This window comes from Syzygium oleosum, unplaced genomic scaffold (genome assembly GCF_021117445.2).
Source record: "Syzygium oleosum isolate NSW1041296 unplaced genomic scaffold, Sole_v2.1 Sole_v2.35, whole genome shotgun sequence".
NCBI lineage: Eukaryota > Viridiplantae > Streptophyta > Magnoliopsida > Myrtales > Myrtaceae > Syzygium > Syzygium oleosum.
The window spans coordinates 1,752,464-1,824,241 of record NW_026607519.1 but is presented as its reverse complement, the minus strand read 5'-3'; the positions used below and the strand labels follow the sequence as shown (position 1 = coordinate 1,824,241).

General features: G+C 39.2%; 4 protein-coding genes and 1 long non-coding RNA gene across 7 annotated transcripts; 2 read left to right on the top strand and 3 right to left on the bottom strand.

Moving 5' to 3' along the window:
- Positions 1-4,684: 4,684 nt before the first annotated feature.
- Positions 4,685-12,898, top strand: LOC115676964 (kinesin-like protein KIN-14R). 2 transcript variants are annotated; one of them, XM_030600009.2, is made up of 19 exons: positions 4,685-5,070; positions 7,182-7,480; positions 7,580-7,751; positions 7,845-7,915; positions 8,004-8,187; positions 8,470-8,579; positions 8,673-8,772; positions 8,852-8,938; positions 9,006-9,182; positions 9,268-9,541; positions 9,748-9,909; positions 10,006-10,221; positions 10,304-10,341; positions 10,496-10,659; positions 10,854-11,105; positions 11,187-11,252; positions 11,440-11,517; positions 11,618-11,686; positions 12,260-12,898. In XM_030600009.2, exons 1-19 carry the CDS (start codon positions 4,854-4,856, stop codon positions 12,719-12,721), a joined length of 3,198 nt encoding a protein of 1,065 aa, XP_030455869.2. In that variant the 5' UTR covers positions 4,685-4,853; the 3' UTR covers positions 12,722-12,898. The 2 variants fall into 2 exon arrangements, with proteins under 2 accessions (XP_030455869.2, XP_030455870.2); XM_030600010.2 differs by having other exon boundaries at positions 4,686-5,070; positions 11,443-11,517.
- Positions 12,899-16,065: 3,167 nt separating this feature from the next.
- Positions 16,066-19,369, bottom strand: LOC115676976 (protein GET1). Its single transcript, XM_030600025.2, has 7 exons — positions 19,207-19,369; positions 18,962-19,041; positions 18,247-18,317; positions 17,328-17,398; positions 17,162-17,243; positions 16,923-16,972; positions 16,066-16,439 (listed from the first exon to the last, which is right to left on the bottom strand). Exons 1-7 carry the CDS (start codon positions 19,357-19,359, stop codon positions 16,371-16,373), a joined length of 576 nt encoding a protein of 191 aa, XP_030455885.1. The 5' UTR covers positions 19,360-19,369; the 3' UTR covers positions 16,066-16,370.
- A 16,426-nt stretch (positions 19,370-35,795) lies between these two features.
- On the bottom strand, positions 35,796-37,527 carry LOC115676795 (dof zinc finger protein DOF5.7). Its single transcript, XM_030599797.2, has one exon. The coding sequence runs from the start codon at positions 37,309-37,311 to the stop codon at positions 36,175-36,177; it is 1,137 nt and encodes a 378-aa protein (XP_030455657.1). The 5' UTR covers positions 37,312-37,527; the 3' UTR covers positions 35,796-36,174.
- Positions 37,528-52,331: 14,804 nt separating this feature from the next.
- On the top strand, positions 52,332-55,299 carry LOC130135610 (uncharacterized). Of its 2 annotated transcripts, none has more exons than XR_008814895.1 (3): positions 52,332-52,580; positions 52,879-52,936; positions 54,952-55,299. It is a non-coding gene; the product is annotated as an uncharacterized LOC130135610 (long non-coding RNA). The 2 variants fall into 2 exon arrangements; XR_008814896.1 differs by lacking the exon at positions 52,332-52,580 and adding an exon at positions 52,587-52,770.
- Positions 55,300-59,663: 4,364 nt separating this feature from the next.
- On the bottom strand, positions 59,664-64,326 carry LOC130135609 (probable mannitol dehydrogenase). The gene is made up of 5 exons (XM_056305164.1): positions 64,075-64,326; positions 63,797-63,910; positions 60,428-60,941; positions 60,020-60,173; positions 59,664-59,888 (listed from the first exon to the last, which is right to left on the bottom strand). Exons 1-5 carry the CDS (start codon positions 64,170-64,172, stop codon positions 59,686-59,688), a joined length of 1,083 nt encoding a protein of 360 aa, XP_056161139.1. The 5' UTR covers positions 64,173-64,326; the 3' UTR covers positions 59,664-59,685.
- Between the last annotated feature and the right edge of the window lie 7,452 nt (positions 64,327-71,778).

The following is a 71,778-nucleotide window of genomic DNA, read 5'->3' as shown; positions in this document are numbered from 1 at the left end:
AAGGAACAAGAAAAAGTTAATCTAATGATAGGTGTTAAAATCTTCCAAATTTATGAGGTGAAGTTATACCTGTAAAAATTACCCTGTCCAAATGAGGATGCATCGGCGTATTTCCTATCCAAAATTTGTTATATTCCTTTCTACCCAATTTCCTTCTGTTTTCCCTTCTTCTTCTTTTCAACAATCGCAACTCATGTGCATTACCACCATCGCCTACGCACCTCTAGTCGTGACGCGCCCGCGCACACACACACACAGGTGCGACACGAGCAAACTCAACAGGAGTTGTTTGGGAGGTGGTTGATATTGAGCCCGCTAGAGACGGTGGTTACGAGCTATAGTGGCAGGATGCGCAATGATGAAGATGGGCGGGGGCCGGAGAGAGGGGGGAAGAGAAAATAGAAAAATCAAGATTATGAGTCGATTTTCGCATGTGTTGTGAATCTTTTATTTTGAAAATTGAGAACCTATATAACTCGGGATATTTTTCGCGATATTGCTCGGTACGAGGCTCTCGGTTCTCAAAATAATACATCAATCATTTAAATAGAGATAAAAAGAAACTAAGAATGATCTTACCCTTCCAATGTTAGAGATCTCAATCTCTACTAGCAGTGGCATAATGTCATGTTCCCACGTTGAATTTGAGACCATCAATTGGATGGACCCTCCACGACAGTGCTCTAAATTATTGTTATCTGGGCCCAAAGAGTCGAAGACCCTCCTGCTACGATGGTCCTACCCCCTGCATGCTGCGCGTGTTCCATATTTAGTTTCACTAATTGCGTGTGTCAAGGCCCTCGAATTCAACTTATGATTTCGTGCACGTTTTTCTAACCAAAATAATGGGGTTATATGCAGAGGTTTTCGGTTTTATTTTCCCCCTTTTTCCCCCTTATAAATTCAATGTCATAGATGATGAGCATGAGCAGTAGGTCTAATTTATAAGAAGAGCAAAAGGTGAGTCTATCCATTTGAACAGGAATATGATCACTAGGCCTGCGAATGATAACTATTCTGTTTATCTGTTTTTCTATTTTTCTTGTTCCTGAGAACAGATTTGGAACAGAAATCCGTTTAGTAACGCAATTTCATTTTTCTATTTCTAGAATAAATTTTGATTTCAGAAATAAGTTTGGAACAGAAATGAGAAGTGAAAATTTTCTACTTTTCTATTTCTGAAACAGAAATAAGAAATAAAAATTCTTCTCATCGCTCGGCCTCACTACTAACCGTTTGCCCAGCCTCCGCCTGCCACCGCCCACCTACCATCCGCCGGCCGCCATGGGCCACCGCCCACCTGTCGTTCGCCGCCTCCTGCCATCAACCGGCCGTCGTCCCCACCGCCTCCCGCTGGCGGCCGCCGCCCGCTCGCTTCCCGCCACCGCCTCTCACCGCCGCCCTCCTCTCGCCGCCACCTGCCTCCTGCCGCCGGTCGTCGCTTGCCTCCCGCCTTTGCCCGACGTCGGCCGCCTCTTGCCTCCGTCCTCCGCATTGGCCGTGCCGCCATCCGCCGCCGCCTTCCGTCGTCCGCCACCCACCCGCCGGTTAGGGGTGATCGGTTCCCGGTCCGGTCCGGTTCCGAGTGGAACCATGAACCGGACCGGGAGAAACGGTTCCCAATTTTGGGAACCGTGGACCGGACCGTTTGGTCCTAGGACCGGGAACCGGACCGGACCTTCGGTCCGGTCCGGTTCCAGTCCGGTCCAATAGAACCGGTCACTTAGGATTTAGTTTTTTTTTGGTCAAATACTTAGGGTTTAGTTCACATTTTACTAATTTTTATCAATGAATTTATATCAATGAAGTTTACTTAGAGTTTAGTTCACATTTTACTAATTTTTATAAAAGAATTTATGTCAATAAAGTTCACTTAGGATTTAGTTTACATTTTATTAATTTTTTTGAAGAAAAAATATGTCGGTCCGGTCCGATTGATTTGGTCCGGTCCGGTTCCCTCTTGGAACCGGGAACCGGACCGCCCGGACACCGGTTCCACTTTTAGGAATCAGGAACCGGACCGGCACTCCTTAGAACCGCCCAAATAGTGTCCGTCCGGTCCGGGCGGTTCCCTATTCGAGCGGTTCCGTTTGCACACCCCTACCGCCGGTCGCCCGAGAGAGAAATTTTATGCCGTTATCAAATAAATTTTTGTTTCGAGAACAGAAATTTTGTATCGTTATCAAACACGTATTTTTGCTTAGAAACTCATCCATGGAATAGAAATAGATTCTGGTCAGAAATCGATATATAAAACAGAATGGTTGTCATTCATGCCCTAAATCCACTAGAACTAAGATTAGACAAGTTTAGGTTTATCAGGAAATGCAAGTCGATGCATCAATTGGGTTTATCTAACATCAAGGAAGAAGTTAACTGGATTGATAAAACCCATTTCTATACTAACTCTTGCTTGGTAGGTCTTTTTACAGTTGCCAATATCTCCATGTCAAGTGATAACTTATTTGGGCGCGTTTGTTTCGCCGAAAATGAATGATCTGGAAAATGTTTTCTTAAAAATGATCGCTCATATCGTTTACAAAAATTAATGAATGAATTTGAATATAAATTATTGTTGATAGCGAAAATAATTTTCATTGACTAATTATTTCAAGTAATATAAGCGATCATTTTTTGGGGAAATGTCTTCCAAATCATTTATATGTCGTGAAATAAACGGACTCCTAATCAATATAAACTTTTCACGTGGTCCTAAGTTGAAACATTATCTCAATACATATACCCTAGATGAATATACGCCGTGCTTCGATAGGCAAGCTAAACCTGATATCGAGTCTAGCTTCGAATCCTTTACTCCACGAGGTGAACTCGTTGGTGTCTCGACAAACTTCAACCGCGGATGCATATCTCACTTACGTTCATCAACGGTCGAAATTGATCGAGACATGAAAAGAAGAACTTTTGTGGGGGAAGAGGATCTTCATCCTTAATTTTGTTACCCAGGCTAATCCCCAAAAGTTGCATAAAAGTGATTGGGCCTAGATTTGTTCTTTGTTGAGAGTCAACTCAGGTTGGGCCAGACTTTCTCTATTTTCCAGCCCGTCTATTGGGGCTTAGGTGGGCCACGAAAGTCGCCAGGCCCATGGCTAGGTCAAATCGATACCTATAAAGCTATTATATATTATAACCTCAATTGAGCATTTCCTTCCTTTCTTTTTTTCTCACCATTTCCTTTTATTGAGATGGTTGTTTTAATAGAGAGTTTTTTTTTTAGTCTTTGTGCTTGTAATATGAAAAAAATTTAAGAAAAGAATTAAATCAAATGAAAACAAGGTAAAATTCTAATAGACCCGAACACTACCAGGGAGAGTTGATTGAGGGGTGTAATCAAGCTAAGTCGGAATTCAAATACTCGAGCTCGACTCGATTATAATAAGAGTTATATATTAACTCAAGCTCGAGTTTAATAAGCTCAAACATTTTCCTTGTATTTATATGCGATATGTAATTTTATCAACTTATGTGTCTCTTTGTGTAATTATGAAAATACTTTGGAACAGAATAATAGAAGCTCGATTAGATCTGCGAGCTGTCGAGTTGAGTATTGGCGAGCGCAATCTTCACTCGACTAGATATTCGAGTAGTTAGAGGTCGAGCTCGGTTTAATTTCAAACCGTAAACAATTCTACAAATTTTAAGTAAATTTGTGTTGGTTATTTGACAATTATATGTTAAGATTTTTTAAATGATATTTTTGGAAAGAAATTAAAACAAAAGATATCAGGCTAAAGACTGAACCGGCTTGGACCGAACGGGTAATTTCAATCCGACCCTTTTTTTTTTTTTTCTCTAGCCCGGTCTTTTCGAATTGGCCCGTTTGGACCCTTACTAGTGCCTATTGCCCCCTTAGGTCCTAGCACTTTTCCATTATTACGTTATGAGAATGAAAATCAGGCATAATTTTTTACTTGCCACTCAATTTAGAATTCTCGATTCTTCATTGGTCAATGGAGCCGACCGCTCTCTCCCCGTCGGGTTCCTCGTTCCCAAACCAACGCTCGTTGACACCAACCACTTAAAAGTGCATAAATGTTTCGAGCGATTATTTTTAGGAAAATATTTTCTAAATCGTTCATTTTTTACGAAACAAACGGAGCCTTTAATGCACAAATGTTTTTGCATTTCGATAATATTAAAAATGTCTCGCTACTATTAATTACGCAAACTCACTACCAACTTCAATTTCGAATTTTTACATAAAATGATTTCATGAATTGGCCATGCCTATTATTAATAAACATTTACAATCATGCATAATGATACTTTAGATAATGTGAGTTATGTAAATTTTCATTACTCTTTTTTCCTTTGGCCACCGAATTTTCATTACACCTCTAAAACACAAATTGACGTTACTGTGACATGAAGTACAATTTATGGAACTGAAACGTGTACGAGTTGCAAGTTATATATTTTACTTTGCTAATATATATATATATATATATATATATATATATATATATATATATATATATATATATTAGCAAAGTAAAAGCAAATAAAAGGAAAACCGAAAAAAATGGAAAAATAAAAAAAAGATAAGGCAGACAGCACACGAAGAAAACCCTAAAACCTTTCCCACGGCATTAACGGTAACTTCATAATGCTGTGGCAACGGTCGAATGAGATTCAAAATTCGAACAGAGCCCAAGAAAAGCCAAGATGCCGTAAGGCGAAGACCACCTCCAAAATCTTTCACTCCCTTTTTCCGGTTATCTTTCTGAGGACGCACCTCCGCGCTGACCTCCGCGAAAACCAGTTTTTCTCCTTCTTCCCACATCAAGAAATCTCCCGAATCCCCTGCACACTCGCGGGCTCTCGTCGTTCTTGTGATGGAGGACGTCGTAGGGTTCGATGGTTTCGACAGATGCCCGGAAGCCCTCGATCCGAAGCCCCCTCCTTTCAACCGGGATGAGGTCGAATCTCTGGACAAAGGAGATCAAGATTCTTCCTTGGAGGGCGGCGACGACGGGGGTTTGATAGATTCTGTGCTCTGCGATCCCGGTTCGAGACTAATTCGAGGCGGGTTCACGAAGCCGGCGTCTCCTGGTAAGCGAATTCTGCCCGCTCCGGCGTTCAATTTGGAGAATTTCTTGGAATGACGCAAAGACATGAGCTCTTTATACCTATTGACCCGATTGAGTCATTTCTCCGTTTTGGTTGATGGCCAGCCATACTGTTAGGTTTTTTTTCTTTTGGGTCATATTAGGGCTTATGTGCACATAAAGAATATGTTAGGCTGTCTTAGGATCCTAGCTCTTTGCCAATAAGCCACGGACAAATTGGAAAACGAAGTGATGATACTTCAAGCGCTTCTCCTTTATCTCTATCTGTTGTGCAATTTTGAGAACATGTGTTTTGAAGAACATATGAATGGCTGTAATAACTGTAGGTCGTCTAAGTTCTGTCATGGTAAATTTTAGGTTTGCAAACTGATTACGAACAGATCACAAGAACAAGTACACATACACACATACTTATGTATATGGTGGCATTCTGTATGTTAGCGTTGGTAATTCAAGCCGGCCTGTGATTATGTTCCTAGATCGTGTTGAGTCACGTTAGCATCACTTCATAAATTTTTTTAACAAGCCAAATGATTGACCCGCGATGATAACTTTTTAACTCGTGTCAATATTGGGGTTAAGATTATCACGTGTGTCAAATTTGAGCTTCTCCTTATGTTTCGTGTTTGACCTCGTGTCATGTAAATGGGTTGTGTCCGCTCTCTCTCAGAGAATGTATGAGGTCGGGGTTTAATATCTAGCCGAATTGGAGAACTTTTCATATTAATAGAACATCCAGATTTGAGTATCAAGCTCTTCCATAAAGTGGGCATCTTTAAATGCAGTAGAGCCAAGCATCTTTTTGTTGAGATGGCGACATCGCTCTTTACATATATTTTTCTATCAAACCTTAAGTGAAATTGAATGAATTGATAGAATTAACTCGATTAATCCGTTTATGTGGTTTTGTGCTGGTGAATCAGCAATAGTATGTGTATGTACTGGTGTTATGTTGATGCATCACATAACTTTTAGCAATGCTTACTATTTAGATAAAAGGATGTCATTTCAATTTTTCTTTAATGGTTTCATTAGATGAATATTTTAGATAATAAGTAGATAGGGGAGGAGCAATTTTATGCTGAATGGATTCACCTAACATGCATCTTTATGTTGTAATGGTCATTAAGAAGTTAAAAATTAAGCTGAAATATTTTATACTGCATTATGCACAGTAACTCCAAGCGTGTAATGTTTTGTTTGTTTTTTAAAACTGTGCCGAAACTCTACAGTCTATGGTTTCAAGGTGATCTTTCAAATAGTTTAAGAAACCTCAGTTATCCAGGTTTTTTCTAGCACAAACAAGAATGTCATTAGAATTTTTGAAGCATGCTTACTGAAGTTTACATATAGCGTACAGACCAACATAATCACCTCAACGTGTGAGCTGATTTGGATTTTAACCAATATGAATGTTCAAGGAATGATCTCTAACCATCATGGAGAAATAAGGAATATCAAATATTAAATTGAAAAGTGAAGATAGAAACAAACTGCCACCTGTGCGGAATGCGTAATCACTGATCCATATGTACTTCCGCATACCGATTGTCTTAAATAAGTTGGATAATCACAGCTCACTTAAGTTAATAGAATTGTATAGCAAGGATCATGAAATAATCTTTTGTGCATCTTACATGATGGCTTGATTTAGGTGGCACAAGTTAAAGTTTACTTGAAGCTCGCATTGCCTGTAAAATAAAGATTGTGTTCAGCGTAAATACTATGTGCTCTCTCCATGTGCCATATATTCTGATTGACACCACCTTAGTTTGGTCTGCATCGATTTCCGAGCACATCTCGAGTGGTCCATCATCATAGTCCTATTTGTTCTTAACAATTGTCTACGTTCAATGCCAACTTGTGTGTTCTATATGGTTACCAGATTAAGTTAGGAAGAGAGAAGAGAGCACTCATGTTGGGATTGCAACATTTGGGCTAGACTTAGAGAGGCATAGCTAGCTAGCAATACCTTTGTACTTGAGTTAAAATTTCCCAATATAATTTACCATTTAATGCTACTCAAATGTTCATTTGGATATGCTTTAGTTGCTGTCTCTAATGGGCCATTTTGTTTTATGTTGCTTTGATTAGAGGAATATGTGATGTTTCTAAATGCCGGAGGTGAGGCTTCAAATCAAGTAGATTCCTTCATGAAGTTTCATGATGATGCTTTCTACGAAGGAGGTGATGCTTTGAGAACCAATGAAATCATAGTCGATTCTGGTGATTATCCATTTGTTTATCAATCAGCACGATTTGGAAATTTTAGTTACCGCATCGACAGTTTTCATCCTGGAGACTATTTCGTTGATCTTCATTTTGTGGAAATTATATTCACCAATGGACCCAAGGGCATGAGGGTTTTCAATGTATTCATGCAGGAAGAGAAGGTAAGAACTTTAGCGCCCAACATCTGTTTTAACCTTTTCTTTTGTTATTTCTTCTTCATGAGAAATGCATTTGAAGTATATGCTTTTGCTTGATTGCAGGTCCTTTCCGATTTTGACATTTTCAGAGTTGTTGGAGCCAATAAGGCATTGCAACTAGTTGATTTTAGGGTATCTGTGAAGGAGGACGGCATAATTGCAATAAAATTTGAAGGGGTTAATGGAAGCCCGTTGGTAAGTGGGATTTGCATTAGGAAAGCGCCAGAGGTGTTGGGTAATATATTCTTTCATCCATCTGGACAGTATTGTATTCCTTTTTGACTATATTGACCTTATAGTGTTATTCACAATTACAATTTGCGTCCAGGTACTCGAGGGACTGGTGAATGTATAAAGTGCAATAATTGCTGTACCGAGATAGAGATTCCTCTAGAACAGGTGAGACCTTAATTTATTTGGAATATTTAAAATTGCAAGCATGTAAAATTTGTGTCATCTGCTCTCAGAAATTTTGTTATTCGTGCAGAAGAAGATTATGCAAACAAAGTTAACAGCCAAGTTTGAGAGGCAGATTAAAGATCTTTCCGTGCAGAACAACCGCAAAACAGATGAATGTTATCAGGCTTGGATGTCACTAACCACAGCAAATGAACAGTTGGAGAAGTTTAAGATGGAACTTGACATAAGGACATTTGAGAAGCGTAGTTTGGGTAAGTTCCTATCGGAGCTCGATTATGAGGAAAATACGAAAAAGACAATGCACCCAGTTCTTGATTCTTGTGTTTTCTTTTATGAGTGATCTGAAGAATGTCTATGCTCTTGATATTTTATATTAGATAACCTAGCACATTGCTAGATAATGAACTAACTGGTAACGTACAGCCTTTGACATCAATCTTTCTTTCTCACTTGATTTAAATTGATGCGTATGTTTAAATAGTTTGTTTGCCCCTTGGAGACATTAATGGTTCTTTGTTTTACTCTCCCATCAGACCAAGTTGTTGAAAAACAAGATGAGAATTTGAGGAACTTATCCAGCAAGTACGCGCATGATAAGCAGTTCTGGGCCTTGGCAGTTCATGACCTAGACAAGAAAATAAAGGTAGTCAATTGAATTATAAAATATGTAATTTGTTAGCATTTACTGGTCAATTTATTGGAAATTCTTAAATTGGTTAATTGGTTGGTTATGTAGATCATGAAGAGAGAGCACTCTCAGCTTTCTCGAGAAGCACATGAATGTGCTGATTCAATTCCCGAGTTGAACAGCATGGTCTCTGGAGTCCAAGCACTAGGTATGCTTGAGAAACACTGTCTATTTTTCCATTAACAGTGACATAATGTGTTCTCCTGAATTATGGACACACTTTGCAGTCGCACAGTGTGAGGATCTCAAAATGAAGTACAGTGAAGAACAAACAAAGAGAAGGAAACTTTATAACCAGCTTCAGGAGACAAAAGGTGTTTGAAACATTTTGTACTTTGTACATTTCTTAGAAATATATCTAAAAGTTGGGTAAATTATCAGGAAATATCAGGGTGTTTTGTCGCTGTCGTCCGTTAAGTAAGGAGGAAGTATCAGCTGGGTGTGCAACCATTGTGGACTTTGACGCTGCAAAAGACGGAGATCTTGGCATTTTGACAGGTGGTGCCACCAGAAAGACTTTCAAATTTGACAAAGTCTATACACCAAAAGATGACCAAGGTACATTGCCTTCACAACATGATATATCATGCTTATACCACAATAGAGCATAAATAAGTAATGAGACTAATTTTCTCCATGACAGTCGATGTCTTTGCGGATGCTTCACCATTGGTACTCTCTGTGTTGGATGGCTACAATGTTTGCATATTTGCTTATGGGCAGACAGGAACAGGGAAGACATTTACAATGGAGGGCACCGAACAAAACCGAGGAGTCAACTACCGGACTCTGGAGCAACTGTTCAGAACTGCTGAGGAAAGGAGCGACACATTTGTCTATAATATATCCGTCAGTGTTCTTGAAGTCTATAATGAGCAGATAAGAGACTTATTGGCTACAGCACCAACTTCGAAAAAGTATAGTCTATTTCCCATGTGCAGTATATAAATAGAATAAGAATTTACCTTTCTTTTGGAGTGAAAAAGACCCTAAATTTTGAGACTTTGGTTATTTCTTTTTCGGGTGAAATGGAACTTTGCTTTCTACTCAGCATGCAATTGCCTTTTGCATATGTATGGGTGATATATTATCAGATGATAACTGTTTACACATGTCTTTCCAGATTGGAGATAAAACAAGCATCTGAGGGTTTTCACAATGTTCCTGGGATTGTAGAAGCCAAAGTTGAGAGTACTAAGGAAGTCTGGAATGTACTGCAGACTGGAAGCAGTGCTAGGGCTGTTGGATCTAATAACGTTAATGAGCATAGTAGTCGATCTCACTGGTACAGAGCTGTCATTTGAGATTTTCATTGCATGGTATTTATGTGACTTTTTTCCTCTCCGCCAACTAAAGTTGCGTGACATCCTCCTTGTTTTAGCATGCTATGCATAATGGTAAGATCAAAGAACTTGATTAGTGGAGAGTGCACAAGGAGCAAGCTCTGGCTTGTAGATTTGGCTGGTAGTGAGAGGCTGGCAAAGACTGACGCGCAAGGAGAACGGCTCAAAGAAGCTCAGAACATCAACAAATCTCTTTCAGCTTTAGGAGATGTCATATCTGCTCTGGCAAATAAATCCAGTCACATCCCTTACAGGTCTCGTCTCGTTTTGAATTGGTTTCATACTTCTCTATTCAATGCTATCTGTGGTTCTAAAAGTACTGGGGATTGGTTTTAGGAACTCCAAGTTGACACACTTGCTTCAAGATTCGCTAGGTAACTTTGACTGCTCTCTCTCTCTCTCTCCCTCTCTCTCTCCCCAACCCCAAACAAAAAGACTCCTTTTAGATGATTCAGATTGTTAAACTATGCGTGTACTCGTCTTATATAATAGCTGTCTCTTGATGAGAGAGTTGTACATGGATGGCAGGTGGCGACTCCAAAACTCTGATGTTTGTGCAAATTAGTCCATCAGATAAGGACTCGGGGGAGACTCTGAGTTCATTGAATTTCGCGACTCGGGTTCGAGGGATTGAGCTGGGTCCTGCTAAGAAGCAAATTGATCCTAACGAGCTTCAAAAGATGAAAGCAACGGTAATCTTTTGAAAACTTAGCTAGAATTTCTTTTATTATTCATGGCACTTCACTAGAAATATCAGGACAGACGATAAGTGATCCATGGTTATGTAAGACTTCATTGAACGTTACTCCCTTCCCTCTTGTCCTACTATAACCATAGATCTCGTAAATGTGTAACTCATAGTTTTCATTACATTTTTTTCTGAAAGCTTGACAAAGCGAGGCAGGAGTCCAGATCCAAAGATGAATCTCTGAGAAAGCTAGAGGAGAACCTACAAAGCTTAGAGAATAAGACCAGAAGCAAAGATCAGACGTACAAAGTTCAACAAGAGAGAATAAAAGAACTAGAAGATCAACTTCAGCTAAAGGCATCCTTGCAAAATCAGTCGGAGAAACAAGTCCTACAACTATCAGATAAATTGAAGGGAAGGGAAGAAACGTTCTGTGTTCTCCAGCAAAAGGTTGCTCTTCAACTTAGTGATTTACTGCTTTGACGTTTCAATTAACTTGAATACTTTTCAATTAATTTATTCTTTGCAAAGGTCAAAGAGCTTGAGACCAAACTTAGAGAGCGAGAACAATCAGAATTTGCAATATTGCAACAAAAGGTTCGGATATATTCTTATTGTACATTTGGAGAAGCTTTGCAGATATTGGGCATAAACTTGTGATCATATGGAGCATATGAATTGACGACATACATTCTAAAATCCGGAAAAGTCAACTACATTTCATTACCACTACATTCAAAATGGTCATGTTGAAACAGTATCTAAGGACCTCTTTGCTTTTTAGCAGGTCAAGAATCTTGAAAGCAAGCTGAAGGAGCAAATGCAGGAGTCTGAGCATCATGCGCTTATGTTCCAAGAGAAGGTTTGCAGTTTATGTATTATTGAGAACTGCAAAATCTCTCTTTCTCTCTCTCGCAGCCTTTTAGTTATCTTTTTTTTTCTTTTTCTGCTCCTCTTTCCAGATAATAGAACTGCAGAGAAAATTGAAAGAACGAGAGGATAATTCAGAATCATTGGTGCTCCATCAGAAGGTAATTGGTTAACGGTGCCATAATTGATTTCATGCTGCTGTTAAAATCAATTAAAAACTCAATTCACAGTCAGTTCTGGGGCCTCATATCATATACTAGTTTGGTATTGAGTAATATTTTGTATATGTCCATTTTTCATTTAGTTGAGACGGCATGCATGTCTTTCTCAGACAGGGTTTTACCATTACAATCCCACGATGGTGTGAATATCTCTTAAAGTGCTCATTATATCCTGGGCAGCCATATCATCAAGAGAACATGATTTGTTGAAACCGAATTTTAAACTAAAGACAGATTGTGAAAAATATCATCAAGAGAACATTATATGTTGAAATCTGGATTTTGAACTTAAAAGACAGATTGTGAATAATTTCACCCAAATTACCATTTAACGTTGAATTATAGTTTAATTTGGTTGTATTATTTTGCTACCAACTGTTAGAAAGCCAAAATCAGCTGTCCATGTTAACGTTACGAGGGAAGTTGATCAACTCTTTGGTCTCCCCTCGAGAAAAACGTGAATCTATAAATAGTGACAGATTGTTTGGCCCTTTTTTGGTGGGGGGGATGCAGATCAAGGAGCTTGAGGAGAAGCTGAGGCAAAAGGAGCAAGAAATGCAGGGTAAGCTGACTCAGGATTATGCTGATGGGATAAGGGCAACACCAATAATTGGGAAAACTGGCTTGAATGATGGAAATTTGGGTGAAATTGAGGCTCGTATCCTAAGAAGTACGAATTCAGTGAATCGCCCAGTTAGTCAGGGTTCTGTTTTCTCTGGTGGGTACGAATCTCTTTATGACCGAACTAGGAAAAGGAACTCTAGAAGTGGAGAGACCGAGAACTTTCTACCAAACGCTTCAAGTGACAAGAGAGGTAGAAAATCTGACCCGCCTAAAGTCGCCAAGGTAACAAGACCAGTGAAGCTGGCCACAAATGCCCAAGGACCCTTTACCAGTACTAGCAGGAGATTTAGCAGAGACCAAGTTCAAGGTCCAAAAGAAAAAGACAACAAGAAAAAGATCTGGTCAAGATGAACTCTTCACTTGTACTAGTGTATGATCCAACAATTATACTTTTCTTGCGTGCTTTTGAATATATACACATGTATATTAACTACTCCATGTAGTTTTTAGCGCATGAACTGGAAGCAAATATTAGCCAAGGAAATGAGCCGTTCGAATATGATTAACATATTTTATAACATTTGAGTATTCAGTCTTGTTGGATCAATTATATATGGCTTCTGCGTACAGGCCATGCTGGTTGAAACAAATGAAGTTGGTAGACAGGAACCACAAGAATCTCCATTCTGTTTGCTTCTCCAGGCGCAGCTTGTCTTTCACAAGTTGATCATGTTTAACTTTTGACAGGGTTTTATCATAACTTCGTTAATGAAGTTTCTTCTTCGTTGAACAAGGTTTGTATTATCTGTATCTTGACATCTTACTCTTCTGTTTTTCTTCCCTTTTAACAAGAATCCCCACTGTTTAACAAAGAACAATGCCGGGCTTCTGTTTTTTCACTCAAAAGTACTGCTTGGTGTTAGATATGCTTTTGGTCGTGCATCGACTACATTCGGGCTATTGTACTGCTAGAAAATTCTTGTATAGCTTCAAATTAACACGATGCATTATGAATTAGGAAAAAAGCCACAAAAAAATCTGCAAATTATGCTTTCTGCGACACATTTACCCTGAACTTTTTTCTGTGACCCCATATATCTCAAACTTATACCCGTGTGACACATTTATCCCAAAATTTTTTCTGTGATACCAACAACCCCAAATATGTACCTCTGTGGCACATTCACTCTAAACTTGTGCCTGTACAACACATTTACCCTCCGTCAAAATTCCGTTAACAAATATTGCTAAAAAAACTTTACGGTTGCCTACACGAACGACGGAAAGTAAACAGTGCTAACGCTGTGCTCCCGTTGCAAAGATATGTCAACTCATTGTCTATTTTGTTTCCTTGTTTTCTTTTTCCTTTTTTTTTAACTGCCTCCGACATTTTTTTCCTTGGTTTGGCAATGATGAGGACGGTGGCAATGGCAATGGTAAGGGCAGCGAGGGCAGCGGTCAAGATGAAGGAGGAACGAAAAAAAAAAGAGAAAAAGGAAAAAAAATCTTGACAGAGGAGGGTAAATGTGTAGCGCATGTCTTAATTTGAGATTTTTGGTGTTATAAAAAAAAACCATGTAGGGTAAATGCATCACATGAATCCAAAGTGTGAGGTTTTTTTATGTTGCAAAAAAAAATCTTTAGGATAAATGTGTTACATGGATACAGATTTGAGGTTTTTGGTGTCACATAAAAAAATTTCGAGTAAATGTGTCACGGTGAACATAGTTTGCGATTTTTGGTAGGATTTACCCTTAAAACTAACTAGCGCAGGTGGGATAGACAATATCGTGCCACTAGAGCTCTTGGACGGGGCTACCTGCATTGGTATTAGAGATAGGGTGAAAATGTCGTGATTCCGATATATCTCGAAATCCACATTATACATGCATGGACTCCTGCTGGGTAAATAAATCTTTCCACAACCTGATGTCATGGCTCATTCTAAAACTGTTGCGGACGGCGGTCAGAAAATGACCAATGTTTTGCTAGCGATAAGTGAGTTTGCCTCCAATAGGTCTACTTCCCACTTTTTCTGCTCATCAAAAACCAAAAGTAGAAAAGAAAAAACGCTTAACAGGCTTACATGATCCAAAGTACATGAGACAGTTCAAAAGACAAAAAATCTAAATTGTTGTGGTAATGTTCTCATTTTCTTGCTCGTGGAGATTGCCTGAAAAAAAGGTTTTGACTAGTTAAGTTATCAATGAATCAAATTTGGGGAAACAAAATTGAATGAAGAGCTCCTATCCTTTGGCATCATTAAAGCCCTTCTGCAGGTTACATGATCCAAAGAACATGGCGAGTACTAACATCATTTGCCACATCTTTACCGTGTGCTGCTTATGAGATTTTGGAATTGTGAAACCAAAACTTGATTCTAATATACCCATAGAAGAAACTTAACCAATTCCATTGACTTTAGGGAGTATCTAAAATTTTAGATTCTAGTTTTGCTCATGCCAAGTACCTCCAACAGCCATGCATTCGATCGAACTTGCCGAATAATTATCTAGATTGATCTTATCATCGAAAAATCGACGAACATAACTCCTACCAGGAATGACTTTATTCATCACATGATTCATAACATAAGTCTATTGAAATTTCTTTTGCTGAATCAATTTGAATGACTATTATATTTTGATTTTCCAATCTTACGATCCCCATACTTTAAATTTTATTTCCATGAAATATCTAGAACTTTTCAAAATATACTTATATTGATATATGCGTATCCACATATTTTGTTTATAGTTAGCCAAATTTAAACAATAATTTAAATGACAGAAAAGCAAAAACTGACTTGTTGCTTTGATAAAAGTTCCAAAGAAAGGGGGTTATCTGCTTATACTGTTTGTACATCCTAGTTTGTCTTGTCAGACAAATACCTTCGGTCATACATATAAAAAGGGAGAACAACACTAGAAGTGCCAAAACTTGTGTACGGTGCTCACTTTAGTGCTAAAAGTTTGTTTCGGATCACTTAAGTGCCAAAATTGGAGAAAAACGATCACTTAAGTACCAACGACGACAAATTCCGACCAAATTAATACGTGACTTTTTTAATTAAAATTTTAATCTACGTGGCATTTCCACGTGTATATTTCGAATTTCTCAGTCCTACGTGACATTTCCACGTGCAAATTTCGAATTTTTAATTATTTCTTGATTTTTTTTGTTTTTTTCTTCTTCTTCTTCTTCATTTGGCCGATGAGCGAACACCGGCCACCGGCCATGGCCGGCCGCCCGGCCTCACCGGGGGTCGCCCGAGGGAAGGCGACCCCGGCGAGGCCGCCGTGGCCGGCCCCGCCGGATCTGCGCGAGGCCGGCCCTCGCCCGAGCCACGGCGGTCTCGCCGAGGGTCGCCGGGGAAGGCGACCGCCGGCGAGGCCAGGCGGCCGGCCATGGCCGGTGACCGGACACCGACCACTGGCCAAACGAAGAAGAAGAAGAAAGAAAAGAAAAAAAAGAAAAAAATCAATAATTTTTTTTAAAATATTATTAAATATTGTCCTCGTCAGCGCCGACGTGCCACGTAGGACTGAGAAATTTATAAAATATGGCCACGTCAGATTTCCGGCGACCCAAATCGAAGTTGGCACTTAAGTAATCGTTTTTTCAAAAAAGTGACACTTAAGTGATCCGAAACAAACTTTTGGCACTAAAGTGAGCGCCGTACATAAGTTTTGGCACTTCTAGTGTTCTTCACCCCATATAAAAATAAGATATTGGCAGGTTCCTACAATAACGCATGAAGGGAAAGAATTGAGCATATATGACAACATACAACACTAACAATACAAGTGGATTCACTTCTACCAAACTTCAGGTGACGCAAGAAATTGAACTTCTAAAGAGGCTAATTTACACGGTCAACGCCAAAACTGAATTAGACATAATTTGTAAAAGGAAAGAGACAAAAATGTGAGGCAAAATGATGCACCGATATAAAAGGATCTGCACAAATTTGACCTCCTCTCTCCCGCCCACATTGCGGAAACGATGACTGAATTGGATCCTCAATCAGCGATATATGCAGATAGATATTGCCTATTTATCATTTGAAGTGTTTAACTACGAATCTGCTGACCCTTGTAGAAAGTATCAACCAGGGTATGATCCCAACCTGAAATTACATGAAATAAAGTTCAAAATAATCAACATTTCCAATCAATTGGCTTGTGAGCACCGCCAGCTGTTCTACAAAAAACCACCAATTGTAAACCACTCATTCCTCTTTTTACTTTTGCATCAGCATGTTCAATGCCACTTTTATTTATTATCTGCTTAACCAGCATTAACAGAACCAACTTCTAAAAAGGACAGCATAAAGAATGCGCATCTTATCTTGAGCAGCAAGCAATACGTATGCTTGTAAACATATCATATTTCTTCTACCTTCCAAAAAAATCACAGAAGCGAAGTAAGGACCATGCAAGCATGTACAAGTACAGTCCACCTGCTACTGGGGGAACCCGTAGCCAGGTAACATCAGCACTGTCTTTAGCCCAAAAAATCAAAGAACCCTTCTTCTGGTTTTTGGTACATGATCTGTAAGGAGTATAGTATGAAAAGCGTGCTAGGAGATACTAAATAAAATTGGGCATACCATAACATTGCCACCTAAATGGCTTCCAGCTCCCCATGATAATAGTCTTCCTGAAATAGAAGCAAATATTGATTGAAAGGTAGTCAGCACTGAGTTAAAAAACAAAAATTTACAACTATGCATCTTTGAGAAAATATCTGGTCATGGTCTGAGACAGATATAAGGGCATTCAAGTAAAAGCAGCAAATGGAAATGCACTATGAAGCTTTCACATTTTTCAGGTTACAACAAAAAATTACCAAATGGTTGAACAAGCTGCTGAGATATCATAGCAATAGGAGCCTTCCAAAACCAGCAAATCAGCACAAAATACGTAAACACCTACAGAAGACAACCACATATATTAACATCGATTACAAAACAGTAGGACAATTATTCTGAATGATGCTATAAATCTTGAACCACCTTTGTAAAAAACAGCACTCTCAAATACAAATCATAGGAGTACTTCATCTCTCTGCTGCATGATTCTTGAACTGTAAGTCATAAGAATTTATGAATACACTTCACAGTATAAAGCAAAAAATAAAACAATATTTCTAGAGATCAAGAATTGAAATCCGAAGAAGCTGCCCAAACGATCTCTAAGGAATAAGATCAGAATTAACCTCCCGAAAGGCAATTGTATTACAGAGGACAATCTAGTCCAAACATCACCAGTTTTGATTCCGAGGAATAATTCACCCAATGTACACTAGAGCATTAAAAGTGCCAGAACTTAATGCAATGCTAAGTTAAACATCATTTAGAACCACATAATATGACATTTCTTGAGGAAAGGACAGAGAGCAAGAAGGGGAAGTACTACATGAGCTAGTAAGTCAAGTACAGAATGAGCCTTGTCTACAAAGCAGAGTGACCTCAGATTTCTTGATTCTGGCCAAGCTTCTAGAACTAGATAATAAGCATTCTTCAATAGTCAAAAAAGCCAAAAAGACACCCCACCAAAACCTCAAGTCTTCCAAAAACACTGAAAGTTTATTCATTTAAATCTCCCAAAAAAGGACCCATGTGCAACCAGCCAAACACCATGACGATCAAGCAGATAAACTTAACACTAAAAGCAAAACAAGAAGTAACTATATCACTCTATTGCGATGCAACTATACAATAGAGGCAGGGATCATTTGCGCGAAGGAGAAAGATAAGGGAACGTATCCACCTCACTCTAGATATATACTACCTCAAGATGCAACCAAAATTTAAAAAAACAAAAATGTAAGAAAAGCTTAGACTGCTTGATGAATAGAAAATCTGGTAGTCCTCGAGAAACCAACATTCAACCAGAACAATGTCACATTAAGTCTCACAATATATAACATACTTTTTGCCAGTTCCTTCTCCTTAGCAGCTGCCGATCTCCTAAGTTTTGCAGCTTGTGCAAAAGTTGATGGCCTGTAACCAGCAATAATTCATGTCATTTTAATATGATATGCAGCAGAATTACATGCTAAATATAACACAACTACGCATGGCATCCAATGTCCCCAAGAAAAAGGTTAACCAAAGGAAAGTCGACAACTTTCACACAGAAAAGTATCCATAATACAAGCATAAGCGAAACGGGAACAATCATCGGAAAGAGATCACACTCTTAAAGAGCCACGAACATATGATGGAAGTCCTATACTTCCCTTTCTAGATTGAAAATCTCCATCCAAGGAAGCTAAAACATGTTGGTGCTATGGCCCACAAGCATCGAAGCTATTTCTCTGACAACCCAGAAGGCACCAATCACAAATATGCACCTACCAATCTGAAAAGAACAAAAAAATAAAACGAAAAAGGGGCGTGACCCACATATGTTCTTCCAAATGGGACTATGCAGGATTGGATAAACATCTCGAAACAATTACAAGTTTCACTTCCCTTTATGAAGAGAATCGATCGACCGAGCAAGGGAAAAAGCAATTCGAGAAAGAAAGATTGCAGCTTTCCAATACACGCGCCACCAGAAGCAAAAGAAAACCCGCATCGCACCGATCGCTACCAGGAAAAACCGGCAAAAAAATAAAAACCGAACAATGCGAATCACTCACTGCGACAACGAGCTCGCCTCTTTCAAGAGCTCCCTAATCTCTTCGCGCAGCTGGATCTCCACCGCACTCATCGATCCCCCCTGAAAACAAAACACTTCGATCAAAATCCATCGACCCACTTTCCATCATAGCAACTCGGCTCAAATTCTTCCATCGCCTCAGATGGGAGGGCTCGAATCCAAGACACGAGTGGTGGTTCCAACACGGAGGATCCGCGCAACACCGGACGAGGCGACTTTTCTTACCTTCTTCAGGCGGTCGAACCACCACGAGAGGAAGTGGAAGGCCATGACGACGGAGAAGACGAGAGGGGCGGCGGCGGCGGAGCCCCGGCGTTCGAGGGTCTCTTCCGGCATCGTAGCAGCTTCTCCGCCAGAGAAGTTCGGGACCAAAAACATGCGGTTCTGAACGGAGAGGTCCCGTGAAATTGAAGGGATTCTCTTCACAAATGGAGGAGATGCTCTCCAGGGGCAATATTGTAAATTAAGCAGTTTTCCAGGGGCATTTCTTCGTCTTGGATACAGCCTAGGGGTGTTAAAAACCAAATCGAAACCGGCACCGAACCAAAATTTCGTCCATTTCCGGTTAGGTCCGGGTTTCGGTTTGGATAGTGAAAAAATAACTGTTCTTTGTCTTTCGGTTCGAACCGATCCGAATTGAACTGAAATTCTCAACAAAAGCTGAATGTTCTTTTTCGTCCCTCTTAAAATCGCCATGAGGAATTCTAATATCCGGTTTTCTCATCCGAATTTCAAACCGATCCAATCCTAATTTGGTTCGGCCCGAGATTTGATTCGGTTCGATTCAAGCGTACACCCTAACAGCTCGGTTAGGATTTTCAAAAACTTCGAACCGAACTGTTAACATCTCTTAATATAGGATGCTTTCCTTATGTCCTCTTTTGGCGGAGGGGGCACGCGGCGGAGCGCCTACAAATTGGATGAGTCAATTTTTTTGAAAGGTGAAATTGCCGACTTTATATTGAATATGAAATTACATTAAAGAAGGAATTTACCTAAGTGAAAATACAAAAAGAGTTGCAAACAAACTATATAAATAAGTTAAAAAGACACTCTCGTTGAATTGCGTACATTTTCCAAAACACGAATAAATTAAAGGTGAGATAATGAGAAGCAGGTGACGAAGCCGGTGGCGGGGCAAAGCTCCGCCATCCCTTTTATATAAAGATTAATATCACGAAAAATCCTAAATTTGTACACTTATAATAATTTCACCCCAAATTAATATTTTGACCACCAAAAATCCCAAACTGGTAAACCCGTGACAAATTTACTCCAAACTAATATTTTGACCACTAAGAACCCCAAACTGATACATTTATGACAAATTTACCCTCCGTTAGTTTCCGTCAAATTGGATTAATACCACAAAAAATCATAAACTGGTACACATGTGACAAATGGAGGATAAAACATAAAACTAATACATCAGTCAACTGCCGCGTGTCATTTAACAAAGCAATTTGACAATAAAATTTAACAGAAATAAATAAGTAATTTGACAGTAAAATTTAACAGAAACAAATTAAGGGTAAATTTGTCACAGGTATATCAGTTTAGGGTTTTTGGTGTTTAAAATATTAGTTTTAGGTAAATTTATTACAGGTATACCGCACTTAAAACTAAGTTAAAATACTTGCTTATTGTCTCCGCGTACCTCATAAATTTGAACTCGATGACATGATTTTTCACATGATGGGCAAGTCTATGTAGGAACATTGCCACTTGTTCTTCTATAGTGACAAGTCTTATCTTCTTTTAACCCACCAATTCTACGTGCTATCTCACATAGTAGAGTAAATGTATGTTTATCCATCCTAAGTTATTCCGCACAATTCAAGTCATTGATGTTAATAAGTCGGTCAAGGAGATCTAAACGAGCTTGGCTTCTAACAAATTTGCAATCCTTCAATGTATGCTTATGGTAGTGCCTTTCAAAAGTAGTGGACACCACAACTATATACACAGTAAACAAATATGTAGGTTTATCTCCTCTAATATCAAAATGCTAAAAATTTCTTCTCTATTATCGTGATTAATTTCTAATGAGGACAAAAAATAATAACATTAGACAAGTACAAACTAGCATGTTAGGTAATAGCATAATCATCTAAAACAATGTCTTTTTCAAATCAACAGATTCTCACAGAATCTCTCCGAATCAATCCATGATTATTGCAAAAAATACACGAACGCAAAAGAAACGAACCAAAGTTGATTGGGAAAAGTGTCAAAAAAGTCATATACCTTTTGCATTTGTGCCAATTTAGTCCTAAACCTTTTTTTGGTATCAATTCAGTCCTAAACCTTTTGCATTGGTGCCAATTGATTCCTAAACCTTTTTTTGGTGCTAATTCAGTCGTAAACCTTTTGCATTGGTGCCAATTCAGTCGTTCTGGCTAATAGCTATTCGCCGGAACGACTGAATTGGCACTAATGTAAAAGGTTTAGGATTGAATTGGCACAAAAAAAAAGGTTTAGAACTGAATTGGCATCAATAAAAATGGTTTAGAACTGAATTGGCACAAATACAAAAGGTTTAGAACTGAATTGGCACAAAAAAAGGTATAGGATTAAATTGGCACCAATGCAAAAGGTTTAGGACTAAATTGACACAAAAAAAAGATTTAGGACTAAATTGGCACAAATGCAAAAGGTTTAGGACTTTTTTGACACTTTTCTCAAGTTGATTCATTATTATTGATGACTCTTTCTAGCCTTTCTCAATACAGAGGAAACGAACTCCCGTTGCCAACTCCCTCAACAATTTAATGGACTAAACCTTAAGTATGGATCGTATCTCAAGCGGCAAGTGATTAATAAAAAGTTAAATCATAAGTAATGATTTTGCAAAATCACCCTTTATTCTACGAGGAATGGAAGACAGGGTAATTGCAAGGGGAAAGAAAAATTAGATAAACAAGGTAATAAGCATCGAAATCAAAAGGGAAATGTGAATAGTATATAGAGAAAATAAAAAGAAAAATATATAGTGTTCTCGTCAAGAGAGGAGATTAGACCTTGCTGTCTTGGATGTTATATCAATTTAAATCCTTTGATATCCCAAGTTGATAGGATTAGCTTTATCGTACCACTTAGAAGCATCCTAATTCAAGGAGAATTTCTTATATATAAAGGCAGCAGCACTAGCAAAATTGTCACGTAGCATACACTTGATTTTTCATCGTAATAATGGTCACTTTTGAACAGAATGATAACTCCTTTCCATACCCTGTTCTATTGAGTGGGACGTTTATGGAAGGAGTTCCTGAGATGCGAAATTTGAAGCCACCAATTGAAGTTGAATTAAATAAGACAAACTAGTCAACGCAACCTACAGAATTAGCAAATATTTGACTATGCAATTGTACTTGCTTTAAAGATGAATTGACTATGATAAAAAACATAAACATGCTATAGTGACATCGACGAGATTGTAGCCAGAGAATACCAGATCTAGTGTGAGAGAGAGAGTATGATTATTTACCTTTACGAATCAAAAAAACTTTCTCGCCGCTTCCGTAAAGCTTTGATGTGAAATGGAGAGCTACAAAGAAGAAGGTGCTTCAACTCTCGCCGCTTTCATTAATCAGAGAGCTATGAAGGAGAAGAGCTTCGACTCCGTCATCGTTTTCGAGAAACTTCGATATGAACGAGTTATAGAGAAGTCGCGCGAGAAGCTTCATTGTTAACGAAGGAGAAGGAAGAGAATGCGTAGGATTTTCTAAAAAATAGCTTTTATGTTATGGACAAAAGAAATCCTATCAACTTTTATATCACTCCTTCATGGGATTTTTTTATTCGCGCTAAACTTGGATCAACCCTAAAAACATCAAACACCATTGGATTCATGCTCGGATGTAATTCACGAAAGCATGTAGCACTTTTGCATGTATGGCTGCGGCCACTGCAAATCAAAAGATCCAACCGACAAAATTTCGACGAACTACATAAACTCAAAGAAACATGGAGTAGCATGGCCGACTTCAACATGGAAAAGGAAATTCCATGGACAACACGAGCGGCCTTATCAAGTCGGCCACATGTCCAGGTCCAACAAGGACTTTCCTGATTAAGGATTCAACATTTTATTTTCAATGCCATATGGGTCCTACTTATACACAATTTAATCCGACCAAATTTCATTCACAAGACTCAAATTCGAGATATATTATCAAGAATATCCATCTTAACTTGATATTTAAGTCAAGTCATAACCGATTCATTGTAATCTTAATTTTCCCTACTCTTTTCTCACATCCTCTCAGAAAGTCCTTAACCACCACAAATGTCTCTCAAGTCCAAGTCTCATTTGAACTTACATGCACATTTAATTGCTCCACAAGGAGTCTGGCACAAACTCCTCAATCACAATAAAGCAAAACCATGGTCACATCCATATATGTTAGAAGATCGAACACACACGTTATCAGACTCGATAGATATATCAAATGTTGGTTCTGCATGCTTCACCTCACCATAAGTATTGTCTATGTTTGTTACTGCACAAGTATCCACTACCTTAAAAGTTTCTAGTTGTAACTCCAACTTGAGTTGAACACCTTCCAAATCCGTATAAGTAGTCATGGCCACGGGCCGGTTTCGGCCCGGAACCGGCCTGGTCAAACCCGGGCTCGGCCCGTTGACCGGGCCCGCGGTTCGGAACCAGCCCGTGGCCTACGGGCCCGGTTCCGATTCCAGAAATTTTGGAACCGGCCCGGAACCGCCGGTTCCGGGCCCGGTTCCAAAAAAAAATTTAAATTAAAAAAAACCCTGCAGCAGGGCCTGCACGTCTGCAGGCCCTGCTGCGGCCCGTTGTCAGGGCAGCCTGCAAAAGCCGCAAAAATAAAAAATTAAAATTAAAATTTTAAAAAAATTTAAAAAGATAACCGTTGCAAATTGCAACGGTTCTCTAGCTTTTTTTTTTTATCCTAAATTTTCTTCTCATTTTTTTTCTTATAAATTCTCTAAAATTCTCTCATATTCTCTCAATACTCTCAATTCTCTCAAATTCTCTCAAATTCTCTTCTCTCGAATTTTCTCAATACTCTAAATTCTCTCAAATTCTCTTAAATTCTCTCAATTTTCTCAATCTGCGCAATTCTCTCTTAATTCTCTCAATCAATCCGCTCAATTCTCTCAATCCACTAGAAAAATGGCAAGTGGAAGTCGAGTGCCAACTGGCAAAGGTAAGAATATCATGACGGAATCCCATTATTCTTTTGATTCTCGTGATTATGCAGATTTTGAAGATGATGAAATCAACATTTTTCCCGATGTGGAGCGCGTCTCGACGCAAGAAAGTCTTCATCCTCCTGCCGAAATATCTACAACAAAGGAGGCGGAGCGGGAATTTACATTTGACATTTGGGATCACTTCACGAAAATGGAAAGGTTTGATATTGGTGAAAAAAGGTATGATATAATTTGTAAACATTGTGGGAAAATATATAAATATACAGGTAGACAAGGATATGGAACATTCAAACGACATCTTAGGAGCAAACATCCAATCCAAGTGGGAATCGATATCAGGCAACAACAAATTTTCGGGTACGTCAATCCTCACACTTCCCCTTTATTTCATTTTAATGAAAAAACTTATAAGGAAGAATTAGGTAAATTTGTTTCCGTTGAGCATTTATCATTTAGTTTTGGAGAAACATTTGGTTTTAATCAATTTGTACAAAAAGCATGTGCTCCACAAGCAAAACGTGTTCCTAGAAATTCACTTAAACGAACAATTAAAGATCTTTACACAAATGAAAAAAAGGATTTACAAAACTTTTTTATTCAATTTAATGGATGCGTGCATATAAGTAGTGATATTTGGAGTGATCATTGGCAAACGCATTCTTAAATGGGCATAACATGTCATTGGATAGATGACGATTGGAGTATTCAAAAAAGAGTTATTGCATTTAGAGTTTTCGATGGTAAGCATACGGCAAATAATATTTATAGAATGATTAGGCAAATTTTAGAAGAATATTATTTGCTTAACAAAATTTTTTCAATTGGTTTTGATAATGCCGCGGCAAATACCGCTTCAATTGCCGATTTAGAAAATATTTGTAAACCCGCTTTTGGCGGGAAATTTTTTCACGTTAGATGTGCTTGTCATGTTTTAAATTTATGTGTACAAGATGGTTTGAAAAATCTTGATATTTTTCTTGAACCAATAAAAATGACGATTCAATTTTTATGGAAACATCCCCAAAAAATGAAAGAATGGGGTAAATTTTGTAGAGAAAATGCCAAAAAGCCAAAAAGATTTCCAAGAGATGTTCCAACTCGTTGGAATTCTACTTTCCACTTGCTTGGTGAATCTTATGAATATAAAGATTTATTATGTGCATTCATTTCTAATAATATACCTCAGATTAATTTATACCCACAAGAGTGAAGTATTTGCAAAAAATTTTAGATATTTTAAAGGTTTTTAATGATGCAACTTATACTTTGTCCGGTGTTTATTATCCTACTACGCATTTATTTTTAGTAGAGTGTATTAATATTGTTAGAATTTTTGACGAATATGAAAATGATATTCAATTACAACATACTATAGTAACAATGAAAATGAAGTGACTACATTATTATGGCGAATTTCTCATTATTTATTTAGTTGCTTGTGTTTTTAATCCGCGTTGCAAATTAGATGGTTTAAGTGATTATTTGCATACGTATTATCAATGTTTACATTATGATGCGGTAAATGTTACAACCATGCTACGTGAGATTAAAAACGTAGTAATAGAATTATATAATGAATTTTATAGTAAATATAATTTAGGTGATGTTGGATCTTCTCAATCTACCGAGACACAAAATGAGAGTACAGGTAAAATTAGTAGAGGGTACTAACTTTTATTAAATAGACAAAAAAAAAAACAAAAGGGAGCAATAGGAAATATTTCTGAATTAGAAATTTATCTAACCGTTTCTTTTGAGTTCACTGAATCTGAAGTGAGTACAGGTTTTTTAATTTTGGATTGGTGGAAGAGGCACGCAAGCCAATACCCAATCCTTTCTCTTATTGCAAAACAAATTTTTGCAACCCCTAGTTCCACAGTTGCGGTCGAACAAGCATTCAGTGCCGGAAGTAATATTTTGGACGAACATCGTTCAAGATTAGCTCCAGAATCAGTGGAGATGCAAGTTTGTGTCGATGATTGGACGAAGGCTCAATACCGACAACAAGAAATAGATCGGAATAATGAATTTGAATTCTTTAACAACGGAGATACCACCGGTACCGGTACCGCTACCGGAACGGGTAGCGACGACTGAGGATAAAAGAACTGTTGGAGTTGGCAAATATTTCGGGGACCCTTGTTTCTCATACCGGCCACGCTCACGTGAGCTTAGGGAAACCTAAATATAATCCGACGACATGTGACCCCTGCGCACGGAATGCGGGGGTTCGGATAGGCTTAGGTTTTTGGGTCATTTTAGGGCATATATATTGTGCTCCTTTTTTTTTTTATAGATCATTGTAACGAATTGTAAGGCGCTTAATGATAATTTATTAAGTTCAAGCCCCCTCATTCTCTCTTTTTGTCCCCAAATTTGATTACAATTTACATTTTGATTACAATTTATATTGAATAATTCATTATTTCATTATTTCATTATTTTTTTATTTAATAATTTTTTTAAAAAAATTTAAATTATGAACCGGAACGGGCAGGAACCGGAACCGGAACCGGAATGAACCGGCCCGGAACCGGAACCGGCGATTCCTGAACCGTGGCCATGACTACGTATAAGCACCACCAATGGCACTCCTACCCAAATGTATTGGAGACACTAAATATAACTTATCAACTCTTGTCTTGTTTCAAGGTAGAATTACTAAATCACACATAATGTTTTTTTTGGTAAGGATTCACACATAATGTTATTATCTACTTAAGCGAGAATTGGTGTAGGAGACTACGAACAAAGAGTTCTGTCCGGAAGATTGACAGTAATAAAATAAAAATCTAATAAATTGGACTCACCAAATAGCTCTATTATTCCTAATCTTGGAATTGATTGGACTTCTTTAATTCTATGGACCGCTGTAATGGCCCTGACACTATATATAGGTATGTTTTCTAAGTATACATGGAGAAAGCATACCATGTTCAAAAGGACAGATTTCTAAAAATATGTCGTGGAGAGTTATTGTATGTTGTATAGATCATTTAGGCCAATATAATCTTAATTATTAATTATGTGGGTCCCACAGTGGGATTCATATAGTCAGCTGATGAGATGTGCTTGATCTATAGACCATACAACATTTTTACCTATATCGAGAGGTTGTGTTACTTACTCACTTGATCAATCACGCTGCATGAAAAGCTTGTGCATTTTTTTGATAACCAATGGACCTCCGGCATTGAGATCTAACTACCTGAAAGCTTATGGAACACCCCACAAGCCCGAACAAATCGGTTAAGTTTGGATCTTTAATCTATGCAGATAGCCCTAACTCAGAGTAATTTGTATGTAGTTAGTTGGAGTTGAACATGTGATCTCAAGTTGCCGAATGAGAAATCCCTTAAAGCCTCAATAAACTACACCAATTTTGGGGATTAAAGTTTATGCATTTTATTATCCTCAACCCTAAAAACATCATCCACCCTTTGACAGGATAAAAGCTTCTCGTTTGACTGACTTTACATTCTCACACGACGATGAATGGTGGTTTTAGATGGCTTGTCACTTGTTGTACCTCACATTATAGCAGATCGAACTAACCGGTTCTGTTAAATATCGTGCAAGATCATGTACTTCAAGCCAGCGGGTTCCGTTAAATATCGTGCAAGCCTCTCATTTTGGTAGCACGTCATTCCCAAGCATGGCCTAATTTGTACTTCGTGCCAGCCGGTTCTGTTAAATATCGTGCAAGATCATGCTCATGCTCGTCCCGTGCCCTTTCGCCGCTCATCAGTGATCGGTAGCCCAATGGTTGTTGATCACTTTAATAGCCGTTGGGCTATTGATCACATGGGTCCAAAGGCCAAAAAGGGCCGCTAAAGGTCCTAAAAGTGGGCCTACACAATGGGCCAAACCCAAAATAGCCTAGTTGTTTCTTGGGCCATGTTGGGCTGATGTGATGCACTCGGGCCAACCTAGCCTAATTGTCACCCGTAACGAGGAGTCAATGGCAATCTCTCCTTTAACCCATAAAGAGCGTCATTTGACAATTAATTGAATCAATTTTGTGTATGTACAGAACCCTATGGAATATCGCACGCAAAATGCACATAGATGATGTAGGATCTTAAAGATCAAACCACGAACGACACACACTTCATTGTACAAAGAGAAGTAATTGTTCTTTGCTATATTACGGAGCAGTCGTTTAGCCAAAAGTGCTTCAATCTTATCGTTTAGGACTAAATTAGTAAACTTTCAAAAGAGTAAGACTAAAATGACAGAATTGAAAAGTTTAGGACAAAATTGGTAAATCATCAAAAAGTTTAAGACTAAATCGACACAATTGAAAGGTTTAAGACTGAAATAGGTTAAAAACCTTTTAGACAATTTTGCCGGTCAGTTGAGAAAGCCTCTCTAGAGAAGTTACGCTGCCCCGAGGAGTAGCCTAGAGTTTCTCTGAATCTCGGTCATGAGCTTCTTGCATGCGAACAGTTACATTGGACAGCTCGACACGACACAAAGCTGTTCCCCCACAAAAAAGTTTCTCTTTCAGTGACCTCCTTCACGTTAATCATGCTCCAGCCCTCCATGTTCATATCTCTCTCTCTCTCTGTCCACACAAGAGTCCAAGTAAATGTGGCAGTGAAAAAAGGAGGAGGGACACGAGCATAATGCGAGGAGGGACACGAGCATAATGCATGTGCCTATGCGATGACGGTTTGTTCGCACGTAAAATTAGATGGCCGAAAGAAAGAGACCAACAAGCTTTTAGAATGACCAGTGCATCTCACGATTCTTGGAGGAATTATTTGGAACAAAAAGAAAAGGTACCTTTTAAGGGCATGCTTATGCATAAGGGCACTCATTATATTTGTGGAAAAGCACCAACCTACAACATGTATGTCCCTGTTTTGTTCCAACAACCCTGCAATATGTGAAAAAAGTGGTTTTGTTTTCCTAGGGAGCTTGCCCGGGAAAAACACTTTCGAGGCCTACAAATGGTGCTGTTAGGATTCGTGAGAATTGACCCCCCCCCCCCCCCTAAATCACATAGAATATAGAATAGTATATTCTCTCCCGAGATTTTTTTCAAAAGTTTGTTTATTAGGATAACTCGTGCATAAATTGTGTTTAACCTAGTTATCAATAGGCGCACTGAAGCTGGTCATACAAAAATCGGGAATGCCTACTTTAATTCAGACCTCTTGGGATGCCCGGCAATCCTAATGCAATCGTGATAAGTAGGGCTCTTTTGAAAAGGAATTCTTTAGTTAAGACAAGAATATGTGGAAAAAGAGAATTGTGTAATTTATGCATATTTTATAATAAAGAGTGCCTGAGTTATTTCTAACTATTTACAAAAGGACTATCAAAGACAACAAGATATTTCGATAACAATTATAATCAATCTGGGATATGCATAATTGAGAGAGATATATAGATAATTTGAGAGATATGGAGAATGAAGGCAAATATAGATAATCTCCTTGATACATCTCTAACATCTAGTGACGTAGAAAGTAGTCTATTGGAGTTTAGAGAAAAATCCAAAAAAACACTTAGTGAAGAGATTACCAATCTGGCATGCTGAGCGAACCGGTCTAGTCTACTGTAGAGAGAACCGACTAATGTGTGTAGGCCGTGTGACAACGTGTTGACGTGGCTGCATTGCAAGCTATGCATCAACAAGCTGACATGGCAGGCTACACGATAATAGATTGATGTGGGTACGTGATAGGAGACGCTACAAAAGGCTAACGTAGCTACATGATGTGGTTGATGACGTCACCATTGGACGAGACAAACAATGCTGAGTATCAACTTCAAGAGAGGGATTATTAGTAGTAATTGAAAAGGATAATGACTGGAGATGCCAAGTTTGCTTCGGACACGATGTGCACCCGATGCACTCAAAATTTCCTCAAGATCACCTAATTCTGATACCAAGATAAGAATATGTGGAAAAGATAATTATGTGATTTCTGTATATTTCATAATGAACAGAGTACATGAGGTATCTATAGCATTTACAAGAAGAAAATCTAAAATAACAAGATGTTACACGATATTAGTTATAATCGCTTAGGGATGTGGACAATTAAGGGAGAAATATTCACAAACTTGAAATATATGAAGATTTTAGGGAGATATGGAGAATTTCCTAGATATATCTCTCACAAATTGCAAGCCTGCTATGTTTGATAAGCCGAAGAAAGGATTGGATTTTTGGGATGATTTTGGTCTACCAAAAGCATGTTATACCGTGTCATATTCAAATTTTCTTCAATGTATTGTGTTTTTATCTCATATCATCTAAAAGAGTCTGCTTTTAATATTTCCTTCCCTAAGGGGACAAAGGAGTCTTGACACGGATTTTAGATCGCGAGAAACTTCACTAATTCTCTTAGCCGACCATATCATGAAGCTTATTGGGACGTTAGAGAATATATATTAGTCGAATCATCCGCACCTGCACTTGCGTTAATAGATAAGTTTTGCACAATCTCAAATTAGTATGGTGCACTTCAAAGCCATGTTAGTGCGTGGTGAGCCACAACCAAAATAGATAAAAAGCTTAATATCGTGAAAAACCGTAAACTGGTACACTCGTGATAATTTTATCCAAAATTAATTTTTTGACCACCAAAAACCCCAAACAGGTACACTTGTGACAAATTTACCCTCATTTTCCGTTAAACTTTACTATCAAATTACTTTGTTAAATGACATGTGACAGTTGACTGATGTGTCAGTTTATGTTTTACCCTAAGTTTGTCACAGATGTACTAATTTGTGATTTTTGTGATATTAATCCAATTTAACGGAAAATAACGGAAGATAAATTTATCACAAATGTACCAGTTTGGAGTTTGTAGTGGTCAAAATATTAATTTGGAGTAAATTTGTCACAGGTGTATCAGTTTAAGATTTTTTGTGATTAAAAAATTAGTTTGGAATAAAATTATTACAGATGTACTAGTTTGAAATTTTTCGTAATATTAACTCAAAATAAAAGTCAAGAAGTTTATCTAAAAACCTGAGGTAGTACTGTAAAGGGCATTACATCCTGTGGATCACAACAGTGGATTTGGAACACAACAGATGGTACGGTTCAAGATGAAACATGGACATCATTTTTCTATTTTGTAAGTACTGATCGTCCACGTGCAAGTATCGACAGTGGCTGGGCTGCTGAATTTTTCTCAGAGATGCTAATCGCAGAGGGGCCAAGTTATTAAGTCATGTTTTTTCGGATAGTGTTCTCTTTCCTATTTCTTGGTTGTATGAGCAAGTCATTAAGTCCTGTTACTACTCCAAGTACAGAAGTATAGGGCTAGATTTTCACAAGTGGGAACCTTTTATATCTTGAGATAATGACACAAACAGTCCCTGAACTTTTACTCAATGTGTAATTTGGTCCATGAATTTTTAATTTGTTCAATATAATCCCTAAACTTTAACCCAATGTTCAATGTGGTCATTGAACTTTTGGTATATATTCAATTTAGTCCATGAACTATATGAAAATGTACAATATAGTCCCTGAACTTGAATTAATGGAAGGACTACATTGAACATTTTTATAAAGTTCAGGGATTATATTGAACATGCATCAAAAGTTCAAGGATTACATTGAACAAATTAAAAGTTCAGGGACTATATTGAATATTAGTTTAAAGTTCAGGAACTACATTGAACAAATTAAAAGTTTAGGGATCAAATTATATATTGAGTTAAAGTTCAGATACTGTTTATGTCATTTTCCCTTATATCTTTGGTAAACTTATAATGGGACAATTAAATTAAGCTTGCACTATTTTCACCTCTTATAACTTTAGACACATCCTAAAATTTAAATGGCTCAAAATCGCTCACTGGGACCTCATTAATGGTAAGATTGGTGAAAGAGAAAAGATATACTGTTAACGTAAATGAATCAATTTAATGATTTTTATTGAAAATTTTATAAATTGTTGCTTCTTCTTTTGTTCAAATCAAAGAAGCTTGCATGTTCGGATCTTTTTACAACAACCATCTAAGATTAAGTATTTTAATAAATTTAGGAATAAGTGTACTAGAAGTCCTTCTAGACTTTTCACGAATTTCCGCTGAATGGTTTGTTCACCTTCTACAAATAGGTTTTTCTAAGCAAATTCACGTTTTCATGCTCTATAAGTTGTTCACATTCTATTGGTCTATCCAAGCTTTAACGAACCTCAATGTACAGTTGGTCACCTTTGACAAAGGTCCTTCCAGACTAAGACACATCTTCCATAAATGTAACGACCCGGTCCGACGAGGGCGGTGAGTGGTCGCCGGGGCCAGAGGGCCTGGACAAGGAGCGGCTCCTGGCAGGCTTCTAGGATGGCAAGGGGGGCATGTCTCTTGTCCCACATCGCTTAGGGGGGAGTCCTGGGCTAGTTTATAAAGTTTGGGTTCTCTATTCTGTGTAACGCGTTTCACATGGGTTTGCTTCCGCTGCGCATGATGAGAACAAAGCCTTGAGGGGAAGGGCTAGAGAGCGCCCCAAAGAGGACAATATTGGGCTTGGGGGAGGAACGGCCAGAGAGCGCCTCTACCCAAGACAACGCGTTTTAAAACCGTGAGGGTCAGTGGGCCCAAAGCAGACAATATTACACAGTGTAGACCCCGGGTCCTTACAAATGGTATCAGAGCCGACTCCCGACCGCGTGTGGGGCCACAGCGAGGACCCTGTGCTCGAAGGAGGGGAGAATGTAACCTGGCAGGCTTCTAAGATGGCAAGAGAGTGTATGTCTCTTGTCCTACATCGCTTAGGGGAGAGTCCTGGGCTAGTTTATAAGGCTTGGGTTCTCTACTCTGTGTAACGCGTTTCACATGGGCTTGCTTCCGCTGCGCATGATGAGAACAAAGCCTTGAGGGGAAGGGCCAAAGAGCGCCCCAAAGAGGACAATATTGGGCTTGGGGGAGGAAGGGCCAGAGAGCGCCTCTATCCAAGACAACGCGTTTTAAAGCCGCGAGAGTCAGTGGGCCCAAAGCGGACAATATTACACAGTGTAGACCCCGGGTCCTTACACAATAGCTTGTTCTCCTTCAATAGAGCCATTCCATGCTGTTAGACGTCCTATTGACGACACTATCTGCATACGACACGGGTATAGACAAGTTGTTTTACATATTTAAATACACATATCAATAGCCCTTGATAATTTTGTCATATTCAAAAACATCATAGGGCTTTTCTCGATAATTTCTCATTTGGTTGCTTAATTAGTGCTCACCGGCATTATTCAGTTAAAACCCGTATAGTAAATATACATACTTCTTCGAACCCTAAGGAGTAGAATTAAAACCTAATCTGATCAATAGATGTTCACGAAAGTAAATAATAATCTAACATGTTTATCAGTTGTTGAAGGGGCTGGTGGCTAGTTTATAACTCAGGTTACCAAACAAGTTTAAACCCAATAATCACGCAACACGTATCAAAGCTCGAGACCTCTCTCATCCCAAAAACTAACGTAAAAGGTGAGGTTTTTTCTCATACTTATGAACTAACTATCAGTTCATTTCATAACTGATGTGAGATAACATCAATAAAAATAACCATCATTTCAAGCTTGAATTCTTATTTTATTGCTAGATTATAGTATTGTACGATGGTTGATAGCAATTTGTTGTAATCTTATTTTGTATGATTCTTTAGGTTCTCTCATATGAGAATACAATGCAAAAGTTTTGAATACACCATCATGTTTACAAATTTAATACGATTCATTATGTATTTAATATTAGATATTTGTTGAAAAAGAAAGTACTACGGCGGCTTGCAGATGCCTGACAGTTTTTTTTGGTCGAAGTCTGACAGAGTTAATGAGCTGGGTTTATGATCATTTCATGTCAAAACTCATAAGAAAACATAGGAAGAATTTGGGAAATAACAAAAAACGAACGGGATAAGTTTGGAAAGAGGTCAAAAGTCCCAAACCTGTCTTGTTTTCCATGCCTAATCTCCTATGCACATGATAACCATGAACAAAGAAAGGTGCTATCTCAGCTATAAGGAGAGAGATTTTAAGACCAAGAGTGGCAGCATTTACTTTGATTCTGATAAGCACAAACAGTCTATATCCTTTTACACATGGCAAAGAGAAATACTATATCCTTAACTTCGAATCAAAAGTTATGGCAAGAAAAATATGATATTTTGCGTGTTTTGGCAAATTTATGAAGTCCCATGACTCGTCGTTGCTAAGTCAAACATTACATAATGTCTAAGATAATAAAGCTCATGAAAACTCAACTTGTCATGGATTTATCCTATTTACATGCTGAAGAACAATTATTATGAACACGGCCGCCCTCAGTCTCTTTCTTCTTCTTCTTTTTATAATTTTCAAAGGGGAGACGCATGATTCTTGAATTATAAAAGCGCTGGAATGATTGCAACCCTTTTCTCAAACAACAATCATGGGGCTCAATAGTTCCCCCATGAATAGTTAAAAGTAAGGAACAAAAGGTGACCAAAAGAGATTAATTACAAAAAGGAATCGCTTTCCTTCGCTTTTTCACTTGGGTCCTCAACCTCAACAGAAACTTGTAATGAAATCGAAACCCAGAAAATAAAACGAAAAGAATTAAACAGAAGCTGCAATCAGAGTTCAAGCCAATTAGCACGATGGCTCATTCCCCAAAGAACGAACCCGATGCTCTCTCCCTCTCTCTGTCTCTCACTCATATCCATTCAAAACTTTGACAGTCTCTCATTCAATACACTTTCAAACCATCACTTTTCCAGACACAACCGGATCGCAACCACACTGAAACTAATTATTGCTAGAGAGAGAGAGGAAGAGGCTACATAAACTAGATAGGTTAAAGGTGTAAAGCCAGAGGCACCAGATGTACTAGTCTGCTTGTTCATAGATAGACATGATCAGTTGCTTATAAGGACCAGACAGATAGAGAGAGAAAGAGAGAGAGTTCTGATTCTGCATACATATGTATACTGCAGACGAAGAGCATTGAAGAACTAAAAGATGTGGTCTAGTGTAGCTACAGACATGCTTTAGTCAAGTCCAAAAAAATTAAAAATCTCATCACAGATTCCAAAGCGATCGCAAAGAGGGCCGAATTAGAGATCTACCAGTCTTCATCTTCAAAAGGGAATTATGAAAAAGGAGAGCGGTGCATTGCAATTGCATGCATGACCATTGACTCCTGTGTTTTGGTCCCATAATGTCATGTAAAGTGAAACATTATGTTCCATTTGCAATAGGACTATAGGTTAATAACTAATCAGTAAATAGTGGTACAGTTCTTGAATTTGAAACTATCCGTTCATTGTTCGACTGTTGTCCTCTAACTAGATAGTAGATTTTACTGTACCAATATAATATTGAATGTACACGAAAATCTTGTGTATCAATTCTTGAACTTTTTCAAGAAAACCTAACACAGACTATAATCCATTTGAATGCCCGTTTCATATATATATATTAGCACACTTAAAATTTGTTGAGATGAGAGCACCTGTCAAGAGATCAGTCAGATGCTCAAGTAGACATAAGAGACTAATATTCCAATCGAAAGGAGATATTGCCCATTTCCACTTGGTAAATCATACTGAGAAGAAGAATAAAACGGAAATTATCGTTACTTATAGAAGCAAGCAACTCAAGCATAAACGAAGGAAAAAAGCTATATAATATAACCATGAACCTCTACACAGCTTCGGTTACAAATTAGAGAACACTAAAACCTAATGATTAGCATCTTATCAAATACACACAGTTAATACAACAGGAAATATTCAAAAGCATGCTATTTCTGTTTTTCTTTTTTCTTTTTTGGCTACTGTTACATGTGGATTTCGTTTGAACCCAACAAGTTAAACACAAGAACAGACATGTAAAACCCAACAGCAACATTCGGGGAGAGATTAAATGATTCTAATTAATTTCTTTGTTTCCCAAGCTATCTTTTTTAGCTTTTAAATTGTGAAACCCTTGAAAGACTTACTCTTTTTTTTAATATTCTGTGTCTCTCTAACATCCGCAGCTAGGGCAAAGCAGTGTATTGAAACGCTTGACCCGATCCTTTGCTGTTCCAGTTGCCGGTATTGTTGTTGTCGTTCCCGTTACTGCTGCTGTTGGTCGGGCTCGGCGTTGTAACTGATGCGTACGCGTTCCCGAAGAACCACTCCGTCACTGAGGAGCCTTCCTTTCTCGAGCTACCTGTAGCGTCCAGATTCTGGAACAAGACAGGCTGTCGCAAGTTCTGCGGCTGATCCTCGAAAGGTGAGGTGGCGACGTTGATTGACGAGGCGACATCGCCGCCGTTGTTGGCCTTGGGATTATGGTTGTTGTTATTGTCTCCGCCGAACAGCATAGCCAGCCTCTGCTGCTGCAGCTTCCAGTGCAGATCCTGGTTGATCGAGCTCAGCGACTCGATGGAGGATGCAAGATTGGTATCAACCTTCATCGAACCGCCTGACTCCTGAAGTGCACCGGATGTAGCAAACCCCGGAGCAGCCGTGATGAAGGGAGGGAGCGCGTGATAATTGTTGAACCCAAGAAGAGAGCCGCTGGGACCCGCCATCGGGTCTAGAGAGAAACAGGTGGTAGCGCTGTTAGTAGCGGCGGCGGCGGCCGTTTCGATGGCAGATGCATCTGAAAACGAAGAGAACTGGCCGTAAATTCCAGGGGCTGGAGGGTTGTGATTCTGAACCGCCTTAGAGAAATTAGAAAGCCCGCCGAGCTGGAAATCCACGGCCGGGGACAAGCCTTGGAAGAGCTTGAAGCCGCCGAGCTCCGGGTGGGGTGGGGCCGCCGGCACGGAGTAGTACTCCTTAGGGTCGCCCGCCCCGCCGGGGAAGAGCCTGGACGAGGCGGAGGAGGGCTTAAGCTTCTTGTTCTTGCGGCAGCCGCCGCCGATCGGGACGTTGCGGAGGGCGCCGCCCTTGGTCCAGTAGCGGCGGCAGGTCTTGCAGAAGTGGCGGGGCTGGGTGAGGCTGTAGTTGTTGTAGTAGCAGAACTTGGTGTTGGACGACTCGCACCTCGGGCACTTTAGGGCTTGCTCCGGCGGCTTCCCGGATGACGGGGACGACGCTGCCTTGCGCGAGACGGATCCCGGGGCGGTCTCGTCCTTCTCCGCCATCGGATGTGGCTTCGGCGGAGCGGTATCCGGTGGAGCCATTTAGTTCTGTAGAGGGAGAGTGCGGGAGGGAGAGAGAGAGACAATCTAGTTAAGGTGGATGAAGGGTGTATTGGGTTTCCCTTGGGAGAGGGAAAGAGGGAGGGAATTGAATGGTTTCATGGATGGAGTTAGTGAGAAATGAGTAGAGAAGGAGAAGGAGGAGGAGGAGGAGGAGGAGGAGGATGAGGAAGAAGATGAGCTCCTGTGAACTTCATCAAAGAGAGGGTTGTCCCCTTGGTGGCATATGATTAGAGCGAGACAAGAAATATATAAATATATAAATATGATTTTATAAATATATATAGGACAAATTAAGGAAAAGCAGGGTGATCGATCTGAAACTGATTTGGCAGTGTAAAGGGATCTGCGACTAGCTTTAATAATTGGGATGCATGGACAAATTTTTAAACCATAGTGAGACAAAAAGTGAAGGTGATCTAATTCGGATTAGAGCATTTCTCTCTTCTTCTTTTTTTCGATTTCATCTATTGCGTCCTTCTATGGTGAGGTGTCATTTACTTCAAGTAAGAGGGCAAAAACTTATTTCTAGTAAAATAAGACCTAATTTAATAGTAACTTTCTATTTTTCAAACGGAAAATGAAATTACTTCGTGTAGTAAAATGTAGTTATAATCGGTAACATCATCTATTTTGTGGTATACCACATTATATCCCTACTAAAGTGAGTCTATTTATCGGTAAAATTATTTGTTCGCAATAAATTTTGCTCATTCATGGTTAATCCTGTAAAAATCATATGTTCGTAATATATTTTATTTGTTTGATTTACCACTGCTTACCGTAAATGTAACCAATTCTTGGTAAATACAAGTTGGTAGGTAAATACAAGTTGTTCATGGTAAATACATGGCAACTGCAATTTTTTTTTTATAAAAGCATGTTCTTTTTGGTAAATGCAACATGATCTTGGTAAATACTAATTGTTCTTCATAAATATAGGCGTTTGTTTGTGGTAAAAACTACTTGTTTTTATATATATGCGAAAAGATTTATCTTGAACGAATAGAATTTATCAAATATGATTTACCAACGGACAAATAAAGTTTACCACTACTTGTCGTAAACATCACTTGTTGTCGGTAAATGCAAACTATTGTCAATAAATGCAAGTTATTCTAGGTATATAGAAGTTGCTCTTGGTAAATACAAAATATTCGGGGCAAGTGCAAGTTTTTACAAAAGTAGGTTCAATGGTAAATGCCTCTTGAGTTTGGTAAATACTAGTTGTTCTTCATGAACATAAGTTGCTTCTGCACAAAAAAATTACTTATTCTTGACAAATTAACCGTGGGAAAAGAATGAATAAGATTTATCACTATTTTCGTAACATGACATATTCTCGATAAATGTAACTTGTTCTTGGAAAATGTCAGTTGTTCTAAGAAATTAGAAGTTGTTTTGGTCAATACTAATTGTCCGTGGTAAATGCAAGTTGTTATGAAAAGCACGGTCTTTTTAAGGGGTCATTTTTTTGTGTTCTTGTGTATTTCGGTAGACCATCTTAAACCAACTCTCAATTTGGTCAACCAAGTGAAAGTAATTATTACAATGAATTTAAATCTGTTACAACTGATAAGTTGTCTTACCAAGAGGGCATTTTTTTTATCGAAAAATAAGCATAATTACTGTATATTAAATTATTTTACCAATTAAAGGATTGTTTTAATACAAGTTTCGGCTGATCGAGAGTGCAACTTGGTTGATCAGACCTGAAAAAAAGACAACCGGTTCATCAGGTAAAAGAATTGAAGGTCCAAATCTTTGTGTTAGGAACGCGAATCTTTGAAGAGAAAATATAGCGAAGAAGACAAACGAATTTTCAAAATCAAAAGGGGAAAAACTACGGTGCTGCACTAGGCAATCTCTTCAGTATCAATATCAGTATCACATTTATAAGTTTCATGGTTACAACTACAAAAGATATTGCCCCGATATATGTAAGGAGTCTAATGGAAATAACATGTATGCCTTTAGCAGTAGTAAATAAAGCTCTATTCTATGTTTCTTATATGAAAGTTACATGTATGCCATTAAGAGTAAAAACTTTTCTCTTTAATATTACTTTCCTCTATCAACTTCACAATTCCATCAATCTCCCACTTGGATGTTGATCTTCAAAATGGCAATAGTCTTTCATAGTCTTCACGTCTTTGTTTCGTCCTAGTGCGGCAGCCCCCTTATCTCTAGACATGGAGGCCAACTAAGGCAATAATCACAAACTCAGTTTCTCAGTGGTGACAATCTTTATATTTATTGGATTTTCAACACCAAGAATCTTCTTCAATATCAATGTCTCATTATATATCAGCGGACAAATATGATGATACTTCAACTCATGTACTTTGTCTTTGAATGAAATATCGGGTTCATTGCAAGACAAATAACAATCTGACTATCACTGAAAAGAATACTGCTATCCCACTCTTTGCCTATCTCTTTCAAAGAAAATTTAAACCAAATCATCTCTCGACCAGCTTCAGATATGACAACATACTTTGCTTCAGTAGTTAAGAGAGACACAGACTTCTAAAGTCTAAACATCCAATTGATTGTAGTGCCACCTAAGGTAAAAACATAACACAAGGTGCTTTTCTTATTGTCCACGTCACCACCAAGATTTGCATCCACAAAGCCTTGTAAAGTTACACCATTTTTCATAAAACATAATGACATACTTGAAGGGCCTCTCGGGTATCTTAATAGCCAATTTATAGCTTTCCAACGCTTTATTCCTAAGCTAGCTATGTATTTGTTCACAACTCCCATTGCGTGAGCTATGTCTAGTCTGGTACACACAATAATATACACCACATTGCCATAGCTGACCCATAAGACACCTTAGCCATAGACTCTTGCTCTTCATCTGTCTTTGACGATTACATCTTCGAGAGCTTGAAGTAACTTTCTAAAGGAGTACTTTTAGGTTTTGCATTCTAAACTCCAATTTGTCTAGCACCTTTTTAATGTACTTTTCTTGAGATAACTTTAGAATTTCTTTGGATCTATTTAGTTTGATCCTCATTCCAAGAATTTGATTTGTTGCTCCCAAGTCCTTCATCTCAAACTCTTTTGGCAATTGTTGTTTTAGTATGTTGATCTCCATTATGCTAGATCGTGGAATGAGCATATTATCCACATAGAACATCAAAATAATATAGTAGTTATCTAATTCTTGAAGTAACAACAGTGATCCAATTCACATCTAGTAAACATATAACCGCACATAAATGTGTCAAATTTCTTGTACCACCATCTAGGAGCCTGTTTCAAGTCATATAAATTTTTCTTCAGGTTACAGACATAATTTTCTTTTCTAAGAACCTGAAAACCTCATGATTGTACCATGTAAATATCTCTAAGTTACCATGGAGGATTGTAGATCTAACTGCTCTAGAGTAAACTCTCAGCAACAATAATACTCAACACTAGCTTGACAGTAGTCGATTTCACAATTGGAGAGAAAATCTCTGTGTAGTCGATTATTTTCTTTTGTTGAAAACCTACCTTGCTTTGTATCTCTTGTTGCCATCAAGTTCTTCTTTGACCCAGTACACCCACTTGTTTTGCAATGCCTTCTTACCATTTGGTAATTGAGTTAACACCCAAGTTATGTTCTTCTCTAGTGAATCCAACTCATCCCACATTGCTAACTACCACTTAACATAATATTTAACTTGCATTGCTCCTAAATTTTTTTTATAATTCACCAACGTTGGTCAAAAGCAAATAATGCAATGATGAAGAATACCACTGTACATGTTTAGATATTCTACTAGATCTTCTTAGAGTGGGTTCAAGTGTATGTGAAAAATTTTAGGATTTCTAATTAGAACACTCTTAAAAACCCCATCCTTTTCAATTTCTCTAGTCTCCACCATTTGTTTCTTCACACTGGATTCTACCACATATATGTTCTTATACAACTTGTTTTCATTGAATGTAACATCTGTAGTTGTTATTATTATTTATTTTGTTCATCCCAAAACGTTAACCAAAATAATCATAACCATATTCTGTGAAAAAAAAATTATTTAGCTTTTGCATCAAGCTTATCTCTATTTTCAGAATATATGTGGACATACAAAACACAACAAAAACCTTTCAGATATGAGAGATTCACTTTGTTTCCACTCCAATTTTTCTTCTGGTAGCTTGAAATCAAGCGGAATTGAAGGTCCTCTGTTGATAAGATATGTTGCTATGTTAATTGCATTTATCAAAATGTCTTGGGTAATCCTACTTGCATCCTCATACTTCTTGCACGTTCATTAAGAGTTCTGCTCATCCTCTTAGCAATTCCGTTTTGTTGCAATCTGTTGGCAACAATTCTTGTCATCCTGATCCCATTCTCCGCACAAAATTGTCTGAACTCGTTTCTATCATATTCACCACCATTATCGGACCTTAGACATTTAATCTTCAAGGCAGTCTTATTATCCACTTTAGCTTTCCATCTCTTAAAAGTAGCAAACACATTATATTTGTTTTTCAAAAAAATAAACACATACCTTCCTTGTGGACTTTTCAATGAAAGTGACATAGTAGTGCGAGCTTCCAAGAGAATGCACACGGGTTGCCCCCCACACATCTATATGCACCAACTCTAATTTTCTTTTCTCTGGTTCTCTCCCAATCTTCAAAAAATTGACACATTTATGCTTGCCCAGAACACAATCTTCATATAGACCAATACCTATGGACTTCATATCAAGCAGTTTTCCCTTTGATGCTAACACCTTCATCCCTTTTCCCTTATATGTCCAAGCCTGCGGTGCCACAATTTGGAATTAGCTTCCGACTCAGCAACAACTATGATTTCTCTACTGCTTTATGTCATGTACAATGTTTTTGACTTCGTTACCCATGCTACGACTAAAGTACCTTCAATTATTTTCCAAGAGCTATAAAAAATAGTTATATATCCTTTGTTGTCTAATTAACTTATAGAGATCTTATTTCCATTAAGTCATAGAACATATTTGACATCATGCAACTTCCATTGATACCCATTAGTAGTTTTTATGTAACATCACCCGTTCTCATAATATGCAAAGGTTTATCATTAGCAAGATAAACCTTTTCAAACTTTCCAACAACAAAATCGTGCATTAATTCTTTGCATGAAGTAGAGTGAAGCAATGCACTTGAGTCTAAAATCCAAGACTCAATCCGACTGTCAATGCTCAAATTAAAGTATCATTGTCAAGTGTCTCTTCAAGAGTTGCATTCACAAATTTCTCTTCCTCTTGATTTCGATCTCGATACTAAATTTTCTTCTTTGGGGCTCTACAATCTCATCTTAGATGGCCTTTCTTTTTGCACTTCTGGCAAATTATTTCACCACGAGGTCTCGATTTATTTCTCCTTATGGACTTCGATCTATCACGATACTGGTTCCACCCTCGTTGATTGCTTCTCCCTCTGCCTTCGGTATTTAAGGTTGCACCCGAAAATTCGCCCGACGTTCTTCTACAAATTTCCTTGCTAAGAATCAAATCTCGGATTTCTTAAAGGTTCAACTTTTTCTGACTAGACGAATTGCTCACTACCGTCACAGGTGCACTCCAACATTCAGGTAGAGAATATAACAAAATTAAAGCTTTTACCTCATTATCGAATTTTATTTATGTTGAACTCAACTAAGTTGTGATCATGTTTTATTTGTTGATGTGATATGTCATAGAAGCACCTTTGTTCATTTTCAAATTGAAAAGACAACATATTAAATATACCTTGTTTGATGCATAAAGCTTCTCATACATGTTGGACAACGCCCTCATCAAATCCTCTGTTGTCTTCTTAGTGACAATGTTGAAGGAAACTTCCGTGCAAATGTGAGACGAACCACACCCAGAGCTTGTCGATCGAACAATTCCCACTCTCCTTGCTTGATCGAATCTAATTTCTCTATCAATAGAGGCTGATGGTTCTAATACAACAAATCCTCGATTTGCATCTTCTAAAAATCAAAGTCCTTGCCATTGAACTGATCTTTCTTCACCTTCCCTTCGTCCAATTCATTGCTCCCACTATTTCGTCAAACCAAGCTCTAATACCAATTGTTATGAACATGAATATTTGAATATAAAAAATAGAGAAGAAGACAAACGAATTTTTCATGGAAAACTTATTCAAAATCAGAAAGGAAAAACGACGGTGCCGCACTAAACAATCTCTTCACTGTCAGTATTAGTATTAGTATCAAAGTTACAAGCTTTAAGTTTACAAATACAAAAGATATTGTCCCAATAGATAGCACGAGTCTAGGGCATATATAATTATGATAGAAATTACATGGATGCCATTAAGCTATATTCTCTACTTTTACATGAAAATTACATGTATGCCATTAGTAGTAAATATTCCCAACTTTAATATTACTTTCCTCTATCAGACTCCACAATTCCATCACTTTTGTCATTTTATTTAATGGCCAAAGATTCAACCTCATCATGGGGTGATCGAACCGTCGAATGCCTCTTCATCTATCTTTTTCTCTCTCTCTTTTTTTTTTTTAAAGAGATTCGTGGTTATCGGCCCATGAAAGAGATTATAACTTTTTATAAAGTGTTAGGCGAACTCTTTACAACTGCATGCTCTACAATAACAACACCTTATAGCTGTTTTTAGAAAGCTGTCTCACCTACCATTGAGCGGAGCTGACAATTCATGTCGTGTTGTGTTAATTATATTGTGTCGAACCATGGTTATAATACAAATATGGCTAACACGACCGTGACACATATAATAAATGTGTCGAACTGTCTCAAAACTAATACAAGACATCTAATAAAGCGGGTCACACAACATGACATGAATAACATGATGCCGAATGTTGACACAACACAACATGTTAACCTATTTACAATGTTAATTGGTGTACATAACAAACACGTAAAATAAGTTTATGCATGATAACTCCTGTTAATACATTTCTAGACAATATGAGTAAATTCACTTTATATTAATTTAAATTGTAGGTTGAGTGAGTATTTCTTATGTTTAATAACTTTTGTATCCCTAAACATGTTTTGATGTTATCATTTTTTTTTTCAGATATGTGTTATTTTTATAGACTTCTAAAGATAAAAAAAAAGTTTTTAAATATGAGTAAGAGTGTTAAAAAGTGTCTAATTGTGTCGTGTTAGATCAAATGAAACTGTTCACTTAAACATATCGATTCTTGTTTGTCGCTAGTGTTGCTGCTTACGATAGTCACATGATAAGCCTAATATTTCCTTCGGTAGTAAGACTAAGATCCTCCTCCTCCCCCTACCCCTGTTCTTTCTCTCTCTCTCATGGTCTTAGATTTGTTAGGTCTGAGATTGTGCTTGCCACTTTAGTGACAATGGTAGTGCGACCACTATGTTGTGGGCACACTCTCAAGGTGACATCATTGCCCGACCTACGTGACACACAGTCACATTAGCAATTTTTCACAAAAATTGATTGGAATAACTATATTGAAATTTTGCGTGAGTTCTAAGATTAAATTAACAAAATTAAAAAATTTAAAGTTAAATGACATCCGTATAGTAAATATATGATTGATTCGATAATTTTCTCGACTTTTTAAGGTTGAAATAGCCAAACTCACCTCCCCAAAATCGAATTAATGTTCCTTCATACACGAGAAGAAGACGACAGAGCACAAGAACGGCATTCAATGGATGGATGCATTAACATGACTTCCATAGGCATGGAAATAACGCCCTAGCACAACAGAGGTCCCGAATGACGCATCCAGAGAAGGTTAAGAAAAAAAGAAAATGTAAAGGCCAAGTCCTGACGTGATGAGATGTGATGTGATGGAATACATGGTAACGTGAGAACTGAAAGCACAGAAGCAGCAGGTGCAGCAGTCGGTACGTTTGTTAAGCGGGAGGAGAGAGAAAGAACTCACAGAAGCAGCGAGAGCCAGCAGCAGTATTAGTAGCAGTGGTGGTAGGGCTCGAAGCAGAAGCAGAGAGCGAAGGCAGGCGAAACAGGGGGCGGCAGAATCTGCAAAGGCTCGGTCTCTGCCAGTTTCGCAGGGGCAGGCTTTGTCTATTCATTCTCTCTCATGTCCTTTTGCCTCCCCCCCGGCCCAGACCTTCTCATTTCCTGGTCCTGCTCTCTCCAAACACATAGTTTGGATTTTTTGTCATTTTGCGTCCTATTCACTTTCACGCCCCACCCTGTAAGTTAAACGAAACCCTCCTATGTATGAATGGCCGGTATATCTACGGATGACGTGACGACAGAACCGATCACAGGTTTATGATGCACGATAATTTCGTTAAAAAATGAGTTAATACTACGAAAAACTCAAAATCGGTATATTTATGATAAATTTAACCTCTGTTAGTTTCCGTTAAATTTTACTGTTAAATTGATAAGTTAGATGATACATGATAATTGACAGGTATACCAATTTGAGATTTTACCTCTTTATTTGTCACATGTTTATTGATTTATGATTTTTCGTGAGATTAATCCAATTTAATGGAGGGTAAATTTGTCACAAGTGGATAAGTTTAGGGTTTTAGTAGTTAAATTTGTCACAAGTGTATCAGTTTGAAGTTTTTGTAGTAAAAAAATCAATTCAAGGTAAATTTATCACAGGTACACCAGTTTTGAATTTTTCGTGGTATTAATCCTTAACAAATTATTATTAAAAAAATTGGACGTGCATTCTGCTTCGTATAATGCAATCAAATTTGATAACTTCAATTGGAACAAGGAGGTTTGAACAACCTCATCTTTTGCGAGTCCTGGATTTATATTCAACCTCCCATGCGTATGCTTGAGATAGTTGTTACATTATCGGCTATTGTTTTTTCCTAGAATCCTTATTTATATTCAATCTATCGTAACTTGATTAAGTATTGGAGTAGAATATTGTGCACACATTTGAATTGCTATTTTGGTTATGATTATTAGAAGACATAGTAGTTCGTTGTAGTAGTTGCATAGTATACAGTGACAATTGAAGTGCTATTTAAAAATCACATAATCATGTTTTCCTCGAGAGTACCAAGCACATTGAAATTGATTGTATATCACTTTGTGTGATACCATGTACTCCATGATATAGTTCATCTTGTTTTTACTTCATCTACTGATAAGATTGCTGAAATCTTTACCAAGCATATCCTTTAGGCATTTATTGGATCTCTTCTCCAAACTCCAATGAACTAACCGCTTCAACGTCAATTTGAGTTTGAGGAGGGTGTTAGGCATAATTAAGAGATTATGCATACTTTTCTCGGTTGTGTACATCCCCCTTGTCCCTTGATTATGTATCTACTCAATTGATTATTCCTAATATTCTAAATTATGAGAGGATGGTCTGAATATCTCATTACCTTTAATAGTCTCATTATACAGTTTATAAATATATACTTATTTTACAATATGGAATATATCTAGAGGTTACTCGTTCGCACACTTAATCCACGAATACATAGATTTAAACACGACCAAGTCTTAAGCTCTTTAGTTGTCTCTCATTGCCATCTTCAAATAGTTAACCCCCAGGTTTGATGTAATGTTATTGGGGCTAAGGGAATTTCCAGTTCAGAAACTAGAGTTCACCCGTTCGAATCTCACTATCTACGTGCACACTCTCTAGGTTAAAGCCTGCACAACTTAAAAGCGTGGGCTTAACCGGCTCTGGGAACTTGCGAAACGTTTTATAAGCCTTTAGATAGCCAGGTTTGCAAATCCGTGCCCCTCGGATTATAAAAAAAATTGTCCATTGAGGAAAGCTCAATCTCACCAGCCAGTCCACAAGTACCACTTCAAAGACCTCCATTGAAATGGCAATTCATGCCCAAGATAATAAAAAGAGGCAGTACAAAACGGTCGTGGTCGTCTTTGTCATATTTATGATGCTTGTTTGGACTATGGGGAACAGAACCGACTATCCAGAGTTAAATAAGCCACGGGGAAGTCTGAAATAAGCAAACCAAAGATCACGTTCTCTACATACACACAATATTTAATTTCCAAGTACGAAAATTTTGCATGCCTTGGCACGCAGAGCGATTTTAAGTACGTCCTTTCGCCATCAATGTTAAAATAGTGCACAGACAACAAGCATAATGTTGAGGGCCATGTTAACATAATGCACCATTAATTGCTTACATAGGCTTACTTCACGAAAAGTTTGACATTTTTGAAATATATTTTCTAAAAAGTTATTTTTCAGGAAATGATAATATTTTCCGATGTTTTGTTCAAATCTGAAAATGAATTGGAAATTATTTTTTGTCTTTTGAAAAGGAAAACTTGCTTTTATTTTATTAAATAGACATTCACTGTTCGATGCTAATGACTTGGGCACGGGTACCGTGGTGCCAAGCCTGGCCTCTATAACCCCGGTGCGTGGGTCCTTGACACTCTTGGGCATTCGCTTGGGTCCATCGAGGCCGGGCTCGGGTCCATAGAGGCCGGGCTCGAGATCTCGATGCCCAAGCCTCAGTTCTTGGAGGTTGGGCCTGGGTCCACAAAGGCTAGGCCAAAAGTCCCTAATGCCTAGGTTCATGAAGGTCGAGCCTAGGACCTGCCTCGATGGACCTGTGTTTGGGCAGCATGTATCTAGGCATGGACATCATGTTCTCAAGCTTAGATGGACCCGCACTCGGATGTTGAGGATCTGGTCAAGGGCATTAGGGTCGTGGGCTCGGCCTCTTTGGACCTAGGCTCTCCTCCATGGACTTGGGTGTGGGTGCCGGAGAGCCGGGCAAAGGTACCAAAGTCTTGGCCTCAGCCTCTATAGACCTAGATCTAAGCATTAGGGATCAGAGCACTAGCACTGATGTCTCGAGCTTGACCTTTGTGGACTGTGGCCACGACACCAGGGTCTATCGAGGCCGGGCTCGGGTCCATAGAGGCCGGGCTCGAGATCTCGATGCCCAGGCCTCAGTTCTTGGAGGTTGGGCCTGGGTCCACAAAGGCTAGGCCAAAAGTCCCTAATGCCTAGGTTCATGAAGGTCGAGCCTAGGACCTGCCTCGATGGACCTGTGTTTGGGCAGCATGTATCTAGGCATGGACATCATGTTCTCAAGCTCAGATGGACCCGCACTCGGATGTTGAGGACCTGGCCAAGGGCATTAGGGTCGTGGGCTCGGCCTCTTTGGACCTAGGCTCTCCTCCATGGACTTGGGTGTGGGTGCCGGAGAGCCGGGCAAAGGTACCAAAGTCTTGGCCTCAGCCTCTATAGACCTAGATCTAAGCATTAGGGATCAGAGCACTAGCACTGATGTCTCGAGCTTGACCTTTGTGGACTGTGGCCACGACACCAGGGTCTAGGGTTCGGCCTCGATGGACTAGGGATCAGTCGCCGAAGACCCAAGCTTGAGTGTCAGGGACCTAGGCACCGGCACCAGGGTCTCGAGCCCAGACTTGGAGGAGTGAAAGCACGAGCACTAAGGTCTCAGGCCCGACCTCCATGAATTGGGGCCTGAGCGTCAGGGTGCTGGGCATGGGCACTAGGGTCTCAGGGTCAGCCTTTGTGATCATGGATACCGGTGTCCCAAAGCTTGACCTCTATGTACCCTGGCTCGAGCATTGGGGAACCAAGCACGGGCACCGGAGTTTCGGGTGTGACCTCTTTGGCCCCGGGCTTAGCCTTGATGGACTCGGGCTCGGTCCCAACCTCTAGACTTGGGAACGGGCATCAAGGTTCCCATGCCTAAGTGCAAAATCTCTAGTTTATGTGTCAATGTGTAGTCATATTTTGAAAAATGATTTCTAATTTTTTACGGAGAAAATCATTTTCTTGAATTTAACCATAGATTTTTCGTTGATTAGGAAAAAAATTTCCGCGAAACAAACATAGGCATAAAATGACATTGAGTCTCAGATTAATGGCACCATTTGAAAGTTATAAAACCTTTAAAAAAAAATTTGGTCAAATAAAACCTTTAAGATTCAACCGATGTGTTTGGACAAATTTGTAATATGTGAGACCACGACCGACTGTTTTCACACTCACCCTCATGCATAGGCTAGACTTTAGCCTAAGATATAGCGTGGAAATATATAATAAGAGAGACAAATAATGGATTTAGAAAGATTTTAACTCAGAATATTTTGCTCATATTATTAGATGAGGATGTTGTTAATATTTCAATATTCTAACAAAATTGAATATAGTTGGTCAACTTTATGGTTATCAAAATAATTCCTAGATTCCAACCCATAAAAAATACTAGATAAAAAGAATAATGTAGAATTTTATGGAGGAAAAATAGACATCTCAGTTATGAATTTTAATCATCCATTATATAGTTATGGTAAAACCCTCTTTTCTCTCACTTTTCACTCTTTTCAAAGAAAAAGTTATCAAATAGGTTAAAGGTTCCATTAAGTTATCGTCTGCAATTTTAATCCACCACCTAATTCTTCTACTCGCGAATTAACCAACGACTTCTTTTTTAAGTGACTCTCAATGACTTCTTTATTTTGATTTTTTACATATTTGTTGCCTGAAACCATTGAATCATATGATTTAAATATTGTAATATTATCTAAATTCACAGACAATGAAATAAAAGCAAACATATATATTCTAATGAAATTAATCCTAATGAACAGATATGCGTCCAACTACCCTTTTCATGGAGTAATCTTAAGACACATGGCGTATGTATCGTTTTAAGTAAGTAGATTTGAATAATTTGAAAGTTTTTTACCAAATACAAAGTGTGATATATTCTTTTTGGGCTCGATACACACTCGTACATTTGAAACAAGTAAGAGTAAATTTAACTAATTTTTTCTTGCCTTAGTTGATATTAACTACTGAGGATTTTTGTTTTGGCCAACACATAAACTAATAACTATGACTTGGGAAAACCATCGAGAAGGTTGATCAAGCGGTCTAGGATTTGATTTGCATGCAGAATATCACAGGTTCAACTCCCTAATCTATCGTCAGTCTTAAGAAATCTTGATCAGTTTGTTTCTGGGTGAGATGCGTAGGTTAAATCTTCAGCAAGTGATCCAATGCAATGGTGGACACCTTCTTCCTTTAAAAAATTATGACTTAAGGAAAAAACTCAAGGCCCTAGCCGATCTTCTCCCTCATACATATGTATATATAGATATTTATATATTTATACATAAATACCTATTGAATACTCGAAGAATCCTTCCCTCTAAATGGGAAAGGTTCCTCCGTTTTGAACGTGCCAATCCCAAGTCAATGTCAAGGTAGTCGACCCATCATCAACTTGGACAATAATATGAATTGAATGCAGAACGCATTAACTGAGAAGAGATACGACATACTTTGCCTTTTGCGTGAGTTCTACAGAAAACAATTTGTTTATTGCGTGAACACTGATGTAATGTTGACCAAATTCGGGAACGTGGGGTCGTCAGTAATGTGGGCCACCCGTAACTATGTTTTCTTTAGAGGGGAGGATTCTCGAAAGCCAAACCTTGCAAGGATCGAGACCCTCTTTATATTTGGTCGAAGAGACCCTCTTTATTTTTATTTTTTTGGTCGAATAGACCCTCTTTATTTAGGTGGTGATATTATCTCCCTATATTGGCTTAATAGGTTATCCCTTTCAATGGATACATATTAGCTCGGCCACTTAATAGTTAATGAGAAAGATGTCGCCGCCGCCGCCGCGGCAACAGAGTTGGAGAAGCTAGAGTCATCATTGGTAGATGTGATCTTGGGCAAGGACTGGTTGGACTCATAGATTGAGCATACTATACAGCTCAAATTCGCTCACGACAAAAAATTTACATAAAAATGTTAGGGCCCAGATAAGCTCGGGCCAAAGTTGGTCGAAACGTTATCGAGCTCGCCCATATGCCTTTCGAGCCTTTCAGATATGTGGAGAGAACCTGCTGGTTGGTCAATTTCGGCTATCGGAGTGAGGGTAGTGGTTGATTAATCGACGGTTGTAGTGGTGGTCGAGATTTAAGTACTTTTTTTTGTATTTAAGATTTGGAGTGCGGGCACGCGCTCGGGTAATTCAAGATTGTCCCGGTACCTCAATGGAAGTGCCCCGATTAAACGATCAAATTGCTAACAACTGAACCGGGTCTTGGCGTCACACTACCTGCGGGACCTTTTAGGAGCTGCGCTTTTTCCGATCCGCCACGACAACCGTAAAGAGGACAGACCCACTTAAAGATTGTCGCTAAAGATTCTAGTTCAACACGACCCCTAGTTCCAAAGTGAATTGAGAAATCAAACCGCAAATCTTCATCCCGTGGCACATAGCCCTCGCTTTCGTCCCATCTTCGAGATAAGACATGTATACGGGGGGGAGAGAGGGAGGAACGCGTGAGGCAAGGGGAGGGGGGTGGCTGGATTCCCGTGAGACCAGAACCGAAGCCAAACCATCACGCGCTGGACTCGTCCCACGCCACTCACCCACCATATTCGCATTTATCCACATCCTCCATTGATGGGGCTCGTCTTCCGTCGTTCACCAACCTTCGAAAACCGCAAGTCAATGACATCACGTTCACGTTCCATAACTTGTTCCGATGTGGACCACAAAATGTCGTTTAATTTTGTCTTTTAACTTATGGGCGATAATTTAAAATTGATTTAAATGCCCCTTTAGAATCCAATTCATGCAACAAGTCAACATGTTGCGATTAGATTTGTCAAAAGGGTGGGTCAAATTGGGTCGAGTTTGTGTTGGGTCATAATTTTTTTTGGTCGAAAAAACATTTCGTTCATTACTTGGCAGGAAATATAGCATGAGAGTTTCCAAAAACATAACATGATAAAGACCAAAGAGAGTGAGGGGGGTTTAGTCAACCAATCCGGGCCGAGAGATCCAGTGGGCCTTCGCCACCCAATCATGCGGTCCGGTTTGCATCTCGGGAGCAATAAGCAATGGATACACCATCCATTTGGCCCATAAGTGTTCTGCATTCCAACATCACAGACCGAGCAGCCCAGGAAATTTCAGTCCGGCCCATCACTGCCTTCACTGTGGCCAAATTTTCGGATACGAGCAGCACCTGTGCTCGTGTACTTGGGGAGTTCTGTTCACTTCTCCTGTTGCACATGAGCTTCTCTTCCACGAACGTCACTCCTTCCCACCCCACAAGGGTTTCCACGATGAGGGTCGACGGAGCATGGAATTTCTTGGCAAAACCACCGATAAGCAGCCCCTGGGAGTCTCTACACACTTCGGCGACGGCACCGACCCTCGATTCGCTACACCAAGACCCGTCGACATTCAATTTCAAGCAACCCACCGGCGGCGGCGTCCAGTAATCGGGTGAGTCTTCGCATCCTTTGAGCTTCGCTTTGCTGGGGTTCCATCTTTCATAGAGATTTAGTGAGCCGATTGCTTCCTCCACGATTTGCCTGGATCTCGGTTTGCTGTTGTGGAACACCCATGCGTTTCGTTCCTTCCAAATTTGCCATAAGGTGCTAGCGATGATGGCTCTTGATGACTAGCCATCTCGGTGAGCGATGTTCTCTGATATCCACTTGTCAATTCTGGAGATATGTTCCGGGTAAGTGGCTAGATTTAACCGTGGGTCTAACTAGACTTGCTTTGTCCACTCGCACAGGACAAGGAGATGTTTGAGCGTTTATGGGGCACTTGGCATATTGGGCAGAGCGGGTTAGGTACTATTTTCCTTCTGTACAGGTTTCCTTCGTTGGTAATGCGTTATTGCATACACTCCATAGGAAAAATCGGATCTGAAGCTGACCTAAATCGACCCATTAATCCATTTATTCATGCAAATCTATTTACTCATATGTGACTCAACCCATACTAGATCCGGCCGATATTTCTTAAATACTTCCATGTTAAATCCAACATAGGAAAACCCATATCCAAACTGAAGTGAGAGTGCGGAGTGAGTGAGCGCGAGAACGAGTAAGACCGAGAGAGAATGAAGAGAGAGTCATAAATGTGAGTTTGATCTAAGTAAATTGTAAACCCATTTCGACCAATTTATGACTCACTTAACATTCATATTATGTTTAAACCTATTTATGATCCATTTACTTAATATAACTAACCCATATAATAACTCAGCCCGTTATATATGGGTCAATAAATGGATTTACGATCCATTTTGATAGGTCTAGTTGCATATAGGTTCTCTTTGTTTTTTCGTTCCGATGAAAGTTCCCTTCATTTTCTTAAGAAATAACATGGAAGTTTGGTAAGTGGGCTTCATAACGTAATAAATCCAAAAGGGCTTGAGAGGGGCCGGAGACCCAATTGCAGGAAACGATTTTTCAAATTTGAACATTCTAATTCGCTACTCTATTCAGTCTCTCTTGAGCAACGGGCTATTTGGAGATCCGGGTACCTAATAAGCAATTTTTGGCACTCTTTGGTAAGTACATGCTCATCCCAAGCCAAGCGATTTGAGCCCAAGAATACTCTGTTTAGATCGTGCAAGGAAAACCTTCGGTTTTCCAAGAAAGCTAGGGTTTTTGCTTGAGAAGCGGAAGTCACCCTTACAGATCGAGCAAATCCTTCGATAAACTTCCTAGAGGAGTCGCGACACATGCACAAGATGGCGCCGAGCAATTCAAGAAAAAGAAATATGATCAATCATGGTATATACAAATTAGAATCGCCACAAATTTGTTTAGAATTATCAAGCTCAATTAGAAATGAAAAATTCAAGATATTACAAGGCAAGTGGGGATCATCCAGGTCGTGTGAAAGCTTGGTCTAGTTGGTTATAGCCGAAGTAAAAATAGATTTCTGAGAAGGCGAAAAGGTGACCCGAGAAAGCCCTTTTGGCGACACAATTGTTAACTAGACCTTGAAATTGCAATTATTGAACAACGTTAGAAATCCTTAAACTTTGCTATGAACCTAAATATTTGTAATTTCTAATGAAATGTCGTTTATCTTAATGAGTCAACGCTATCGATTAAGCTATATCATCGATTTGCTGAATTACCAAATCATACGACTTCACCCGTAAGACAAAATTGGTTCCAGGTTTGAAACGTCCCAAAAAAATTTACATGAAAATATTAGAATTTTCTATACTTCAATGTCCTCCGTTAAGATCCAAAAAAACAAAAAATCGCCATTTAACTATTAGGATCTCTGTACTCAAATTTGTTTGGTCGAAAAATGAGTACTTATCCTCATCCACATGTAGATTTCCAGATTTGATGTGATTTGTCGCTGAAGTGTAAGCAAGCACCCAACCTAAGAAAAGTGCTGCCGTACATTAGGTTTAATGACTTTTTGAACATTTATCCCAGTTAAGTGTTGTATCGAACTAGCCCTTTACGCATCTCGACTCATCTACTCTCCTGAGTAATCTTAAAAGCGCACTCCTCCATATCAGCATGGTGCATCAGGATTTTACTTTAAAGTGTTCCAACAAAACTTGAACTCAAGACACAAGGAGAAAAGCAACTTCACATGCAATCTAGACAGACAGTTATTGGTTTTCATGATATCCCTTTTGAAGGGAATGTAGGGCAAATCTTCGATTGGGTTTTATTGGTTTGAATCTGGAATTTAATTTGATTCCTTGAAATCCATTTCATAGGCATCCATCATACACTGTTCTTTTTTTCTGACATTTTCACATAATTAATTGAATCAATAATAAACTTTTTATGCATCGAGATCAAGTTTCAAGCTTTGATGGTAGGGGTCGTGTTCACCAAGAAGAAGGGAAAGAAGACTATTACTTCTGGCGAAGATTCGACAACTAAACATTGCTGGAATTAGCTCAAATTTTAGTATATTGTTCGTGAGACCGAGACCTACAAGTTGATTGATTTCGTTCATTGAAAACCTTCTTCAAATTGTCTCTCATTTTTCTCCGATTGCGGTTGGGGTCTCTTGATCCATTTTTGTTAATCTACCTTCGTGGTGATGAAATACTATTGTATTGTTGATGCGGAGTCTCTATTGTGTGACTAGAGAAGAACTTGTATGTATTATACTATTCTTGGTGATTAGTTGAAGTTTTTGAGGGGTCTATGACTTTTCTCAATTTGTCTCGCATTGGGTTTTTCACATAAAAATCTTGGAGTTATCGTTGCCTTGTCTCTTTAACATTTTAGCCCTATATTTACTTATTTTGAGATTGTATTGATGGAATATACTATTGGTTGTTGCTGGGGTTAAGTTGATTTTGATCGGCTTAGTTTTGGGAGGAAATCAATCCTTTATATGGTTAGTTGATGGTGAATTGTTGCTGAGTTCTCCCCAGCAAAGTGGTATTAGAGTCAACATGAGTAGCTGAAATGAATGGAGGAAAGCAGCACAATGTTTAAATTAAATGCCTTGAATTGCTCTATTAGAATGCCTTGGATGGAAGACATATTATACTATAAAGATTTGTATAATGCCGTCAATGGTGACGAGGCTAAAGAAAACAAGGAAGACAAAGAATGGGCAATTGAATCGGAAAACGGTTGGGTTTATTCGATAATGGATTGATAATTGTTTTCCATCGTGTTGCTTAAGAAACGAAAGCCGATACTTTGTGAAAGAAATTACAAAATCTCTATGAGAGGAGAACCCCACAAAATAAGCTTTTTTAGTTAAAAGACTTGTGATTTGAGCTACAAGGAGAGAAATAGCATGTTAGAACACTTGAGTAAATTTTCAAGATTTGGTAAATCAATTGATAAATTTTGAGATTGACCTTGGTGATCTGTTGCAATCATGTCAATTGCTTGATACTCTCCTCGACAGTTGTTATACCTTGGTTGTTGCATTGAACAATTCTATTCCTTATGGTGTGCTTTCTATGAGCATGGTTAAAGAAAAACCTATTCAAAGAAGAAACCATGAGAAAATGCATTAATTATGCTTTTAAATTGGAGGCTCCTGTTATAGAAAATAGGGTGAGAAATCAATCAAGAATTTTCAGAGTAATGAAAATAGAGGCAAGCCAAGTGGAAGGTCGAAATCAAGGTCAAGGAGTGTGGAGTGTTACAATTGTGGCAAGATGAGATATTATGCTAGAGAATGCAAGTTTCCAAAAAGAGATAAATCACATGATGGAAATGGAGATAGAAAGAAAGAAGAGAAACAAGTTACAACAACAATTGCATCCGATGACAATATTGTGTTCATTTGTGGTGATGCTTCTATGAACCTTACGTGTTAAGACTTTAACTGGGTTGTTGATTTTGTAGCTTCATTTCATGTCGCCTCACTGCGTGATTACTTCACTATCGCAGCGGTGATTTTGGTTGTGTTATGATAGGAAACAATGGTGTTTCCAAGGTTATCTGCATGTGAGATGTTTATTTGGAGATCGACCTTGGATGTAACTTGATTCTGAAAAATGTGAGACATGTTCTGGACATTTGACTTCACTTGATCTCCCCAGCTCCTTAAATGATGATGGTAACTACAATTCCTTCTATGATGGCAAATGGAAACCAACTCAAGGTTCCATAGTAGTGATTAAGGGCAAAAAGGCCTACACTTTCTACACCATGCAAGCTAAGTTGATCAAGGAAGAATTAAATGTAGTGGTGGACTCCACAATTGACCTATGACATATGAGACTTGGTCATCTCAGTGAGAAGGGGTTCGAAACTCTTGCTAGAGAAAATCTTCTACCATCGAAGGACATAAATCTGAAGAAATGTACTCACTAGCTAATAGGTAAGCAATATAGATTCTTATTTCATAATTACTCTTCACGCACAAAATTAGATTTACTTGATTTAGGTCACGCGGATATTTGTTGCATGGATGCAAGAACACATGGTGGTGTATTATATTTTGTGACACTTATTCTAGAAAAGAGTGGGCTGTTGATTTGAAATCCAACGACCAGGTGTTTGCAGCTTTCAGACAATTTCATGTCAACTTGAAAAGATAAACGGGAAGAAGTTTAAATGTGTTCGAGCTGACAACAGCGATAAATATAGAGGCCAATTTAAACAATATTGCAGAGATTATGGTATCAAACTTGAGAAAACTGTTTCGAAAACACCACAACAGAATGGGGTAGTGGAGAGAATGAGCTAGACAATTAATGATTAGATTTGGTATATGCTCTCTCATGCGAGATTGCATAAGTAATTCCGAGGTGAAGTGAGGAGAGCAATAGTGAATTTGATAAACTTTTGCCATTAGTTCCTCTTAAGGGGGATGTTCCGCAAAGAGTTTGAAGTGGGAAAGATGTTTTATACAATTATCTGAAAGTGTTCGATTGCCAGACATTCGTGCACGTTCCAAGAGATGAAAGGTCAAAACTTGATGACAAGTCTAAGCAATGTATCTTCTTAGGTTATGGACATGAAGAGTTTAGCTACAAGTTATGGGATCTAGCTACGAAGAAAATTATTGGAAGCCGAGATGTTGTCTTCTTTGAGCATCAAACCACTGAAGACATCAACTAGCTAGGATGATCAAAGAACGTAGCTTAGCACTCTATTACTTTCACTCCAAAATCTCCTATCGTAAATGGTGGAAAACACGAGGGAGAAGTGCATGAAAATCATGAAGATGTTGAATCCTTATCAAATGTTGATTCTTTAGTTGAGACAGGTGAAATAATTGAGCTAGAACAATCAGTTGAGAAAGAGCATTCGGTTGAACAAACGAGCCAATTGAGCAAGAACAACCGGTCCAAACTCAAGTTAGAAGATATGCAAGAAAACGTAGACCTTCATAGAGATATTAGCCGCATGAATATGTGTTACTCATCAATGCTGGAGAGCCAAAAACATTTGAAAATGCTATGTCATGTAATCAAAAGAATAAGTGACATAAAGCCATGCAAGAGCAGCTTAAATCCTTGCATGAAAACCGCACATTTGAATTGGTGAAGTTGCCTAAGAACAAGAGAATACTAAAAAATAAATAGGTATTAAAGTTAAAGACGGAAGAAAGTAGTTTGCAACCACTATATAATATTAGGTTTGTTGTGAAGGGCTTTCGTCAAAAGAAAGAAATTGATTTTGAAGAGATGTTTTCCAGTTGTAAAATACCTTCTATTTGAGTTAATCCTGAGTTGGCAACTAGTTTAGATTTAGAAATCAAACAACTTAATGTAAAGACAACTTTTCTACATAGAGACTTAAAGAAGAAATATATATGAAGCATCCAAAGACTCAAACTGTTGTTTTGGGGAGGTCGACCTCGAGGATGGCGACGATGAGGACGCAACGATGGGCGGAGCTAAAGGATACATCAGTTAGTGGAGCAATCGTTAAGTCAAGTGACGGCAGTGGTTGACATATCTAGGGGATGGCGGACCAAGAAAGAAGAACATGCAAGAGAGTTGCAAGATGCATGGGAAGAAGAGAAGAAAAAAGGAAAAAAAAAAAAAGAAGAGGGAAAAAGGTTTTGTATTGAGGTGGGAAAAAATAGATTATGTAGTTGTCAACTGGATCATTTTTACCTGATTAGACACTTCACCTGAGCAAAATTAGGTGATGTCAAACTTATTAGGATTAGGCGCACAAACCCAACGAATAAAGAGTAAATACGAAAAAGAGAAATCGAGACATAAAATTTATCCTGATTTATCTATCCAGGAGAGATTCTGCTATGATTAGCATCCCTACTTCTCTGTTACAACTCTCAATTGCAATAGAAAGAGATCATATATAAGCAACAACTATTCATGGATCCCCTGCCTTCCTGAGTATGAATCACACCCCAACAACGCTCACGCAGATCTCACATTGAGTTGAAGTTGTAGAGTCCAAGTACTCATTTGAATAGAAAACAGTTTAGATACTTAATTAAGAAAGAGACAAACATAAAAAATGCTTGCGGTGTCATTAACCCAAAAAGCCCAAAAAACAAATTTTGGAGGGAGGCAGATTATGCAATACTCATTTGACTAACGGATTTTAGCTTTTGAAGAGCAGTTAGAGCTGAAATGGGATGCAGGAAACACCATGGACGTTTGTAAATCTGGATCCAAGCTTCTCTTCTACATTCAGTCTTCTTTACACAATGTCCATATTTACGTAGGATCGTGTTTATTGTTTTAATTGCATGGGAAGTGTGCAAAGCCTAGTTTCAATTCAACCAATCGACTTCTTTTCTGGTTGCTACTGTTGGACCTAATACCACACGATTCGAGGAAAAAGCAGTCATTAGATCAAAACAGGAGATTTATGCCGCAGGATTCAACCAAAACTGAAGGGATAACCTAAATTGAATATCTCAGGTAATTAAAAAGGTGTATTAGGAACTTGGAAATGCGTAAGAAAGCAGATTGTAGAACAAACTGTGTATCTTGCACACACTCAAAAGTTCAAAACAGCAGCGTTCTCACTAACTAATGAACTCTTACTGCAGAGAATTACACACATACCGATCATAATGCATGTTCAATGCACCTGTCAAATTATAACCTTCCTAAGTATTGGTAATCTAATCAGAGTCTTCGGGAACCTCACGCTTGTTTTAAGGTGTTGCCGATATCTATCACAAACCGGTACTTGACATCGCCCTTGGCAAGGCGGTCCATTGCTGTGTTCAAATAGTCGATCGAGATGACCTCGATATCAGCGGTAATCTTGTGCTTTGCTGCAAAATCAATCATCTCTTGTGTTTCCTTCATTCCACCGATGCAACTCCCAGCCACAATCTTCCTCCCTAAAACCACAATCGAGCAGTATAATTTATCAGTTTGTGTTTAGCTAAACAAGACATTTGACACTTTTAGCAAAATGTCTAGGTTATATTAGTTGATTTAACATTATATTTGTGGCAAAGGAAATTCTTACCCATGATCAAGGGAAAGACGGGTAACTCGAGAGGCCGATCAGGCTCGCCGATGAGGACAAGTTTTCCATTGTGTTTGAGCAAACCAATCAAAGGCAACATTGGGTGCACTGCCGAAACCGTGTCGATTATACCATCCATTGTTCCCATCGCAGCCTATCGACCAAAAAAGTTCCAGCACAAACTCAAATCACATACCATAGTCATCAGCAAACCGGGCTTTTTAATGCTAAATCCCTCACCAGTCATTAACACAGTGATATTAATTGATAGAGTACCCACTGTACAAACAATTAGGTTATTGGGTACTTCACGAACTAAGAATATGCTCACTTAAAATTGAGTTCCTCGTTGTCATTGCCAAAGAAACAAGAAAAGAAGCAATAGCAATACCCCAATCCAGACATCACCTGAATTTGATTGATGTCGCTGCTCACAAGGAATGCATCGGCACCGAGACGCTGGACTGCTTCCTCCCTCTTCCCAGGAGAGGAGCTGATCACGGTCACCTTGACCCCCATTGCCTTCGCAAATTTCACTGCAACATGCCCCAGCCCACCGAGGCCCACCACGCCCAAGTGAACCCCTGGGCGGTCGAGCCCAAAGAACCTCATTGGGCTATAAACAGTTATCCCGGCACAAAGCAAAGGAGCGCCAGCATCAAGAGGCATGTTTTGCGGGAATTTGATGGCGAAGTGCTCATTCGCCACCATCATGTTGGAGTATCCTCCGTAGGTCATCGTCCCGTCATGGTATATGGCACCATAAGTCAGTATCCATTTGGGGCAGTAATTCTCGAGATGGTCGTGGCAATTATCGCAGGAGCCGCATGATCCGACCAAGCAACCCACTCCCACTTTGTCTCCCACCTTGAACTTCTCAACCTTGCTTCCGATCTCCACGACTTCACCCACTATCTCATGCCTGCATTTCAAATATATTAAGATGTATATAAGTATGAAGAAATCAAAAGCTTAAAGTTTTAGATATGTTTAATTTTTGTAAGACTTTGTGATCGATGTCCATCTGGTGTTTAACATTTCATGTCTTACTAAAGCTTGTCCTGCATCTAGCTGCACCGCCTATATTGAGTTTCACAGGTGAAGATGAACTGCAGAAGTTGGACTCATGAGTGACCTCACTTTTGAATTGGGGGATGAAGAAGATCCATTAACTTCGTCTCAGCAAGAAAAACTAGTTCTTCCATTGTTGTCGCTTTGCTTATACTAATTGTAACCTAATCAATGGAACCTAAATCAAAATGAAGGGTAATAGTGGGTTTTGACCAGCTAATTGGCCCAAGAAATGTGTTCTATCAATACCGGCGTGTAGGGACTAATATGACCCATTGGTGACATGGTTGAAGCTCGATTTGGGAGTCATGAAATTGGCCTAAGCTTCAACCAAAAAATTGACATGAACAACAGAATCCAATTTTTGTGCGGGAGTTGACCCTCCGATGCCTAAGTTGGTGTTTGAAGGAGAGAGATAAAGCTCGTAGAACTGTGAGCAAAAATAATAAGGGGCCATGCTCTAGCCGTGTGTTTAGATCGCTACATGTAGGTAACTCTTTTAGCGAGTCATTGGGTGACACTTGACAGGTGGAGGCTTTCGAATGACAAATGGATTGGATGGCTGGACAAATGGAGTGTGCATCACCCTTAGAAGTCAGTAAATGTCCAGTCTCACATATAGTGGTCGCATCATCTTCTCCTCCAATGTGGTCATCTCAAAGTGGTGTCAAGGGCAATGCTTGAATAGTAAATGAGGATTGATGATTCAATCTCAATGCTTGAATAGTAAATGGCTCTAAGAAAAGTTCATTTCTTTCAATCAGTACTAGTAAAATTGTCAAATATGAATAACTGATGTAGAATAATAGCCAATCATTTTAGTGTTATGCGGAAAGTAAATGTGAAAGATCTTACTTAAAATCTAATCAGTCAACGGTAAGAGGACCGGTATTGTTGCAAACATAAGTGGGAAAAGTATAACAAAGTCCTAAAACTATTGCATTTGTACCAATTCAATCATAAATCTTTTAATTTGACAAATTTAATCCTAAACCTTTTCACATTTATGCCAATTGAGCTCATCCGGCCAATTCTGCCGGGAATTGCTGACGTGGACGTCGTACGTCCTACGTGGCACAGTCGTCCATGCTAACGTGAACAATTTTTTAAATATTTTTTTGAATTTTTTAAAAAAAATTTCCCTTTTTTTCTATTTTATCCTTTCCTTTTTTTTTCCTTTGGCTGGTATTCAGACATGGCTGGTCGCCGGCCATGTCTGAGTCCACAGCCATAGGCCAAAGGAAAAGGAAAGGAAAAAAAAAGGGAAAAAATTAATTAAAAATATGAAAATCATTAAACTATTATAAAAAATTGTTCATGTTAGCATCAGTCATTTTACGTAAGATGGCTGGCTTCCACATAAGTTATTTTCTGTTTAAATTGGCTAGATGGACTCAATTAGTACCAATGTGAAAATGTTTCGAATTTAATTAATCAAATTGAAAGGTTTATGACTGAATTGGTACCGAAGTAATAAATTTTGGACTTTTTTGATACTTTTCCCACATAAAGTACATGAACTAAATTTGAACACTCTAAAAAATGCCATGACCATAAGTTTAATTTGGGATTTGAGCTTGGCTAAGGTTAAGATTATCCTATCTAGCATATGCTGATGTACTAAGACGGAATAAACTTTGAGTAGGTCCAAATAGAAAATCTGCTTGGGCCCTAAGATTACCCGCGATCGTCCCAATCCCTAGGCAATCACCAAAGTGGTCCTCCCTTTCCTCCCCGATCTATATGCTTCTCCTGCTCTCTTCCATGATTTTTCTATCGCGGTCGCTGAAGACCACCAATTTTTTTAGGGTTAGAGTCGACCGCCCCTCCGATGGTCACTGTGAAAAAGGCTGTTGTCGTCAAAGGCGGCACCATGGCAGCAGCAGTCGTTGCTATGGCCGATGCAGGTTTCAATTAGACTCAGGTTTTTGCCCCCCCTTATTTACCACTATTTTTTTTCACTAATTTCTAATTGACCCTTTTTGTTTGGTTTCATTCTCATCCAAGGTGCACCAAGAACCTGATCCGTGGCTAACGTGACGCGACCCTCTAGAGGTGCCCTTCCATGTCGTTGTCATGGATGTCCTTGAGTCTCGTCCTGTCCCATCAAATGGGAGAATGAGGATGGACCATTTCCTCTGGTTGGCCAGTTTTGGGGTCCCTATTTGCCCGACTTTCAAGGCAACAACAGCTAAAACTCTCCATAAAAAAACGAGAGGAAGTGCCTTTCTTCTCGTCACGTCAAGTGAAAGTAGATGGCGATACGCGAAGACTTCTTTTGGACGGCCATGTCCTGATCTTCGTGGCCAGATTTATGTCGTGCATTTCGTCTCTTAAATTAGCACTAACAATACATTAAATCGAGTCGGACCGATCGAAAAGGATCAGACCAGTCTCTACGATCTTGACCGAGTCTTCAGGCGTGAAAAAACGCAACAGTTTATCCAGAAGCAGAGGCTGCATATCTTTGTGTGTGTGTGTGTGTTTTTTTTTTATAATATTTTAATCTGTTCTTGATCCAAAAGATTAAGAACGTAATAGCCCCAAGAATCTACGTGATTAAACTTCAATTAAATAAAGAATACATTAGTCAACATGGTACTTTCAGACAAAAAAAAATAATAACTTAAAGTACCAGGAGCAGAGCAAGAAAAACACACAAAAAAAAAAAACAGAGGAGATTAAAGAAAAGGGAAGAAAGATTACCCAGGAACAAGGGGATAAGTCGAGAATCCCCACTCGTTCTTCACGCTGTGGAGGTCGCTGTGGCAGATCCCGCAGAACAGCACTTTGAACTTCACGTCTTTCTCTCCGGTCGCCCTAGATTTGACATCGAACAAGTATGCAGAAAATCAAATCGATGACGATCGCCGTGTTCTTGTTAAAAAGCAGTCTGTAAGATGGTGTGAGCTATGGTGTGATTCCACCAAAGGAAGGAGAACGACCCATCAAGGGAGAGAAGACAAGGGGGAAAGGGAAATAACCTGCGGGAGAATTTGAAGGGAGAGAGGAGGCCAGAGGGATCTCTCGCAGCCCAGCCGAAAGCCTCCTGCGGGTGCTCTTGCTCTGGCGACTTCGCCATTCTTTCCCCCTGATGCAATGCGAGGATCTTCTTCTTCTTCTTCTTCCTGTTTTCTCGGAAAATGGGCCACGAGAAGGAAAACGCGGTGGTGATGGAGGGGGAATTTGTGCGCTTGTTCAGAGATTATATAGAAGAGAGTCGGCGAAGTGGGAGAACACTTCACACGTGGAATCTGTTTTGTACACTTGTTCAGCATTTTCAGTAAAAATTTCATTAAAAGAAGCGAGGTAAATACCGGATACATTAGAATCTTTTAAATTGAATGTTTTGCCATTGGAAAAATGAGACAAACAATCCCTTAATTTTTACTTAGTATAGAATGTAATTTCTGAACTTTTAAGATATTTTATTTAATGGATTATAAAACATAACTTTTGCTATGAATTGGTGCCTTAAATAAGTGTATTCCATCAAAGTACATAGAATATTTTATTTTCATAAAAGTTGTCACTTATCATAAAATTATGACTTTTCATAGACAATACATTTTTAGCATTTAAATAATTATTAAACCGTCATGTGAGCCACAATTATTCTTACGCCGACTTCAACTTGACATAATATTTGAGTGACTCAGGCTTGAGCTCAACTCAAAGTCTGGCGAGTCAACCTCGAGCAACAATCAAAAGGTAATCCATCTCATGAAGCATGGCTCTACCAATGCTGTCCTCTGGTCCCATTATCATTATTTGGCCACCGGTTTGATCCAGCGATGGTGAAACTAATTGACCGAAGGAATTGATTCGTCAACGAGCAAAGAGGCAAGGGTAGGTTCCACCAATTGCAAAAGAAGAGATTCCATTCGCACTTCTCATATAGTAGTTTCGGGGGTTAGTATTGTAAACGGGCTTTCCCTTCAAACTATTGTATTGGGAATCCAGACCACAGTATCGATCCTCTGATGTCGACTTAAAGGGGAATAGCTAGAATTTCCGCTGCAACACCACCCCGAAAAAGGTGTTTTGCGCCTGATTAATTAATTCATGAACAAAACTCAGGATCATCGTCCTTAACAGGTCTTGAGAGACTTCTTTGTTTTAGTCGCACATGAAACAAAAGCAGAAAGAAGTTTTGGTCGAAAAGCAAAAAGGGGCTCATATTATATTATAATATATGTTGAGAATTGTCTGGCCCATAATAAAGGAATTTAAAGCGTTAGTACTGGAAATTTAAAGAGTACGGGAATATAAGAATGGCAGAAATTTAAAGGAGATGGAAGAGTCAATTTGTACGAATTGAAAGAAATAATTGAAGGTGTAGAAGAACTTGATTTCTGATATTAATTGTGGACCTTTTGATTCAACTTTTCAAATATTACTTAAGAAAATGTAAATACCTTTAGGTTAAAGTCCCTTATGGAGATGCAAGTGGCGTTTGTTAGAAAATCATTTGTAAAGCTATTTTGGCCAAAATAGTATACGGTAAGTTTTTTTTGCAAAAAAGTTTTGAGAATTATCTTTTTTATTAAAAAAAACCTACCCTACCCTTCGCCGAAGTCGGCGAAGGCCTACGGCCGCCGGCGAGCTAGATTTGGCGACGGCGACCATTGCCCGAGGTCAGGCGATCCCCGACGAGCTAGATCTGTCGCCGGCGGTTGTTGCCCGAGGCCAGGCGACCCTCAGTGAGGGTTGCGCGACCCAGGCGGCAGTTGCCTGGGTCGCGCGACCTCAGGCGGCCGGCGCATGGGTTGCGTGACGACCCAACCTGCATCTTTTACCATAAAGTATGGGAAAATGACACAAATAGTCCTTGAATTTAAGCTTAATGTGTAATGTGGTTTTAAATTTTTAATTTATTCAATGTGATCATTCAAGTTTAGCCTAATGCGCAATATCTTCCTTGAATTATTGAATTGTTTAATGTGGTCTTTGAACTTTTGGTAAATGTTCAATTTAATCCCTATATTAAATGAAAATGTTCAATGTTGTCCTTGAACTTGAATTAATGAAAAGACAACATTTAATATTGTCATATAGTTTGGAGACTAAATTGAACATATACCAAAAGTTTAGAATTACATTGAATAAATTAAAAGTTCATGAACCACATTCCATATTGGGATAAAGTTCAAAGACTACATTGAATAAATTAAAAGTTCAGGGATCACATTATATATTGATTCAAAGTTCAGAAACTATTTGTGTCATTTTCACGTAGAAAATTACATGATCCTCTGTTCCTCATGCATGTTCAATTCACCTGTCAGACTTTGATCTTCTGGGATATTGGGCTTTGCCTGATGCAGGCCTTTGGGCTGCTCCAAGCACGTACCCCATTCGTGTAAAGTATGCGGCCTATGCGTGCTAGCCCAATCGTACGGCTCATGGGCCTGTGCCTACCACCCCAAGTGTGCACACGTGTATGTACGGTTCTTGTTCTTGTTCTTCTTCTCTATTCGTCCACCACAATTGATCCATTTGGGTGCATAGAACATGGCAACGAATATGGCAGAAAGTATTCGAACGTTCGACGAAGAGAAAACATAACTCATGTAAGAATCTCACGAACTTTGTTAGTACAGGCAGCCTACTTACGCCGTGTCAATATTTAAAATCCTAGTCTATTTGCCAGGCAATCGAGCGAAGAATTACCTCTTTTTTTTGGAAAAATTTCTAAAATCGAACTGGGATGCACTGAAAAAGCTGGGAGGTACTGGTAGGGCAGCAAAAAGGAAGGGGGATATGGGGCTGGAGACTCTGTTGAGCTTTAACAAAGCTATGCAAGCCATCTTGGAGAGTAGCTTCCTGTCCTAATAATACTTCAAGCAGCAAGATCCTAAGAAGAATCTATTTACTCATACGAGAAAATATTCAGTGGTGAGGACAAACTCGGAACTCGAGCTCGCAATCGGAACCCAAGCCAGGTTATTTCTGGAGCCGGAGTCGGAAAGGCAAGGACGAAGGCGAAGAAGAAGAAGGAAGGGAGGGCTTGAGGTGGGCGTCGGGAGAGGAAGAGAGAATGGGTTGTAGAAGAGAGAGAAGAGAAAAGAGATCTAATCCTTTACGTTACAAAACGGAAAGAGGAGCGAGAGCGAGAGCGAGAGAAGAGGGGGAGAGCGCAGGCGTTAAATACTTATGTGTGGTTAGTACTTTCCTCACCAACTAGTCTCAAGAGGAGAAAATATTAAGTGATTACTAATCACGACATCACCAGCCCATGTGGCGCACGTGCTCCACCCAAAAGACGACACGGCAATTGATGGAAACCCTTTTGTCTCTCGCCTCTGACTGGTTGATGGGGAAAATACTGATCACAAGCAAGCATTTATTTCTGGCGCGCTCTCTCTCTTCTCTCTTGTATCGAGAAAATATTCGGTGATTGCTAATTATTACATCACCAGCTCACGTGACGCTTATGCTCCACTTAAAAGACGTGACAATCACCGAATATTTTCTCTATAAGTAGACATTTGGCACGTAGCCAAATGGGCATCGGGCATCATAGGAGTGGGAATGTGTACCATGGGCAGAGATACCCTTTTGTCCCTTTTTGTTTGGTGGGCTGTGTTAAATTATGACTCGAGTTTGAACCGTTTATGAAATTCAATTTGATTGGATAAATATCCAAGTTTAATCGCATTAAGGAAAATTCAAGAAAGGAGCTTCTGTTTCGGAGAAAAGCAGAAAAATATTTCTGGCACTACAGGACAAAAGATGGGCACACATATTCTACAATTTATATATTTCTTTTATGGGGTAAAAATGTCTTTGTAGGAGGGAAGGATTTTATTTTATTTTTGGTGGGTGTGGCTTGCAGAAGTCATACGAAAGAAAAGAGGAAATCCTTTCTAGGCCCCTCTCGCATCCTGGTATAGCCGCACGGTGAAGGATAAAATAAAATCAAGGGTTTCTTTGCCAGCGGTAGCCAAACAGTAAGAGTTTTTTTCTTTCTTTGAAGCCGCGCACAAACAGCAGAGCTGCACAGTGGACTCCAAGGGGACGAACGCGAATAAAGGGAGGAACGGCACAGTAACCTCTCCTTGATCGCGTGCGAAGGAGTTGAAGATTTTTGCTGTGAGTTTAAATCCGGTATTTTGGGTTTGCGCTTAAATTTAGGTGTGGGAAACACTCGAGCATTTGAGCGATTTGTAACTCTGATTCTCCGATTATAGTTGATTATTTGTTGCTGGCTCTCCCGGTGGATGTAGGTACCGATATTCGGACCGAACCACGTAAATCTCTAGTGTCCTTTATCGTTCCTCGTTTATTTCTCTAGTATTTTCGCATTGACTTAATTTGCAAGATCATGTCGTTTCCGCGTTATATTACAACAATTGGTATCAAAGCCTGAGGGTTGGATTTTCTGGATTGTGATATGGGGCTTTTGCTTGTCTGATTATTATCTGGAAATTCTGCTATTGCAATTATGTCTGGAGCGAAAGTTGAGATTGAGAAGTTTAACGGGAGGAACAACTTTGGGTTATGGAGCGTCAAGATGCGTGCGTTATTGACAACCCAAGGTTTGGCCAAAGCATTAGATGGCGAAGATGGGTTACCCATTATAATGAAAGCGGCTGATAAAGCAGAGCTAATGGAGAGAGCAAAGAGTATAATCCTACTGAATTTATCGGATGAAGTGTTAATAGAGGTGGTTGAGGAGAAGGATGCCGCAGCGTTGTGGACAAAATTACAGGCACTCTATGTAACGAAGAGTTTGAATAATCGCTTGTACATGTTGAAGAGGATGTTTCAATTCCGATATACTGAAGGTACGTCGATTAGATCCCACCTAGATGAATTTAATAAACTCATGATGGATTTGAAGAACGTCGGTAAGATATTTGATGATGAGGAACAGGGCATGATGTTATTGGCTTCTTTACCGGAATCATGGGAGCACTTTACTGATTCACTACTCCAAGGGCGTACTACGATTACCTCAGAAGAGGTAAAGTCAGCATTGTTCTCTAAAGAGTGGCAGAGGAAGTTGCGAGATGACAGTCTAGCGTAGGATGTAGCGCGAGGACTAGTGATTCGAGGTAGAGACCAATATCGAGGGTCCAGTAGCAGCAGAGATAAAAGCAGGTCAAAGTCACGCAATAGAAAGTCTAAGGGACGCGTGAAGTGCTTTGAGTGTCACGAGGAGGGGCACATCAGGAGAGATTGTCCGAAGCGAAGAAATAGAGGTGACAAGCAGAATGCCACAAGCAGTGTGGCAAACGTTGCTGAGGAGAGCACTAGTGATGCAGAGGCCGTCTTGTGTGTGACTACTGGTTCGTTAGGAGACGAATGGGTGCTAGATTCGAGGTGTTCTTATCATATGACGCCTCATAAGAACTGGTTTACTACTTACAAGACTGCAGATGGTGGTAGAGTTCTGATGGGGAATAATGCAACCTGCAATGTTGTGGGGATATGAACAGTTCGGATTCGGATGCACGATGGGGTGGTACGCACATTGACAGACGTGAGGCATGTGCCAGAGCTCAAGAAGAACCTTATTTCTCTGGGGACACTCGATGATATCGGGTGTAAGTACACTGCTGAAGGTGAAGTGCTGAAGGTCTCTCGAGGTGCCATGACAGTGATGAAGGGAAAGAAAGTGAATTCTCTCTATCATCTACTGGGAGAGACCGTGACCGGAGCTGCTGCAGTTTCATCAGGTGAGTCAGATTCTGACTCGACTCAGTTATGGCATATGCGTTTGGGGCACATGAGTGAGGCAGGTATGACGATGCTGAGTGATAGAGGGTTATTGAAGGGTCAGAAGACAGGGAAGCTGGACTTATGTGAGCACTGCATCTTTGGGAAGCAGCGTCGGATTAAGTTTACAACAGCTATTCATTCGACCAACCGACCGGTTGAGTACATTCATTCAGACGTCTGGGGCCCGTCTCCGATTCCTTCGAAAGGAGGTGCCCGATATATGTTGACATTTATCGACGACTACTCTCGAAAGGTATGGGTTTACTTTCTGAAGCACAAATCTGATGTGTTTGATCGGTTCAAGAAGTTTAAGGTATTGATTGAGAAGCAATCAGATAAACAGATCAAGTGCCCGAGAACCGATAACGGCATGGAGTTCTGTGATAAAGATTTTACCGAGTTCTGCGAGAAAGAAGGGATTGTGAGACACCGCACAGTGCTCGGGACACCACAGCAGAATGGCGTTGCAGAACAGAAGAACAGAACTTTACTAGAGCGAGCTCGGAGCATACTTTCGCATGCAGGAATAGGTAAGGAATTTTGGGCCGAAGCAGTAAACATGGCATGTTACCTAATAAATCGATCTCTATCATCTGCTATTGAGTGGAAGACTCCTGAGGAAGTATGGTCGGAGAAAGCTATTGATTACTCCGGATTACGAGTATTCGGATGTCTTGCGTATGCTCATGCGAGTGATGGTAAGCTTGAGCCGAGGGCGAAGAAGTGCATATTTCTGGGTTATGCACATGGGGTGAAAGGCTATCGGCTGTGGTGCACTGATCCCAGATAACCCGGTTTCCTAATCAGCAGAGACGTGATCTTCGACGAGACTGCAATGCTTCAAAGGAGGGGTCTTGAGACACAACCAGCAGAGCAGACGATCGTGGTGTCAATAGTGAGGTGGAGATTTAGGTGGAGACTCCGGAGACCTCGAAGGTAACAGAAGCTGAGATTGCAGATGAGGCCGCAGTTCCTGAAGTCAGTGATAATGAACAACCAGCAGAGCCACAGCACACTATAGCCGTGGGTAGACAGAGAAGGCAAATTAAACCACCGGTACGTTATAGTTATACATATATTGCTTATGCATTGACTGTAGGTGACAAGCTGGAGACAGATGAGCCTTCGTCTTACTCTGAGGCGATGGCTAGTTCTGAGTCGTCGCAGTGGCTAGGGGCTATGAGTGAAGAGATGGAATCACTTCATCGGAATCAGACATGGGAGTTGGTTAAAGTACCTAAGAGCCAGAAGATTGTCGGTAGCAAGTGGGTCTTTAAACGGAAGGAGGGCATTCTCGGTGTCGAGGCAGCGAGATATAAGGCGAGACTTGTGGCGAAGGGGTATACACAGCAGGAGGGCATTGATTACAACGAGGTTTTCTCTCCTATGGTAAGACATACTTCTATTCGTATTTTACTTGCCTTAGTTGTTGCACAGGATCTTGTGCTGGAGCAGTTAGATGTAAAAACAGTGTTTCTTCACGGTGAGTTGGAGGAACGGATTTACATAAGACAGCCAGATGGATTTGCTATTCCGGATAAGGAAGATCATGTTTGTTTATTGAAGAAATCTTTATATGGGCTGAAACAGTCTCCTAGGCAGTGGTATAAGCGTTTCGATTCTTTCATGGCTAGTCAGAACTATTCCAAAAGCCAGATAGATAGCTGTGTTTACTATAGGAGATTAGTGGATGGGTCTTTGATATATCTGTTACTATATGTTGATGATATGTTGATAGCAGCTAAGAGCATGTCTGATATTGTTGTGCTGAAGAGGCAATTGAGTGCTAAGTTTGAGATGAAAGATTTAGGTGCTGCAAAGAAAATTTTGGGTATGGAGATTTTGCGTGACAGAACTGTAGGAATTTTACGTCTTTCTCAAAAGAAATATATTGAGAAGATTGTTGCACGATTTAATATGCAGTCAGTGAAATCTGTGAGTACACCTTTAGCGACACACTT

Bases quoted from the DNA above. Each gene is read 5' to 3' on its own strand.
- LOC115676964 (XM_030600009.2), top strand. From the start codon at position 4,854: ATGGAGGACGTCGTAGGGTTCGATGGTTTCGACAGATGCCCGGAAGCC. The intron at 8,188-8,469 runs GTAAGTTCCTAT...CTCTCCCATCAG, and splicing joins ATTTGAGAAGCGTAGTTTGG to ACCAAGTTGTTGAAAAACAA. The intron at 9,183-9,267 runs GTACATTGCCTT...TCTCCATGACAG, and splicing joins TACACCAAAAGATGACCAAG to TCGATGTCTTTGCGGATGCT.
- LOC115676976 (XM_030600025.2), bottom strand. From the start codon at position 19,359: ATGTTTTTGGTCCCGAACTTCTCTGGCGGAGAAGCTGCTACGATGCCG. The intron at 17,399-18,246 runs GTATGTTATATA...TATGACTTACAG, and splicing joins GGAGAAGGAACTGGCAAAAA to TTCAAGAATCATGCAGCAGA. The intron at 16,973-17,161 runs GTAATTTTTTGT...CTTCTATTTCAG, and splicing joins GCAGCTTGTTCAACCATTTG to GAAGACTATTATCATGGGGA.
- LOC115676795 (XM_030599797.2), bottom strand. From the start codon at position 37,311: ATGGCTCCACCGGATACCGCTCCGCCGAAGCCACATCCGATGGCGGAG.
- LOC130135609 (XM_056305164.1), bottom strand. From the start codon at position 64,172: ATGGCGAAGTCGCCAGAGCAAGAGCACCCGCAGGAGGCTTTCGGCTGG. The intron at 63,911-64,074 runs GTTATTTCCCTT...TGTCAAATCTAG, and splicing joins CCCTTCAAATTCTCCCGCAG to GGCGACCGGAGAGAAAGACG. The intron at 59,889-60,019 runs GTAAGAATTTCC...TTGTGGTTTTAG, and splicing joins CGTCTTTCCCTTGATCATGG to GGAGGAAGATTGTGGCTGGG.